This window comes from Nicotiana sylvestris, chromosome 7 (assembly GCF_000393655.2).
Source record: "Nicotiana sylvestris chromosome 7, ASM39365v2, whole genome shotgun sequence".
NCBI lineage: Eukaryota > Viridiplantae > Streptophyta > Magnoliopsida > Solanales > Solanaceae > Nicotiana > Nicotiana sylvestris.
In genome coordinates, this window is record NC_091063.1 from 26,770,600 (window position 1) to 26,842,688 (window position 72,089).

The following is a 72,089-nucleotide window of genomic DNA, read 5'->3' on the forward strand; positions in this document are numbered from 1 at the left end:
AGCTTGCGGGACCATTCAGCCAAATCAGGGACCTTGTTCGACAACCAAGGAATCGCTACAAAGAATGAAATAGAAAGATTCCTTTATACAGCCCGCCTCCGCTATAGGCAAAGCGATAGAGATATAGGTATACCACTTACGCGTGAAATTCCATTTCTCAGGAAATGGCAAAAACTCTCCATGGATAATATCGATCGTTCGTGCTCGAACGAACCGACTCATGCACCCTCGGTCCTCGCCCTCTTCGTCATTAATGGTAGGGGACCGAGTGGATCGATGCTACAGAGTAATCAAGCCTCGGTAATGCAGCAGCCAGTATAACCTAACGAGATGGCTAAGGGTAAATTCGAGCCCGACCTTATCCGCAAAGTACCTTATCGTCAACACTATCTTCCAAAGGGATGGGTGAGCCTGTGCCAGGGTAACCTGATATCTCCTAAAGAATTCAAGCACGGCCCTATCGGGGGACCCGACGTAAAGGGATGCGTATACACGCTAAAAAACCCCTCAACATAGGTCATAATACTCTCATCCGGGGAATGTACCTACAGTACCACTCCTTCACCCCATCCGTAATATTTTCTAATTATATCGAGGTGGTCCTCCCTTATCGAGGAGATGAACCTCGATGCATGATCTGATGCCCTTGAATGTTGAGAGGTCTCTCCAGCGTAAAGTCTCTCCTCGAGACAAAGCACTTCTAGGCCCGCTCACCGGACACGGAATAGAGGAAGAACTCCACTCTCCTTGACTGGTGGATGTCGATGTAGCAGTCATGGCTACGGTAAAATAGGAAGAGGAGGATGAAGATTTCGGCAAAGGCATTGAGTTGAAACGACAGGAGAACTAGCACAAAGAACAAAGTTCTATGGAAGAACTAGTTACTCATTGTAGTAGAATCTCCATTTGAGAAGTAAGCTAGTGAATATATAAAGGCAGGCAATGACTGCTCGCCAACCCAAAAGACCAATTAATTCTGGCCATGACAGCATCACCTTTTTTGGGAAATGTACTGGAAGGACCACCTCAGGGGTCCTATTATCAAGTCGTATGAACGTTGCTTTCACGCGAAATTCAGGCAGAGGAGGTCGTCGACTCCTGCAGTCCCGAGGCGAGTATCTCAAGCTCCTTTCCACGGCATGAAATCTCCTCTCAGAGCCTAGAAAGGGCGTGATCATACATCTCCTTAGACTACGGCGAAATAGAAGAGTCAGAAAAATGAGGAAAAATGCTTGAGACTAAAAAAGTATACATGAACAGCCATCACCTGTCGCTGAAACTTCTCCGCTGCCTCAATAGCGCGAGAAGCATCAAGATCAATGTCCTCGCTGGCATCGTCAACGTCAACAAGGAAGTCGCCAAACGCACCTCCCCCTTGAGAGGACCCCCCATGTTGGTAGAATTCGGGTGCTGAGCATCTCTTAACTCCCTAGAGGAGAACTGAGGGCCCAAGTTAAGGCCATCTAGGGAATTGATGTCACCGAGGGGAAACTCTTGCCCTCGGAAAGCTTTGGACCCAGGCCTTTTGGGACCAGCAGCAATGGTCTCCCCAGTGGGAGCTTCTCCATATTCAGTATCGGGATTAGGGACCACATTCACACCCTCCTTGAGGGACTCCATCACACGGTACCGATCCAAATCGGTCGTTCCTGATTCAGAGGCCTCCGATCGGGGCACCTGTGGGACCCGTGCCCGACCTCATTCTCTCTACCAAACGCTACTTTCCCTCATCATCATCTTCATCCCCAGCGCTGGGACTTGCTCCGGAAACTGAAGCCGAGGTCCTGATAGCAGTTCGTTGCCTGCATGATTTAGGTTTCTTTGCATTAGGGGAATCAGTAGCCACCTTATTCTTCGTTTTCTTGCCCTTAGCATCTTCCAAAGTCTCCACCTTGCCATCGGGAGGCGGTATCATCTGCACACCATCGCCAAGGCTTGCACAAACACAGTGGCTGAAGTTTATCAGCACAAAGGATAGGGGGAGAAGCATAAGATTATGATATAAGTGGTAATAAGAACTTTACCATGATTCTTGTCCACCCACTATGTTTTAGCCAGGTCGGGCCAAGACCGGGCGAGATACAGGAATGAAGTATCCAACCGCCTGATCCATTCCGGCACATCCTAAACTGCTTCAGGATACCTAGCGGTAGCTGCAAAAACCAAGGGAAGATCATTTTTTGAAAGAGAGGTAAGAAGATCATAGAGCATGTTCGAAGGAAATATACTTAAGCTATGTATTCCACTTCTCGAGAAATGGCATCCTCCCGGCCGGGATGATGTCCGAGGTCCTCACTCGGACGAACCTGCTCATCCACCCTCGATCCTTGCCCTCATCGATGCTCGAGGAAAAAATGAGTTTTTGGACCGGTGGTGAAGCTTAATCAAACCTCAATAAAATCGAGGGCTATACAATCTAATCAGATGGTTGAGGGTAAAGGTCTCACCCTCGACTCCATTGGAGAAGTGGCAGAGCATGTAGACTATCCTCCAGAAAGACGGATAGATTTGACCAAGTGTGACTTGGTACTTATCGCAAAAATCGAGAATAACTGGATCTGTCTCCAAGGAAGAAGGGATAGAAGAATTGACCGGACCCAGAATGAACGGGTAAGTGTATACATAAAGGAAACCAGCTTTGTGGTCTGTTATGCTCTCGTTAGAGAGGGGGATCTCAACCAGCGTTGCCTCCTCCCATCGGCAGTCTTCCTTCACTTTCTTTATGTCGGTCACAATGCTAATGTACCGGGACATGTGTTCGTATTGGCCCGGTGTAGATGAAGCTTTGTCGACGGTGAAGTCCTTTGTCGTGTCGAACCCGATAGGAGTACATTGATTGACAGTGGGCATCACTTTGGGTTTTCTATTGAATGTTCGGGATGAAGAGGTAGCCTCGTCTTTCCGAGGAACTCTCTTGGAAGTTCTAGCCATGATGGTGGTAAAACTTTTCTGAGTAAGTAGGCAAAGGATCAAGAACGGAAGAAGAAAGAATGCGAAAGGGATGGGTATGGCCTTGAAAATTTGAAGATGTTGAGAAAGTATGAATTATCAAATGATTGATGCATTTATAGGAGCCGTGTGGGCAGCGGAAAGGATAAACCAATAGCGGTTACTGGGCTTCTCGATAGTTGTGTTTGACGGCGACCCTTGCACGGCTTTTTGAGTGTGGCATTTAATGCTCTGATAAACTGACATCATAGCGATGATGCTTACGGAGTAGGGGCTCAGGATCATTTCCTATCACTTTGTTCTAGGAAATGCGGGGACTATCTGTATATGGTGAAAATTGATGGCTCGATTTCACAAGCATCACAACATCTCGAGGGCTTCTAGTGATCGATTCCGAGAATTCCCGACAGTTCGACTTCGAGATAGTACAAGTAATATCCGGCACCGAGACGATGTGAATTACCGGTCTCGGCGGATCGAGACAGGGTTCCCAAGGCATGTGCGTATGGCAGGTCAAGACTCGTGACTAGCCCAAAAGGCAAATCAAGGCATTAAATGGATGTACCAGCTCCATATCTTTGTAATTAATGCATTTGTACTGTGTTGGGATTCCCCCTTCATATATAAAGGGGATCCTTGTCATTTTGTAAATACCTGTTGCTCAATACTAAAACTCAAGAACATTCTCTTTACTTTCTAACACATTCTCTTGATCTCATTACTTCATTTATTGTTCCTATTTATTGTGTTCTATTTATTGTTCATCATTTATTGCTTATTATTGGCTATAAAGAGTCGTCATTGATTTATTTATAACTGTTAGTTCCCATCGATCTCCCTCGATAGCTCCCAGCCGAGCCTCAGGCTCGACCCCGAGACCCTCAAATAGGCCAGCTCAAGGCTCTGATTATTGATCACCCGGTCTAGTTTTCCCCTTTCTCTTAAGCTCTTATCTCGTTTCTAAGTCTTTTACATAGCATCAACTGTCTAACGACTAGCATAAAAATAGTCACGTATTTTTAGAACCATTAAATCAAATTTAATTGTCATTACCATTTTCACGGTAAACAATGTGGTTCCATCGTAGATAGCGCCGATCGAAGATAGTGGTGCTCTCTTTCTCTCCTCACAACAGTCTTGGTGAGACCCCATTTCTCCCAGGGGTTATGTAGTTCTTCTTTTGTATAAATTTCCACATTTTTAGGTATAGCCGGGGCCTTGTTGCTGGCATTGTCATGTTGGTTTTTTGTATCTTTAAAGGCTCCGTAAACGTCTATGTGGGTCATGTATGGGTGTCGGGGTGGTCATTGGATCATGTTGTGTTTTGAAACTCTTCTCCACTAGATTGTTAATTGTATGTACTTTTGAGAACTTAACCATGGCATATTGTGTTTAAGTGAAAATGAACTAGCAACGTTTACATATTTATATAACTGATCTCTCCCTTGTTTAACAAATGGTGATGCATTTCTTTTTCAGATTATGAATGAGTTGGGTAGGAAAGGCTGGATAGGCTTGCTCGACCGGGTTGACTCGGTTGGGTGCGGTCGCACTCCCCGAGGTTGGGGCGTGATAGATGCAATGTTGTTTGTAACTTGTCTAGGTACCTTTGCGTTCATTCTTCTCTGACTTTGAATGTTCCGTTAACTTGGTTCACTAAAAGGAGGGAGTCACACTTAGCTTCGGTCACCTCCACCCCCAAGTTTTTGGCCAGTTCAAGACCTGCAATCATGGACTCATATTCAGCCTTGTTGTTAGTCAATTTCACTATCCTAATGGATTATCTAACTATATTGCCTATGGGCGGTTTCATTACGATGCCAAGACTGAACCCCTTTACGTTCAAAGCACCATCCATAAAGAGGATCCAGACACCTGAAGACGTCCCCGAGATTACCAAAAACTCCCTTTCGACTTCGGGTATTAGAGCCGGCGCAAAGTTGGCCACGAAATCTGCAAAAATTTGAGATTTAATGGTTGTTCGTGGTTGATATTTGATATCGTGGTTGTCACAACACATATAGGATGGAACTGAAAATATGTTTCCAGTTTTATAGAGGCACTTAGCAAAGTGAGTGCCAATTTTTCTAAGTGAGGATATCTAGTTTTGGCCTTACCTAAGATCCTGCTAACGAAATAAATTAGAAATTGCGTACCTTGTTCTTCTCAAACTATGACTCCGCTAACTGCTATTTCCAATACTTCCAAATACAAGTATAGTCATTCATCCGCCCTTGGTGTGTGAATAAGTGTCGGGCTAGATAGATACCACTTAAGTTCTTCTAAGGCCCGTTGGCATTATGGGGTCCATATGAAGCTGCTTTTCTTCTTCGGCAAAGAGAAAAACTTGTGGCTCTTATCGGAGGATCTCGAGATGAATCTCCCCAGGGTGGCAATGCACCTAGTTAGTCTTTGTACAGCATTCACAGTATGTACTATCATGATATCCTCATTAGCTTTGATCTTATCGGGGTTAATCTCGATTCCTCGGTTGGATACTATAACCTAAGAAATTTACCGGATCCGACTCCGAACACGCATTTTTCTGGATTCAGCTTCATGTTATACTTCGTCAATATACTGAAGGTTTCCTACAAATGCTTTAAATGGTCCTCTGCTCGCAAAGACTTAACTAACATATCATCAATGTAATGTAATGACCCTACCGGTCGTTTTGAGCTCTAGTGCGTCGTCACGAAGTTTGAGACCATGAGTAGCTTCACTTCAGGTATTATGACTTGTACGTGTGGTTGGAATTGAGTTTCATAAAGTTCTGAGTAGATTTAGAGAGAAAATTCTCATTTCGGAAACTTTAAGTTGGGAGAATTAACTAATGTGTGATTTTTGAGTAAAAACCCTAAAATCGGTATTTGAAAGTTCCAACAGGTTCACATGATGATTTTGAACTTGGGCGTACATTCGGATCGGGTTTTGGATGACCCAAGAGCATATTAGCGCCTATTGTGGAAACTTGGCATTTTGGAAGGATTTTCTAAATTTGAGATGGAGTGCATTTCAATGTTATCAATGTTCGTTTGGGATTCCGAATCTGAGAATAGCTCCGTATGGTGATTCTGGTATTGGGACCGCATCCAAAAGTGGATTTGGAGGTCTGTAGGTCATTTCGGGGTCATTTGGCAAAAGTTGAAAATTTGAAGGTTTTTGAAAAGTTTGACCGGGAGTGGACTATTAAATATCAAGGTCAGATTCCGATTCCAGAAGTTTGAGTAGGTTCGTAATGCCGAAATCGACTTATGTGCAAAATTTGAGGTCAATCGGACGTGATTTGATATGTTTCAGCATCGAATGTAGAAGTTTGAATTTTTAAAGTTCATTAAGCTTGATTTGGGGAGAGATTCATGGTTTTGATGTTTTTTGATGTGATTTAAGGCCTTGGGCAAGTTTGTGTTATGCTTTTTGACTTGTGTGGGTGTTTGGTTTGGAGCCTCGGGGGTTCGGGTGAGTTTCGGATAGGTTTAGGTTGTGCTGCACTTGTTTTTGATACTTTATCGTCATTTCTTCAAGCATAAATAGTACCACATTAAGCAAATGAAATCCAAATTCAGTTTTTATTGAACCATTAGATCCATATCAAAACTATGGAGTCATAGAAAAAAGAATATTCGAATTTGGACATCGTATGAGAGAGTTAGGCCCATTTTCATGTCGGAAAAAATTGTTGGTTTCTGGTATAGTCGCAATTGCGATGCCCAGTTCGCAATTGCAAACTTTTTGTTGCTAATGCGACCTTTTTCAACCATGTTCTTGTTTTCAATTGCGAAGGCGTCTTCACTTTTGCGAACCCTGGATCGCAAATGCAACATTTGCAGCTTGTTTTCAGGTGTGTAACTCGGGTTTTTGCTTCATTTTATCATATTTTGAACCCTAGGTCCGAGAGTGGGCGATTTTTGAGAGAGGATTTTTGTATCAAATAATTGGGTAAGTTCCTCTAATCAATTTGCAATTATATCTTGCGATTATACCTTAGATTTAACATCAAAATTCATGAGAATCTAAAGGAAAATTTGGGAAAAATTGTAAAATCTTTCAAATGTAAAAGTGATGATGAAGGATTAATTGGTATCAGGATTTGATAATTTTAGTATGGTTGAACTCGTATCATAATGGGTGTTCAGATTTTGTAAATTTTATCGGGTTCTGAGGTGCGGGTCCGGGGAGTTGATTTTTATTGACTTTTTGCAAGTTGTGTGAGGATCATAGCTTCGTTAATTGCAATTGTTTATCTTGCATAGTTTGATGTATTTAAGTCGTCTTTGGCTAGATTGAGTCGAGCATTGGTGAATTGGTAAAGAAAAAACTAAATTGATTATTGAGTTGGTCGAGTTGAGGGTTTGAGCGTAATCTTGGACCAGAAAGTGGCTTTGAGGCGAGGTAAGCATCCTTTCTAACCTTGTAAGAGGGAATTTACCCCATAGTTGAAATAATTCAATATGTACTTCTATTTGTGGGGGCAATATACGCACGAGGTGATGAGAGTCCGTACGTAGCTACTATTCATGTTTATGTCCGAGTAGTTTTAGGTTCACGAGGATACCGTTACTTGATTATATTTGTTAATTGTATCAAATAGAACTAAGTTGAGAATTTTTAAGGATTTAAAAGCTTCAAGTTGAATTGCCTATATTTATAAAAGAATCAAGAAAGGGGTAATTCCTTAAATTTATATTTGACCGCGTCGCGTGTATGATCCGTGAGCGGGGTAATTCCTTAAATTTTTTTGACTGTGTCGCATGTATGATTCGGGAGCGGGGTAAATAGATGCATCTATGGTTTGCGTCGTTCGACTCTCGTTAGTGCGCATTTTAAATATTATGTTGGATCGGGCCGTACGACTTCGGCATGATTTGTGCATGACTTAATTGGTTGTTTTGGAATTATTGATAAATGATGTGGCCTCATTAGCCGAAGATATAAATTGTTAAAAGATGAAAATAAATTTGGAAACCCACTATTAACAAAAGAATTGTTTGCTTGCTTTATGTTATTGAGTTTACAGTCGCCTTATAAAATCCATAACTTATCATATTATCGGTATATTACTGTTGGCCATAGTAAGTGTCGGAGTCGATCTATCGTCACTATTTCTTTGAGGTTAGATTGGATATTTATTGGGTACGCGTAAAAGAAGCGGGGCCAAGCCCATACTTTACTTTGCCACCTATTTATGCTAGCTACGGTATTAAAATAGGGAAATCTTAGGTGTATTTCATTAGGAGACAAACAATACAAAGGAGAAAAAAAGGAAGTTGATATGTTTGACATCAAATTGGAGAATACACTACATGACCTTAGTTACACCTTCTAATATTCATGGGTTTACTTACTGTGAGATAACTGGATTAGGAAAAAGGAGCGTTATTTATATTCAACATTAGAAGTAAAGAGAAGGATTCAATTTGGGGCTTTCAGCATTATAGTGTACGACAAATTGAGTACTAAGTATTAGCTGTATCTTCTTTCTTTCTATACCTATGATCGTAACTATTAATATATTATATATGCTATTGAGAATCACGTGGCTCAATAGCATTACATTGAATATATTTATTGTTGTGATTCTTTTGTTAGAGAAGTAACAATGGTAGAAACATAATAAACTAGTGATATAATCGTAACTAGTGGTAGTGGACATAATACTTTAGCCAATGATGGGGAGGAATGCTTATATAAGATTTACTTTTAAGGATTAGATATTTGTAAGTTCGGAATTTTTTTCACAATGCATCTTCGGGAGGTTACAGTGCATTAGTGGAGACCTTAATATATTAGGTACTGTTTCGAATATTTGCTTTTTAAATTTAAACGGATTTTTCTTCAGTTATTATCATTTGAATCCGAGTACTAACTTGTAGAAATTTAATTGAATATTAAGTTAAAGATTGAGATATCGGGCATGTTTTGATCATAAAAATATGGTGCTTGATGGGTAGAATATTAAAATTCAGTTCGAAGCTTGAAAGTCAGTAATATAGAGATTTGACTAGATTAGCATAATTGACATTGTTAATTAATATTTTACATAGATAGAGGCCATTGGAGGCCGTTTGATTGGTATTCTAGACGTTGCAAGGTTGGGGATGAAAGTACAATGGGCGGGGGTGGGGATGGGCGGGGGTGAATTGTTGATTTTTTTCTTTCAGTACCCTAAGTAGTTGATTAGTTTACTAATTAGTCAACTTTAGGTAAGGATAGAATATAAATAAAGTAGAAATAAAATGCAGTAATTAAGGACAACGAGATTTTTATACTGGTTCGAATTTAATGTGAATCCTAAGTCCAGTTCCCTTGAGTTGCAAGGGTGTTCTCTTTTAGAAATTGAAGTTTCTCGATACAAGAAAGTTGATGTAGTTTTACACCAATATTTTAGTCACTATGTCACTTCTCACTTCTTGATACAATGTCTCGCCATTGTTTTTCTCTCACTAATTACACAGTAGATTTGGAGTAAACTACAATGCTTGTTTGGAATAGAACAAAAAGAGTGATAGTGGTCCGTTCAAAGTATATGATAGCGGGGCTGGTCATAAAAAACGGTTACCGACCGAGTCTTATTAAAGGGTCATTTGGTTTTGGGCCGGGGCTAGTGGGCTAAGGTGTTGGGCCATTTTAGTCCGAAACTTAGTTTAAATCTGGGCTACTATTTAAATACGCAAAAATTGTCAAAACATAATTTATAAATAAATAAAAATATTATTGATGCATTAAATGATTAAAAATAATAATTTAGCGTTATAAAAATATAAAATATTATTTTGACACCAATAACATAAATAAAAAGCAGTTATTTATGAGTATAGGCTATTACTGCAAAATTGTTCAAATAGCTTAAAAAATGCTAATGTATTTATATAAAATAAAATAAAATATTTGAAACATGTATTATAGGTGCAAATTATATTTTTAGGTAACTAAGTCATCGCAAAATAATTTGAATGAGTAATGAATAAACGTTCAAGTAATTTAAATGCAAGAAAATTAATTTCAATGCTATGAAAATCATGAAAAAATTTGTAAAATATTTATATAAGTATTGTAAATTGAGTAATGATGCAAAGATGACATTTTGAATATGTATATACTATTTAAAAAAATATGCGGGCACAATTGGGTATTAACAGCTGCCGCTCTTTATCCAGGAATGATGAAAGAGTTATCAGGTAAAGAAAATGATGACCAATTTTGGCCGAATTGAGTGAGAAATGATGTGATTTTAAAAATGGAGGCTGAACACTGGTTCCTAAGTTGCCTACATATCCCTGGTGTTACGGGAATTAGGACGTGTGTAGTTCTGGATCCAACAACAAACGAAACTGATGGAGTTGTTATAGAATGGTTTTATGTTTCCAAAAGGGTTCTTTTGGATAGGATAGTATCAGAAGATTTTATGCGGAGTCAGGAATGTGAATTTGAAACGTTATGGATGTATCAGAAGGTAGATATTTTAGCGGTCATAGAGTAAAAGCTAGGCAATTATTGGCACACAAGAAATCTGTCTTTTAGTGGCAATATTTAGTGGCGACTTTATTTATTGCTACAAATATCATATCTATTGTGGCGAATTTGAAAAGTCGCTATAAATGGTTTATTTTTAGTAGCGACTTTTTTAGGTCGTCTCTAATCCACTAAAACCTGAATTTTAAGTTCTCCCTATTAACAAAAATTTGGCTCCAATATTTTAGTAGCGACTTAAAAAATATCGCCCCTGTAGGTCTTTTGGAGCGACTAGGTCGCTACTATAATTTAAAAAAATCCACTTAACATTAATTGAATAAAAAGAAGGCAAAGAAACAAAACAAAAACACCTTTACAGATAACAAACATCGCATACTTCTGTAGCTTCACTCAATCTCTCTTAACAAAGGGATTTTGTCCCACTCTTATTAAAAATTATCCATCCAATTCCCTCAAATCTCTTGAATCTATCCTTAAATCTCAAATGTAAACCGTTACCCAAATCCCTAATTAGAAATTATATTCTCAAATTAGGTATGTGTTTGAATCCTAAAAATAATTCTGGGTTTTTCTGATTTGAGCTTTCGATTTCGGTGAAGACTGAGAAAGTATCTATCTTAAAGACTGAATCAAAAGTTTGTTAAAACTAATTTTCCCAAGCTGTACTTAAATTTACGTATAACAACTAAACCTTAAAAAGAAGAGGGGACATGCCAAGTGATTTCTGCAAAACGTTGAAGTGGTTGCTGATATTTGCAATACAAAATTTTAAGGTAGATACTTTATTAGTCTTTACTTATATTCTCAAATTAAGTAAGTTTTTTTACTTAATTTCTTTTGTTTCTGATTTTTGTGGTTTTGATTATTGGGGTTTTGGTCTTTAAGTATTAATCTACAAATCCTAAAAATAATTCTGGGTTCTTCTTTACTATGTTTGTTAAGGTTGTAGCTTTCGATTTGCCTTTAGGTTTATGCTTAGATTATCGAGATAACTGGGGTACTAGCAAATCCCTAATTTTGATTTTGATTTTTAAGTATGATTCATTTGATTTTGATTTGATTTTTGATCCACATGAATCTCCAAATGCAAAAATAGCTTTTACAATTACGTTTTTAGGTACATGAAGCTAGCGAGAATGAATATTTCTTCTATTTCACCTTTAATATCTCTAAGCCATTTGAAAATATGCAAGAATCATAAGTAATTTTTCATGAATAGTCATCGCCTAAAGCTCTTTCTCAGTGTCGACTGCTCTTTTGCTGGTAAGTTGAAAACTTCTTTCTGAAATTTTAGACCTTTTGATGATTGCATGTTTGGTATTTCACTCAAAACCGTGAAATGTTATGTTAGGTGTTATGGGTCTTCATTTTTCTTGATATTTTTTTCGGTTGTTCGGTTTTCGGTTTAATCGGTTATTAGGTCGATGTGCGATTTACAAATTTTTAAATTTCGAACATGTCATGAGCCCAAACCCGGACCCGGTTGTGATGGCGCCTCTCGTAAAGACAAGGCCAGCCAACACATTCCCAATTCATTATTAAGCAATTAAATAATACGAATTTAGTCTTAACCATAATAACAAATCCCAAAGATAAGGTAATAATACAGTTTACGGAAAAAGACATAGCCCGACATCGGGGTGTCACTAGTCATGAGCATCTATTATAAAAACTACAAGTCTGAAATGAGTCGACATAACTATTACATAGCTAAACAGAAGAAAATAAGATAGAGGGAGAAGCACTGGGTTGTGAATCACCAGGCAACTACCTAGTAAATCTCCGGAATCTGCTGGAAGCTCTCTCAACCCTTGCAAGCAGGACCTGATGCACCTGAATCTGCACACGGGGTGCAGAGAGTAAAGTGAGTACTCCAACTCAGTGAGTAATAATAATAAATACAGACTGAGTAATAAGAAATCACGTAAAGGCACATCAACAGACTATAAAGAAGCAGTAAAAGCCAGTAATAACAATGCAACAGTGGAAATATGTAAAGTCACTTTAGTGCAGTTTAGACTTATTGAAATGCCTTTTTAACATCTCGTGGTGTAATCACATAGGCTCTTGGCCTCATATCAACAAGTCACCTCATGGCGAACAAATCTCAGGCCTTCGGTCTCATAATTATAATCAGGTGTTTCTTCACAATATAGGCCCTCAGCCTTACTTAGTCAGAATCTCACAAGTTACTCGGGCAACAGTAAAACATGATGCTCAGCCCAATTTATCATTAAAAATATCATTTAATGTTTAAAACAGAGTAAACATGGCTGAGTTATGGAAACAGTAGAATATAGCATGACAGAATACAAGTATAAAGTTAAAATAGTGAGAAAATATCAGTTAAAATTCCCTAAGGGTTCAAATAGTTGGCATGAGGCCCAAATATGGCATTCAGCCCAAAACATGATGATAGCAAATAGTTTTCAATAAATACGCAGTAAAACAGTCATTCGGGATGGACTATGTCACAATCCCCAATAGTGACCGACCCCACACTCGTCATCTAGCGTGTGCGTCACCTCAATATAGCACCACATGTGCAATCCAGGGTTTCATACCCTCAGCACAACATTTAAAATCATTACTCACCTCAATCTGATCCAAACTCTAACCCGCGACGCCTTTGCCCCTCGATCGGCCTCAACTCATGTCAAATCTATCCAAAATCAGAATCACGATATCAAAATACGCTAAGGGAATGAAGCCCATGCGAAAATAATCAATTTACAACACAAATTCCAAAATTACCAAAACCCGACCCCCGGGTCCACGTCTCAGAATTCGATAAAATTTACATCAATAGATTCTTTATCTCCCCACGAGTTCATACATATCAAAAGTTCTAAAATACAACCAAAAATGGCCCCTAAAATCCTCAAGTCCAGGTCTCCAATACTAAGCCCTAGTTTCCCCAATTTTAACCCTTAAATTCCATTAATTACAACTCTAATCCGTGAAATAATACCATAGAAATGAGTTTTAGGTCCAAAATCCTTACCTCAATGAAACCTCGTTGAAATCCTTCTTCAAATCGCCCAAAAAGCAACAAAAACCGACTTGGGGGTGGTGGAATAGCTCAAAAATCACGAAGAAATGAATTTATATGTTCTGCCCTAGCTAAACCACTTCTGCGGTCACAAGCTCACACCTGCATCTGCGGTCCCTGGTGCGCTTCTGCGAAAATCACTAAACTTCCAATTTTCCACATCTGTGACACTTTACCCGGACATGCGCTATTGCAGGTGCGATCACCTTGCCGCTCCAGCTCTCCTTGGCCTTTTCTGCTTCTGCAGCCCCTTTCTTCGCATCTGCGGCATCGCAGCTGTGGTCCCCAACCCGCAAGTGCGGAAACAACATAACTAGAAAATCTGCAGCTTCATCAAAAACTCTAAACCCTCCGTCAACCATCCGAAATCACCCCGAGGGCCTCGGGACCTCAACCAAAAGCACAAACGTATCCCATAACCTTATTCAAACTCGTTCCAACCTTTGGAACGCTCAAAACAACAATAAAATACCAAAATCACATCAAATTCAAGCCTAAGATTCCAAAATCTTCTGAATTACTCTTTTGATCAAAAAGTATACCAAATCGCGTTCGAATGACCTGAAATTTTGCACACACATCCCAAATAACCTAACGGAACTGCTGCAACTCTCGGAATTCCATTCTGGCCCCTATATCAAAATCTCACCTATTAACCGGAAAACGCCAAAATTCCAATTTCTCCAATTCAAGCCTAAATCTACTCCGGACCTCCAAAACACATGCTGATCACGCTCCTAAGTCTCAAATCACCTCTTCGAAGCTAACCGAACCATCGGAACTCACATCAAAGCCCTCTAACACATAAGTCAACGTCCGATTGGCTTTTTCAACTTAAGCTTCCTCAAAAGAGACTAAGTGTCTCACACCTTATCAAAACACTTCCGAACCCGAGCCAACCAACCCAATCACACATAGAACTAATAAACAAAGCAATAAGAAGCAGAAATGGGGGAAATAGAGCGGTAACTCATGAGACGACTGGCCGGGTCATCACATCCTCCCCCTCTTACATAAACATTCATCCTCGAACGAATCAAGAAACATACTTGAAGCCTCAAACAGGTGAGGATATCTGCTCCGCATCTCCCGCTCGGTCACCCAGGTAGCCTCCTCCATGGGCCGACCTCTCCACTGCACTTTCACTGAAGCTATATCCTTTGATCTCAACTTTCGAACCTGACGACCCAAAATAGTTGCTGGCTCCACATCATAAATTAAATCATCATCCAACTGAACCGTGCTGAAATCCAGAACATGAGATGGATCCTCAATATACTTCCGGAGCATAGAAACATGAACTACCGGATGCACACTCGACAAGCTAGGTGGCAAAGCAAGCTCATAAGCCACCTCCCCAATCCTCCGAAGCACCTCAAAAGGCCCAATGAATCGAGGACTCAATTTACCCTTCTTCCCAAACCTCATAACACCCTTCATGGGTGAAACCTTCAATAGAACCTTCTCACCAATCATTTAGGACACATACCGAACCTTCCTATAAGCATAACTCTTTTGCCTCGACTGCGCAGTCGAAGCCTCTCCTGAATTACCTTCACTTTTTCTAAAGTATCCTGCACCAAGTCTGTGCTCAATAGCCTAGCCTCACCTGGATCAAACCAACCAATTGGATATCTACACCGCCTCTCATATAAATCCTTATATGGAGCCATCTGAATACTCGACTGGTAACTGTTGTTATAAGCAAACTCTGCAAGCGGTAGAAACTGATCATATGACCCTCCAAATTCAATGACACAAGCGCGCAACATGTCCTCTAATATCTGAATAGTGCGTTCGAACTTCCCGTCCGTATGAGGGTGAAACGTTGTGCTCAACTCAACCTGAGTACCCAACACTCGCTGCACAAACCTTCAAAACTACGAAGTAAACTGAGTGCCCCTATCTGAAATGATGGAAGTTGGGACACCATGCAAACGAACAATCTCCAGGATATAGATCTCTGCCAACCGCTCAGAAGAATAGGTAGTACACACTGAAATAAAGTGTGCGGACTTGGTCAGCCGATCTACAATCACCCAAATAGCATCGAACTTCTTCAAAGTCCGTGGAAGTCCAACTACAAAGTCCATAGTGATCCTCTCCCACTTCCACTCTAGAATATCCATCTGCTGAAGCAAGCCACCCGGTCTCTGATGCTCATATTTCTCCTACTGACAATTGAGACACCGAGCTACAAATTTTACAATGTCTTTCTTCATTCTCCTCCACTAATAATGTTGTCTCAAATCTTGATACATCTTCGCGGCACCGGGATGAATGGAATACCGCGAGCTATGGGCCTTCACCAGAATCAACTCCCAAAGCCCATCTACATTGGGCACATATATCTGGCCCTACATCCTCAATACTCCATCATCACCGATAGTCACATCTCTGGCATCATCGTGCTGAACTTTGTCCTTAAGGACAAGCAAATGCGAATCATCATACTGGCGCTCTCTAATGCGATCATATATGGACGACTGAGAAACCACACAAGCCAATACCCGACTGGGCTCCGAAATATCTAACCTCACAAACCGATTGGCCAAGGCCTAACATCAACTGCAAGAGGTCTCTCCCCAACTAGAATATATGTCAAACTTCCCATACTCACCGTCTTTCGGCTCAAAGCATTGTCCACCACATTGGCCTTCCACGGATGTACAGTATAGTAATATCATAATCCTTTAGAAACTCCAACCACCCCCGTAGCCTCAAATTGAGATCCTTCTACTTGAACAAGTACTAGAGTCTACGATGATCGGTAAACACCTTACAAGACACACCATACAGATAATGCCTCCAAATCTTCAATGCGTGCACAATGGCAGCAAACTACATATTATGAACGAGGTAGTTCTTCTCATGGGGCTTCAACTGATGAGAAGCATAAGCAATAACTCCACCCTCCTGCATCAATACACACCCAATACCAATTCTCGAAGCATCACAATAAACGGTATATGAACCTGAAGCTAATGGCAAAACTAACACTAGAGTTGTGATCAAGCCTGTCTTGAGCTTCTGTAAGCTCTCCTCACACTCACCCGACCATACAAATGAAGCACCCTTCTGAGTCAATTTGGACAAGGGCGATGCAATAGATGAGAATCCCTAAACAAACCGGCGATAATAGCCTGCCAAACCAAGAAAGTTGTGAATCTCTGTGGCCGAGGACAGTCTGGGCCAACTCTGAACCACCTCTATCTTCTTTGGATCAACCTAAATACCCTCGCTGGACACCACATTCCCCAAGAAACCACTGAACTAAGCCAAAACTCACACTTGGAGAACTTTGCATAAAGTTTCTCCTCCCTCAATCTCTACAACACAACTCTTAAATGCTCTGCGTGCTCCTCCTAACTACGCGAATACATCAATGAAGACTATGAAAAATGAGTCGAGATAAGGCCGGAACACGCTGTTCATCAAATGCATGAATGCTACTAGGGCATTGGTCAGCCCAAAAGACATCACAAATAACTCATAATGACGATATCAGGTCCTGAAAGATGTATTAAGAATATCCGAGTCCCTGATCTTCAACTGGTGATAAACTGAACGGAGATCAATCTTGGAGAACACTCTTGCTCCCTGAAGCTAGTTGAATAAATCATCAATGTGAGGCAAATGATACTTGTTCTTAACTGTTACTTTGTTCAATTGCCTATAATCAATGCACATTCTCATAGTTCCATCCTTCTTCTTCACAAATAGAACCGGTGCACCCCAAGGCAACACACTAGGCCTAATGAACCCCTTATCAAGGAGTTTCTGAAGCTGCTCCTTTAACTTCTTCAACTCCGTTGGTGCCATACGATACGATAAAATAGAAATGGACTGAGTGCCCAGTTCCAGGTCAATACAAAAATCAATATCCCTGTCTGATGGCATGCCCGACAGGTCTACAGGAAACATATTGAGAAACTCCCTCACAACTGGAACAGAATCAATATTGGGAGTCTTTGCACCGACATCCCTCACAAAGGCTAGATACGAAAGACAACCCTACCCAACCATACGATGGGCCTTCAAGAATGAGATTACCCTACTGGGAACATAATTAGCCAGACCTTGCCACTCAACCTGTGCACCCGGTATAGCCAATGTCATTGTCTTAGCATGATAGTCCAGAATAGCATGACACGGAGATAGCCAATCCATGCCCAAAATAACATCGAAGTTTACCATACATAATAACAACAGATCCACTCGGGTCTCCAAGCCCCCAATAGTCACCACACACAACCGGTACACATGGTCTACAACAACATTATCGCCCACTGAAGTAGATACATGAACAGGTGAAACAAGAGACTCACAGGGCATATCCAAATAACGAGCAAACAATGATGACACATAAGAAAAGGTGGAACCAGGATCAAATAATACAGAAGCATCTCTGTGGCAGACTAAGACAATACCTGTAATAACACCATCGAAAGAAATAGCATCAAGTCTAACTGGAAGTGCATAGAAATGGGCCTGACCACCACCTGATTGACCTCCTCCTCTAGGGTGACCCCTAGCTTACTGACCTCTACCCCTAGCTGACTGGGCGGGTGGTGGTGAAGTAGCTGGTGCTGAAGCCAATAGTTGGCTCCTCTGCTGAGATGAACTCTCAATATGACGAGGACACTACCTCCACATATGACCTATCTCTCCACACTCACTGCAACTTCTGGATGCTGGAGAAGGGGATTGAAGGGAACCCCTAGCACCGGAATGACTAGCTGATGCACCAGATATATAAGAGCCCTGAACTGATGAAGCACAGGACGAACTCTGAGCTGGAAGGGTACTAAGTGATGACTGGCCCTGATGAGAACTGTGAGAACCATGACCCAATGACGCCCCATGATAACCTGGGTGAGCTGGCTGAGCATGCCTGAATGGACAACCTCTGCCGTGCTGAAACTGACCTCTCGAAAGAGCATCACCATAACTACTAGATCCTTGAGGCCTCTTGTCTCTCCTCTCGCTCCTGGTGACGAACTGACTCAATCTCTCGAGTAATGTCTACAACCTCCTCAAAAGTAGCACCAGTCACCCTCTCTCTGGTTATGGGAATACGAAGCTGATAAGTGAAGCCATCAACAAACCTCCTAATCCTCTCTCTATCTATCGGAACCAACCAAATCTCATGGCGGGCTAACTCAGAGAACCTCATCTGATACTGCGTCACAGTTATCTCTCCCTGACGCAACCACTCGAACTACTTACGCAGTTCCTCTCTACAAGACTACAACACATACTTCTCCAGAAAGAGAACGGAGAACTGCTGCCAGGTAAGGGGTGCTGCACCAATAGGCCTACGCCTCTCAAAAGCCTCCCACTAAGTGAAGGCAGCTCCAGAAAACTGATAAGTAGTGAAAGCGACCCTGCTGGTCTCCAGAATACCCGCTGTACGAAGCATCCTCTAACACTTATCCAAGAAATCCTGGGCATCCTCGCCCTCTAGACCACTGAAAGTCAGAGGTTGAAGTCTTCCAAACCTCTCCAACCTACGTTGCTCGTCCTTTGGCATGGAAGGAACTACATTGTCCTGAGAAGCTGTAACCAGCTGGGCTGGATGCGCCCCCAGTGTCTAAAGTCCCTGCACGACCTGCTCAGGTGTGTGAGCGGCGGGAGTCTGAGTGCCTCCCCCGGCCTAAGAAGTAGTTGCAGCTGTAGTAATTAAGACCCCCTAAGTTAGGCCAGTGCATACCGATAGAATCTGAGCCAAGGCCTCCTAAAGACCCGGAAACACAATGGACATAGCTAGTGCCTGAGTTGGTGCTGCTGGAGCATCCACAACTGGGACCTGATCCTGAACTAGGGCGGCTGGTGGATATGCAGGTGCTACCCTAGCTGTTAAGCGGGCCACACCCCTGCCCCTACCGCGACCACGACCGCGTCCTCGGTCTCTAGTGGCCATAGCTAGTGGTACTAGTGGTCGTCCATCCTAATTGGTAGCGCGTGTCCTCACTATCTGTGAGATAATAGAATGATGGAAGTTTAGTACTCGGATCAACAAATTCGCACGACTAGAATTTCAAGAATATGAAGTTTTTCCTAAAGGTTCTGCACCCTCTCGAGGATAAATACAGACATCTCCGTACCAATCCGCGAGACTCTACTAAACCTGCTCATGAGTCGTGAGACCTATGTAACCTAGGCTCTGATACCAACTTGTCACGACCCCAAACCCCGACCCGGTCGTGATGACACCTCTCATGAAGATAAGGCCAGCCGACACATTCTCAATTAATTTTTAAGCAATTAAATAATACGAATTTAGTCTTAACCAAAATAATAAATCCCAAAGATAAGGTAATAATACAGTTTGCGGAAAAAGACATAGCCCGACATCGGGGTGTCACTAGTCATGAGCATCTATTATAAAAACTACAAGTCTGAAAAGAGTCGACATAACTATTACATAGCTAAATAGAAGAAAATAAGATAGAGGGAGAAGCACTGGGCTGCGAATTGTCGGGAAGCTACCTAGTAAATCTCTAGAATCTGCTGGAAACTCTCTCAACCCTCGCAAGCCGGACCTGATGCGCCTGAATCTGCACACAGGGTGTAGAGAGTAAAGTGAGTACTCCAACTCAGTGAATAATAATATTAAATGCAGACTGAGTAATAAGAAATCACGTAAAGGCACATCAACAGACTATAAAGAAGCAGTAAAAGCTAGTAAAAACAATGCAATAGTGGAAATATGTAAAGTCACTTTAGTTCAGTTTAGACTTCTTGAAATGCCTTTTTAACAATTAAGCAAGTAAATGACAAGCAACTAGGAAAGATAAACACTTAAGGAAATCGCCTCTCGAGCACAATGTCAATAAAATTTGCCCCTCGAGCAATATCATAGAATAACACCAGCCCCTCGGGCTATATCTCATATCATAATTGGTACCTGCACTCACTGGGGGTGTGCAGACTCCTAGAGGGGTCCCTTACGGTCCAAGCGCAATATCAAGCCATCTCGTGGCGTAATCACATAGGCTCTTGGCCTCATATCAACAAGCCACCTCATGGCGAACAAATCTCAGGTCCTCGGCCTCATAATTATAATCAGGTGTTTCCTCACAATATAGGCCCTCGGCCTTACTTAGTCAGAATCTCACAAGTCACTCAGGCAACAGTAAAACATGATGCTCACCCCAATTTATCATTAAAAATATCATTTAATGTTTAAAACAAAGTAAACATGGCTGAGTTATGAAAATAGTAGAATATAGCATGACTGAGTACAAGTATAAAGTCAAAACAGTGAGAAAATATCAGTAAAAATTCCCTAAGGGTCCAAATAGTTGCCACGGGCCCTAGTATGGCATTCAACCTAAAACATGATGATAGCAAATAGTTTTCAATCAAATACGCGATAAAACAGTCATTCGGGATGGACTAAGTCACAATCCCCAATGGTGCCCGACCCCACACTCGTCATCTAGCGTGTGCGTCACCTCAATATAGCACCACGATGTGCAATCCGGGGTTTCATACCCTCCGAACAACATTTAAAATCATTGCTCACCTCAATCCAGTCCAACCTCTAGCCCGCAATGCCTTTGCCTCTTGAATCGACCTCAACCCACGTCAAATCTATCCAAAATCAGAATCACGACGTCAAAATACGCTAAGGGAACGAAGCCCATGCGAAAATAATCAATTTACAACACAAATTGCAAAATTGCCAAAACCGGACCCCCGAGCCCACATTTCGGAATTCGATAAAATTTACATCAATAGATTCCTTATCTCCCCATGAATTCATACATATTAAAAGTCCCAAAATCCGACCACAAATGGCCCCTCAAATCCTCAAGTCTAGGTCTCCAATACCAAGCCCTAGTTTCCCCAATATTAACCCTTAAATTCCATTATTAACAGCTTTAATCCGTGAAATAATACCATAGAAATGCGTTTTAGGTCCAAAATCCTTACCTCAACGAAACCCCCTTGGAATCCTTCTTCAAATCACCCAAAAAGCTCCAAAAACCGACTTAGGGATTGTGGAATAGCTCAAAAATCGCGAAGGAATGAATTTATATGTTCTGCCCCAACTAAACCGCTTCTGCGGTCACAAGCTCGCATCTGCGGACCCGCATCTGCGATCCCAGGTGCGCTTCTGTGAAAATCACTTAAACTTCCAATTTTCCGCATCTGCGACACTTTAACCGCACCTGCACTATCTCAGAAGCGATCACCTAGCCACTTCTGCGGCTCCAACTCTCCTTGGTCTTTTCCGCTTCTGCGGCCCCTTTCTTTGCATCTGCGGCATCGCACCTGCGGTCCCCAATCCAACAGGTGCGGAAACAATAGAACCAGAAAATCTGCAGCTTCACCAAAAACTCCAAACCCTCCGCCAACCATCCAAAATCACCCCGAGGCCCCCAGGACCTCAACTAAAAGAAAAAATATTTCCCATAACCTTATTCAAACTCGTTCTAACCTTCGAAACGCTCACAACAACATTAAAACACCAAAATCACAACAAATTGAAGCCTAAGATTCCAAAATCTTTCGAATTCCGCTTTTGAAAAAAAAGTATACCAAACCGCGTCTGAATGACCTGAAATTTTGCACACACATCCCAAATGACCCAACAGAACTACTCCAACTCTCGAAATTCCATTCCGACTCCTATATCAAAATCTCACCTTTTAACCAGAAAATGCCAAAATTTCAATTTCGCCAATTCAAGCCTAAATCTTCTTCGGACCTCCAAAACATATGCCAATCACGCTCCTAAGTCTCAAATCACCTTCCAAAGCTATCTGAACCATCGGAACTCATATCCAAGCCCTCTAACACATAAGTCAACATCTAATTGACTTTTCCAACTTATGATTCCTCAAAAGAGACTAAGTGTCTCAAACCTTATCAAAACCTTCCGAACCAGAGCCAACCAACCCGATCACACATAGAACTGATAAACAAAGCAATAAGAAGCAGAAATGGGGGAAACGGAGCGGTAAATCATGAGACGACTAGTCGGGTCATAACATCCTCCCCCTCTTAAACAAATGTTCGTCCTCGAACGAGTCAAGAAACATACCTGAAGCCTCAAACATGTGAGGATATCTGCTCTGCATCTCCCACTCGGTGTCCCAGGTAGCCTCCTCCACGGGCCGACCTCTCCACTGCACTTTCACTGAAGCTATATCCTTTGATCTCAACTTTCGAACCTGACAACCCAAAATAGCTACTGGCTCCACAACATAAGTCAAATCATCATCCAACTGAACCGTGGTGAAATCCAGAACATGAGACGGATCCCTAATATACTTTTGGAGCATAGAAACATGAAATACCGGATGCACACTCGACAAGCTGGGTGGCAAAGCAAGCTCAAAAGGCTCCTCCCCAATCCTCTGAAGTGCCTCAAAAAGCCCAATGAACCGATGACTCAATTTACCCTTCTTCCCAAACCTTATAACCCCTTTCATGGGTGAAACCTTCAACAGAACCTTCTCACCAACCATGTAGGACACATCCCGAACCTTCCCATCAGCATAACTCTTTTGCATCGACTGCGCTGTACGAAGCCTCTCCTAAATTACCTTCACCTTTTCTAAAGCATCCTGCACCAAGTCTATCCCCAATAGCCTAGCCTCAACTAGCTCAAACCAACCAACTGGAGATTTACACTGCCTCCCATATAAAGCCTCATATGGAGCCATCTGAATACTCGACTGATAGTTGTTGTTATAAGCAAACTCTACAAGCGGTAGAAACTGATCCCATGACCCTCCGAATTCAATGCCACAAGCATGCAACATGTCCTCCAATATCTGAATAGTGTGCTCGGACTGCCCGTCCTTCTAAGGGTGAAAAGTTGTGCTCAACTCAACCTGAGTACCCAACTCTCACTGCACAGACCTACAAAACTGCAAAGTAAACTAAGTGCCCATATCTGAATGATGGAAACTGGGACACCATGCAAACGAACAATCTCCCAGATATAGATCTCTGTCAATCGCTCTGAAGAATAGGTAGTACACATAGCAATGAAGTGCACGAACTTGGCCAGCCGATCCACAATCACCCAAATAGCATCAAACTTCTTCAAAGTTCGTGGAAGTCCAACTACAAAGTCCATAGTGATCCTCTCCCACTTCCACTCTGGAATATCCATCTGCTGAAGCAAGACACCCTGTCTTTGATGCTCATATTTCACTTGCTGACAATTGAGACACCGAGCTACAAATTCCAATGTGTCTTTCTTCATTTTCCTGTACCAAAAATGCTGTCTCGGATCTTGATACATCTTCGCGGCACCCGGATAAATGGAATACCGCGAGCTCTAGGCTTCCTCTAGAATCAACTCCCGAAGCCCATCTACATTGGGCACACATATCGGGCCCTGCATCCTCGACACTCCATCATCACCAATAGTCACATCTCTGGCATCATCGTGCTGAACTCTGTCCTTAAGGACAAGCAAATGCAGATCATCATAATGGCACTCTTTGATATGATCATATAAGGACGACCGAGAAACCATACAAGCTAATACCCGACTGGGCTCCGAAATATCTAACCTCATGAACCGATTGGCCAAGTCCTGAACATCAACTACAAGAGGTCTCTCCCCAACTGGAATATATGCCAAACTTGCCATACTCACCGCCTTTCGGCTCGAAGCTTCTGCCACCACATTGGCCTTACCCGGTTGGTACAGTATAGTAATATCATAATCCTTTAGCAACTCCAACCACCTCCGCTGCCTCAAATTGAGATCATTCTGCTTGAACAAGTACTGGAGGCTACGATGATCGGTAAATACCTCACAAGACACACCATACAGATAATTCCTCCAAATCTTCAATGTGTGCACAATGGCATCCAACTCCAAATCATGAGTGGTGTAGTTCTTCTCATAGGGCTTCAACTGACGAGAAGTATAAGTAATAAATCTACCCTCCTGCATCAATACACACCTAATACCAACTCTTGAAGCATCACAATACACAGTATATGAACCTGAAGCCGATGGCAAAGCTAACACTAGAGTCGTGGTCAAGGTTGTCTTGAGCTTGTGGAAGCTCTTCTCACACTCATCCAACCATAAAAATAAAGCACCCTTCTGAGTCAACTTGGTCAAAGGCGATGCGATAGATGAGAATCCTTGAACAAACCGGCGATAATAGCCCGCCAAACCAAGAAAGCTACAAATCTCTGTGGCTGAGGACGGTCTGGGCCAACTCTAAACCGCATCTATCTTCTCTGAATCAACCTAAATACCCTCGCTGAAATTGGACGAGGCAAAGGTCGAGGTGGAACTAGCCGTGGACATAGCCATTTTCAAAGACTTGGCAATTCCGGAGCGACGTCTTAGCCATAATTGCAGCTAAGGGGAAATAGTAGAGCATCCCTAGAGACAGGAGAATCAAATAATCCTTGTCAAGAACCTATAGAGACAGGACAAATATCAAGCAACCCTTTGTAGAGACCTTCTGTAGAGACAGTTTCATCATGAAATCTGGACAAAAGTGTGTATCCTTCTCCAGAAGCTAAAAGTGGTAGTGCAGGTAGTGTAACTACCTCCATTTGATGGTTTTTGCTGACTTTGTTTTAAATTGCCGAACAGTTTGAACTGTGGCTCCTGAACCTGAGTTATCTCAGTGTTGTTCACTTTACTATTACATAATTGAGGGATATAGCCTATGCATGCTCCAACATTAGCATTTACATTTGCATGAACCGGATAAAAACCGATTAAACTAGGGTTTAACATTGTAACTGCTCCATTTTCAGCCATTAAATTACTTCTGCTCCTTTCACGGTTGCTGTTTAATAGTTCTACAATCACAATTTGCCTTTTTTCCACAACCTTCTTAGACTGATGACTTCTATGCAGCTCGAGGACTGGAAATACCTAGTAGAGTATTTTGGAAGTTCTAAATTTAAGGTAACTTAATAATAGTGTTTGGTTCACTACTTTTTGAATAATGGTTTCATAATCTGTTGCCACAAAAAATCACTATTCAATGGCGATATAGAGTTGCCACAAAAAATCACTATTTAGTAGCGTTATTAGAGTTGCCACTAATGATTAATCATTTTTGTGGCAACTAAGTCACCACTAGATGTCAGTCTACAGTAGCGCTATTAGAGTTGCCACTAATGGAAAATCATTTTTGTGGTAACTAAGTTGCCACTAAATGTGACTCTTTAGTAGCAGTATTAGAGTTGCCACAGATGGCTAACCATTTTTGTGGCGACTAAGTCGCCACTAAATGTTACTCTTTAGTAGCGACTTCAATAAAATCAGTTTGGTGGAACTCTTTCTTGTGGTGAGTACATTTAGTTTTTGTAGCGGCAAGGTCGTAACAAAATGTGTACATTCTGTGGTGACCTCATGTAGTCCCCACTAGTAACATTCAGTAATGGAAGTACTTGCAGTAGTTCCATAGTCACTACTGTAAACATTTAATGGCGACAATTAGAGATTTTGTGGCGACTTTGGTCGCCACTAAAAGATAGATTTCTTGTAGTGTGGTAGTCGGTTGCGTTTGAAGTAAGGCTGGCATGCAGGTCGGTTAGGTCCGAGCCCGCGATCCCAAATGGGTAGTGAGCCTAAACGGGACTAACCGTTTGAGCGGGGGACCAGGGGTGGGCCTGCTAAGTGGGCCGGTTACGTTGAAAGACCCGTTAGGACCAGACCATTTGGGTCTGGGTCCGGGTGCTAAGTGGGCCGGTCCTAACCGGTCTCAAACGGGCCCAATGGCTAAATTTAAAAAAAATCAAAAAAATTTTTGACTGTTGGGGGGTTTTAAAATATGGTCGTTGTCCTGCAAAAATAGTCGTTTGGGCTTTGTTAAATATCCATTTAACTCCCCCCCCCCCAACTTTATTTTAACCCCAAACTTTTTATAATTAAATTTTTTTCTCTATTTTCAACGATAAATACCCCCTCATTCTTTCATTTTTCTCACAAAATCATCAATCTCTCGAAATCTATCTCAATCTCTCTCTAATTTTCTTCTATAATTGGTTACTTTATTGTTGCAATTTGTGTGAAAAATTATGAAGTTGGTGAAATGAAGTATTCAAGTCTTCAACGATAATTAATTTTCAACAATTTGTTCGTCAATTCGGTAAACTGATTCCAACTCTTTAGTTTTAATATTAAAGTTTTGTTTATTTTATTTACTTTGTATAATTACAATTAAGATGACATATTCCTTAAAAAATATTTAGTAAAAATAAGGTAAAATTCAAGAGTGGTGAATCTAGTGGCTAATCTATTCCTCCTCTAATTCCCCGGGCTCCCCTACCCAAACCTCATACCCGCCCTCCACCTACTCCTTTTCTTGATAGTGATAATACTTTATTACAATTTGTTGAGAGTCAATATATGCATAATGTTAGAGGTGGTGAACACTTAGATCATGAATATATGAATTCTCTTTATGGCAATCCAACTATTGATAAAGAAGATGAGCGAAAAATAGATTTGGATAAAACGCAATCAGATGAGGATACACCCAATAGTCTTGTTGATGAAGTTAACCCAACTAATCCAAATGATGCCCCGATTGACCGCCCTGTTACTACCCTTACTTTTTATGGACAACCTTCTAAACGGGCCGAAACATATCTTGTTTGGCCATTTTTTATTCAAATAAGAGAAAAAATAAAGCTAAATGTATGGCAAAGAGTTAGCTTTTAACTATGTTACTCGGGGGGACGGGATGTTTGAGGAGACAGATAATGCTACACTCTCAATATAAAGTTAAATATTATCAAATGAAAGTTGAGGCTGAGGGGACAAGTCTACCTAGTCAGCCTGACCCTAGTACCGGTTCAAATTAATTTCAACCGGGAATTAACATTGTTACCGCTGGTATTTTATATTATGAGCCAAGAAAAGATAGGGAAGAATTGCCAAAAATGGTTATTGTTATGTGCTTATCCTATAGTTTTCCTTCTAACCCTCACTTTGTGCATTATATTAGAAGAGTTTTTAATCCCACTTATTGAGGATGGCCTCGCACAACCATAAATAGCGATATCTATAAATATAAACATGAATATGAACAATATTTGCGCTATTTATTTACTCATATTAATTGTCGTGTTGCTATTACTACTAATATTGATAGAAGTGGTAATGATTGTGATTATCTGACTGTTACAATTCATTAGATTGATGAGGACTGGATAATGCGCATTAATTCATGTCACACAGGGTAGTTTATTTCTAGCACAGTTACGAATATTTGTAGATACTTGTCCAACTAGATGAAATTACGTGTATGAGTATTTAGTTATTGCATATAAATATAGAAACCCCATAAACTAAACGTTCAATGCTCATGTAAGTGATGATGATGAGCACCTTACAAATGCGGATTAGGCTAATATTAAAATGCTTGTACATTTTTTAGAAAGATTTCATGTTGCTACAAATAAATTTTCGGGCAATATTATCCTACTATTTCTAACTGTTTAGTTTATCTAGCAGAACTTGCAAATTTATTTTCTTATTTTTCAGAGGGTGTGAAAATTTATGAAGAAGCTATAGATTCTATGAGAATGAAATTTAAAAAATATTTTTTCCCTATTCCCCCTATTTATGGTGTTGCTATCTTGTTAAATCCTACTATGAAATTGGGAGGTCCTTAATATTGGTATCAATCTATTTGTAATGGTTTAGCACTTGAAGATGAGGAATTGTCTACACTTTTGGACGCACAAGCCTCAATTAAAATAAATGCTCTAACAATTTATAGTGTTTATCAAATTGCAATAGATTATGCTAGATCAAATATTCCAACTCCTTCTTTTAGTTCTCAATCATCTAAAAGAACTGCGGGAGTAAGAGCACTTACTGCTTGGGCCGGGTTCAAGGGCTCTCAAGGTTGTAGCACTAGTGATTGTTCACAACTAAATGAGCTTGCAGTTTATTTGTCACATGCACTTGAGGAAGTGAATCCCGACGGCTCATTTAATCTTTTGGAATGGTGGAAGCACGGAGAAAAATACTTTCCGATCCTTTCAAAGATGGCCCGAGATATTCTAACCATTCAAACTTCAATAGTGGCATCGGAGAGCGCTTTCAGTCAAGCAAGACTTCAACTCGGTGATTATAGAGAGTTTATGAGGGAGAGCTTGGAAAAATCAGTACTATTCAGAGATTGGATCCGTTCGGAACGAAGAAATTTTGGACTTGCTGAATCATAACCAGAGGTAGACGAAGCTTACGAAGAAATGCTAGCTGAACTTGCGAAGGATGCAGCTTTGCCAGGAAGCGGTGATGAACAGGCTTCTTTTCTGCCACACCAACGGAAAGTCCTCCGAACCTTGATGGATTTATGAAATTTGTAAGAGATACTATATAAAATTAATATGTAACTTGTATTTTGGCACATCTTGATTAGTTTCTTTTTCTCCTCAATGGTGGTATTAGCACCTTAAAGTGCTTATTCCATTTGGGGGGGGGGGAGGACTAAGAAAGATTGGGCCATGTTTTGTTAATGTCATAATAATAAAAATTATAACACATTCCTTTGAATATTGTTTTTAAAATATTTTGTCTTTTAAATTTGAATTAAAAAATTTTGAGTCATAATTATATAACATAATTTACAAGAAATTTCCTTAGATAAAAAATTTGAAAATAAAAATAGGTCAGGCCCACTTACATATATATATATATATATATATATATATATATATATATAAGCCGCATGTGACCTGCCTATTTTTTTAAAAAAAAATTTTATCTAAGGCAATTTCTTGTACATTATATAGCTTATACATAGCTTTTTTAAGCTAGGCCCACATAGGCCCGGGAACATTAGTATGTGGTCCCGGTTTTGGTCCGGTTACCACCAAAAGCCCATGAAGCCCCGGACCGTTTAAGCCCGGCCCACGAGCCTACATGGGCTGTGGGCTGTGGGCTGTGGGCTAAACGGGCTGGCTCGTATGGTCCACGTCTATGCGGTCCTAGGAGCCTACTGTGGGCCGGTCCAGCATGGAGAGACCGCGAGCCCGGGACTGGCTGGCGGGCCTGGGCCGGTTTAACCGGGCCTAACGGGCCCAACGACTATTTTTTAATTTTTTTTTTTGAAATTGGCCAACGGTTGGAAGTTTAAAAACTAGCCGTTGGCGTGCCAGTTTAGTCGTTTGGCTTTTTATAAAATAGCCATTTGCCCCCAAACTTTGTTTTAACCCTAAACTTTTTATAATTACACTTTTTCCCTATTCTCAACTATAAATACCCCCCCCCCCATTCTTTCATTTTTACTCACAAAATCATCAATCTCTCTCTAATTTTCTTTTGTAATTGCTTACATTATTATTGCAATTTGTGAAAAATTGTGAAGTTGGTGAATTGAAGTATTCTAGCCTTCAAGCCTTTAACGATATACAATTTTCAAGAAGTTGTTTGTTAATTCGGTAAACTCGTTCCAACTCGTAAGTTTCTCCAACACTTGACCCCCAACTGCAGCATCTACCACGATCTTTGTTTCAGAATGTAGCCCTTCTATGAAAGTGTGAGATAACACTTCATTCGTCTGATCGTGATGAGGACAGTCTCTGAGTAGCCCCTTGAACCTTTCCCAAGCTGAGTATAAAGATTCTCCCGCTTTCTGTTTGAAGTCAACTATCTCACTTCTGATCTTTGCAGTTTTGCCTGAAAGGAAGAACCTTGCCAGAAATTTCTTGCCAAATCATTCCATGTTGTAATTGAATTAGCTGGTTCTGCCTTTAGCCATCGCTTAGCCTTGCCCAACAGAGAGAATGGAAAAAGTGTAAGCCTCACATAATCTGGAGTGACCCCGTTAGTGATGTAAGTATCACTACTCTCTAAGAAGTTTAGAATATGCTGATGTGGATCCTCGTGTGGAAGACCCATAAATTTCCCGTTTGCATGAAGTAACTGGATCATGCTCTGTTTCAGCTCAAAGTGCCCAGTGATTCTAGGCTTCACTATGCTGGAGGTAACATTAGCAATACTGGGCATTGCTACCTCCTAAACAGTCATATGTTGCTCCTCTGCCATGTTCACAGGAAATTGAATGATTGCTTGAATATTGTTTGTATCCCTTGCTTCCCTCAACCTCCAGTGAAATATTTTCTCAGGTTCGGGGTCAAAGCCATTGAGTCTGTCCTGGCTTCTGACCTTACGCATTCAATCAAAGTTTCTGAGATTATAGCAACAATCAAGTAACGTTAGACTAGACGAAATAAACAATTAAAGCAAAAACTAGAAAGTAGTTTATATTCAAGTCCCCGACAACGGCGCCAAAAACTTGTTGCTCCCAAACGCACACGCAAGTATACATGGTCGACAAGTAATATAATGATAAGTTGAGTGTCGAACCCATAGAGACTTGTGTAAACTACTCACTAAATCACTAAAATTGTTATTGAATCCAGCTAAAATCAAAGTCCAATAATATGATTATATTATACTACAATTCTAAATAATAACTAAGTTATCAAGTAACAAGTTGATTGAGGTGTATTCAGTAGAGACAAGTATTCCATAGTTGTGATCGATTCACCAATCGTATTGTGTTCTAACTAACTCTCCCTTTCATATAATTCATTCATGGTTGCTAATTAATCGATAAATGCTCTCATAGCCTTCTCCCGAAGTACTACTCACCTATTCTCAATATATTAACGCCTATATTCCTATAAAATCAATCTATTAAGAACGCATTAAGATCACGATATTTAATTAAGCACGGTGACTAGGTATATTCCTATCCTAACCACAAATCCGCTCCCCCTAAGGGTTAAGATCATGCTCTCTTCAATTCTTCTCAAATCTAAACACGGCTTTCCCAAGCATAGCATAGATAGTAAATAGAACCTAACTACTAGCCAGACAATTAAGCAATTCAACACAGAATTGAAGAAACAACCATATATTGGTGAATTATAATCAAGGTCAAGTCAATATCAAACAACAATATTCATGGCTAAATCACAACCCTAGAACAATGGGTGTTTAGCCAATCATGATGTAATCAAACAATTGCATAAGTGCTGAATCAATTGAAAATACTAGAAAAAGATGAAGAAAACTGAGAATTCTTCGCTTCCTCACGATCCCGTGTGTATCTCTACTCCAAAGTGGCGTCCCCTCCCTCAAAAATAGGTTTAGTCTTGCTTTTATATCAGTTTGGTAGGTCTAGGGCCGAAATAAACTTGTCCCAGGCAAAATAGAACACATTTCACGTCACCAGTGCCCAGCCCGGTGCCAGGCGCCCCATTATTTGTGCATACTGTTTTTGGCGCCAGGCACTGCCTGTGGCGCCCAACTGGCCCTTTTTCCCGGTTTTGTTTGTGTTGGCTCAAATCCCACGCGTTTCGCCCTGTTACATTTAGAATTTGGGCAGATGTAAAACATGAAAGTTGTAGCCCTGTGAGTTAGGTTTCCAACCATAAATTTTGGAGCCAAAATAGCGTTCTGAGCAAAGAGTTATGTGTATTTTACTAGACAGTGCGCAATATGCCCTCTCGAGTCTTCGTTTATTCTTAACTTCATAGTTTACCCCTGACACGATCCCAACTTAATTCCTTGGGGTTTTACTCAGACTTCAAAGCTCCAAATCACTTGAATTCATTCCATAACATCTATATAGCTCGTAATCACTCCTACAAGGCATAAAACACATCGTTAGTGCAAAACATTAGCGATTAAAGCGCAAACTCAACTAAAGTGCAGTAAATTAGAGTGTAATAATCGACTAAAATACGTAATTATAGCCTATCATCAATGCACCTACTAGTCATGTTGTTAACCCAACTGATAAAATTCAAATGATGCCCCGCTTGACCCTCTTGTAGTAACCCCTACTTTTAATAGACAACCTTCTAGATGGCGCGAAACATATCTTGTTTGGCACATTTTTATTCAACTAAGAGATCAAAATAAGGCTAAGCGTAAAACTTGTGGGACTTTGATGGCTCATAAATTTACTGGAGACCATAGCGGTACGGGTTGTTTGACTAGACACATAAAGACACACCCAAAAGATAAAGCTAGATTTCTTTAAATAAAAGTTGTGCAAGAGGGGACAAGTGTAGGTACTCAAGTTAACCCTAGTACCGGGTCAAATTTAGTTCTACCGAGAATTAATACTGTTACCGGTGGTATTTTGTATTACGATCCAAATAAAGATCGTGAAGAATTGGAAAAAGTGGTTACTGTTATGTGCTTACCCTATAGTTTTTCTTCTAAACCTCACTTTGTGCATTATATTAGAAGTGTTTTTAATCCTACTTATAAAGTATGGCCTCGCACAACCGTAAAGAGCGATATTTATAAATATAAACATGAATATGAACAATATTTGCGCTATTTATTTACTCATATAAATTATCGCGTTGCTATTACTACTGATATTGGTAGAAGTGGTAATGACTGTGATTATCTTACTGTTACCACTCATTGGATTGATGAGGAATGGATAATGCCAAAGCGCATTATTGCCTATAGAATAATTAAATCACGTCATACAGGTAAGTTTATTGCTAACACAGTTATAGATATTTGTAGATATTTTTGCATTAGAGATAAAATAATGTCACTTTCAATGGATAATGCTTCTAGTAACACTAATGTTATTGGTTTGCTTACAACTACACTAAATCCTGCATTTAGTAATATTTTCCATATTAGATGTATTTGTCATATTTACTATTTAATTATCAGTGATGGTATGAAAATTTTAAATGTTCAAATTGAAAAGGTTAAAATGGCTCTTAATTGGCTTTCTTATTCAAACTGTAGAAGTAGACTTAGAGAATATTTTAAAAAAATTGATGAATTTGGCCTTAGAGAAAGAAAGGTTCCTAAACCTTGTCCGACTAGATGGAATTACATGTATGAAAATTTAGTTATTGCATATGAATATAGAAACCCAATAAACGTAACGTTTAATACTTGTGTTGGTGGTGATGATGATGATGATGAGCACCTTACAAATCAGGATTGTACTAATGTTAAAACTCTTGTAGAATTTTTAGAACAATTTCATGTTACTACAAATGAATTATCTGAGCAATATTATTCTACTATTTCTAACTGTTTAGTTTATATTGCAGAACTTGCAAATTTGTTTACTCAATTTTCAGAGGGTGGGGTAATTTATCAACTTGCTATTGATTCTATGAATGATAAGTTAAAAAAAATTCCCTATCCCTTCTATTTATGGTTTTGCTTCCATGTTAAATCCTACCATGAAATTAAGAGGTCCTCACTTTTGGTATACAAATATTTATAATGCTTTATCATTTTCAGATGAGGAATTTGCTACACTTGCAGATGCAAAAGCCTCAATTAAAATAAATGCTCAAATAATTTATAATGCTTATCAACTTGCCTTAGATCATGCTAGACCAAATGTTCCAACTCCTACTTCGTCTAGTTCGCAATAATCTAAAAGAACTGCGGGCCTAAAAATACTTAGTTCTTAGATGGGGTTTAGGGGTTCTTAAGGTAATAATATTGGTGATAGCTCACAACTAAATGAGCTTAAAGTTTATTTGTCGTAGGGACTTGAATTAGAGAATCCTGACGGCTCCTTTAATACTTTGGAATGGTGGAAGGACAAATAAAAACACTATCCGGTTCTTTCAAGGATGGCTCGAGATATTTTAAGTATTCAAGCTTCAACATTAGCATCAAATAGCACTTTCAGTCAAGCGAGACTTCAAATCAGTGATCATAGAGCGTCTATGAGGGAGATCTTGGAAAAATCAGTACTCTTCAGAGATTGGATCTGTTCGGAGAGAAGAAACTTTGGACTTGCTGAATCACAACTAGAGATAAACGAAGCTTATGAAGAAATGCTAGTGGAACTTGCAGAGGATGCTGCTTCGCCCAGAAGCGGTGATGAACAAGCTTCTTTTCCGCCACCACCAACGGAAATTCCTCCGAACCTTGAAGAATTTATGAAATTTGTTAGAGATAATATGTAACTTGTATTTTGACACATCTTCATTAGTTTTTTTCTTTTAATGGTGGTATTATCACCTTGTTGTGCTCATTCCATTGGGGGGAGGAAGACTACGAAAGATATTGCCATTTTTTTGTTAATGTTGTAATAATGAAAATTATAAGGCATTCCCTTAAATATTTTTTTTCAATTATTTTGTGTTTAAATTTGAATTAGAAGATTTAAGTCATAGTTATATAATATAATTTATAATAAATTGCCTTAGATAAGAAAATTTCAAAAAAAAAATAGTCCGGAATACTTAGGCCTGTGGGACCGACCCACTTAGCCCAGGCCCATGTGGGCTTAGGCCCACAGTGGGCCGGTTCCACCCTCCAGGACCGTTAAGTCCGGGACCGTTTGGCCCTAGACTGCTTGGGCCAGGTCAGCTAGAGCCCAGGACAGTTTGGCCCGGCCCGTTTAGCCCATTTAGGCCTGAACCACATAACAGCCTTACGTGGAAATTCTGGAGCGATGTCTCAGCCATAATTGTAGCTAAAGGAAAATACTAGAGCATCCCTAGAGACAGGAGAATCAAATAATCTTTGTCAAGAACCTATAGGACAGGACAAATATGAAGCAACCCTTTGTAGAGACCTTCTGTAGAGACACTTTTTTCAAGAAATCTGGACAGAAGTGTGTATCCTTTTCCAGAAGCTGAAAGTGGTAGTGCAGGTTAGTTTTTTATTTTTCCCTTTATTGTAACTACCTCCATTTGATGGTTTCTGCTGACTTTGTTTTAAATTGCTGAACAGTTTGAATTGTGGCTCCTGCACCTAAGTCATCTCAGTGCTGTTCATTTTACCATTACATAAGTGAGGGATATAGCCTCTGCATGCTCCAACATCAGCATTTACATTTGCATGAACCGGATAAAAACCGATTAAAGCAGGATTTAACCTTGTAACTACTCCATTTTCAGTCATTAAATTACTTCTGCTCCTTTCATGGTTGTTGTTCAACACCTCTACATTGCCTTTTTTCCACAACCTTCTTAGACTGATGACTTCTATTCAGCTCGAGGACTGGAAATACCTAGTAGAGTATTTTGGAAGTTCTGAATTTAAGGTAACTAATGATTAATCACTTTTATGGCAACTAAGTCGACACTAAATGTGACTCTACAGTAGCGCTATTAGAGTTGCCACTAATAGAAAATTATTTTTGTGGCAACTAAGTTGCCACTAAATGTGACTCTTCAGCAGTGGTATTAGAGTTGCCACGGATGGCTAACCATTTTTGTCGCAACTAAGTCGCCACTAAATATCACTCTACAGTAGCGCTATTAGAGTTGCCACTGATGACTAATTATTTTTAGGGCTAGTAAGTCGCCACTAAATATTACTCTTCAGTAGCAACTTCAATAAAATTAGTTTGGTGGAACTCTTTCTTGTGGCGAGTACATTTATTTTTTGTAGCGACAAGGTCGTCACAAAATGTGTACATTCTGTGGTGACCTCATGTTGTCGCCACTAGTAACATTCAGTAATGGCAGTACTTGCAGCAGTTCCATAGCCGCCACTGTAAACATTTAGTGGCGACAATTAAAGATTTTGTGGCGCCTTTGGTCGCCACTAAAGATAGATTTCTTGTAGTGTGGTAGTCGGTTGCATTTGAAGTAAGGCTAGCATGTGGGCCGGTTAGGCCCGGGCCCATCCCAGGCCCGCGAGCCCATATGAGTAGTGGGCCTAAACGGGCCTAACCATTTGACCCCGGGACTAGGGTGGGCCTGCTAAGTGGGTCGGTTACGTTAAAAGACCCGTTAGGATCAGACCGTTTGGGCCCGGGACCGGGTGCTAAGTGGGCCGGTTCAACCGGTCCTAACCTGTCCCAAACAGGCTCAAACGGGCCCAACAGCTAAATTTTTAAAAAATTCCAAAATTGTTTTTGACCATTGGGGGGTTTAAAATATGGCCGCTGGCCTGCAAAAATAGCCATTTGAGCTTTGTTAAATAGCCATTTAACCCCCCTCCTCCCCAACTTTGTTTTAACTCCAAACTTTTTAAAATTTATATTTTTCCCTATTTTCAATGATAAATATCCCCTCATTCTTTCATTTTTCTCACAAAATCATCAATCTATCTCAATCTCTCTCTAATTTTCTTCTATAATTGGTTACTTTATTGTTGCAATTTGTATGAAAAATTATGAAGTTGGTAAATTGAAGTATTCAAGTCTTCAACGATAGTTAATTTTCAACAAGTTGTTCGCCAATTCGATAAACTCATTCCACCTGCTCCTTTTTTTGTTAGTGATAATACTTTATTACAATTTACTGAGAGTCAATATGTGCTTAATGTTGGAGGTGGTGAACACTTAGATCATGAATATGTGAATTCTCTTTATGGTAATCCAACTATTGATGAAGAAGATGAATAGAAAATAGATTTGGATGAAATGCAACCGAATGAGGATACACCCACTAGTCCTATTGCTTAAGATAACCCAACTCATCCAAATGATGCCACGATTGACCCCCCCCCCCTGTTACTACCCCTACTTTTTCTAGACAACCTTCTAAACGAGCCAAAACATCTCTTGTTTGTCCATTTTTTATTCAAATAAGAGAAAAAAATAAAGCTAAATGTAATACTTGCGGCAAAGAGTTAGCTTTTAACTATGTTACTCGGGCAGGACGGGATGTTTGAGGAGATACATAATGATACACTCTCAAGATAAAGTTAAATATTATCAAATGAAAGTTGTGGCCGAGGGGACAAGTCTACCTAGTCAGCCTGACCCTAGTACCGGGTCAAATCAATTTCAACTGGGAATTAACACCGTTACTAGTGGTATTTTATATTATGACCTAAGAAAAGATAGAGAAGAATTGGCAAAAATGGTTACTGTTATGTGCTTACCCTATAGTTTTCTTTCTAACCCTCACTTTGTGCATTATATTAGAAGAGTTTTTAATCCCACTTATAGAGGATGACCTCGCACAACCGTAAAGAGTGATATTTATAAATATAAACATGAATATAAATAATATTTGCGCTAGTTATTTACTCATATCAATTGTCGTGTTGCTATTACTACTAATATTGTTAGAAGTAGTAATGACTGTGATTATCTTACTCTTACAATTCATTGGATTGATAAGTACTGGGTAATGCGAAAGCGCATTATTGCTTATAGAATAATTAATTCACGTCACACAGGGCAGTTTATTTCTAGCAAGATTACAGATATTTTTATATATTTTTTCATTATTGATAAAATAATGCCAATTTCAATGGATAATGCTACTCGTAACACTAATGTTGTAGCCTTGTAAATCCTGCATTTAGTAATATTTTTCATGTTAGATGTATGTGTCATATTTACCATTTAATTGTGGGTGATGGTATGGGAATTTTAAATGTTGAAATTGAAAAGGTTAAAATGGCTCTTCACTGGTTTTTTTATTCAAACCGTAGAAGTAGACTTAGAGAATATTTTAAAATATGCGATGAATTTGGCCTAAGAAAAAGAAAGGTTCCTAAACCTTGTCCAACTAGATGGAATTATATGTACGAGTATTTGGTTATTGCAAAAACTGGTTTTACCTTCTATCCATTGACGGGAAGTTATGGGATGACAATGTGAGTCTTTCCCAAAACTAATAATCTTATCTTTCAATAATAACATGCTGTTTTATTAACTTGTATTTAGTTGTATTATTCAGCTGTATTCAGCTGTATTTTTCTCTGATTTCCTATGTATTCAGCTATAGTCAATTGAATTGAATTGTATTATTAACCTATAGTCAACTTTATTGAAATTGTTGTATTCAACTGTATTGAACAATTGAATTACCTGTATTCATCCAATAGCAGCTAAATTCAACTGTTTCAACCAGCTGTCCAGATCTGTATTCAACTGTATTACAGTGTATTCCACCAAAGTCAGTTGAATTGAACTGTATTATTAACCTATATTCAACTCTATTCTACATGTTGTATTCACCTATATTAAGGAATTGAATTAGTTGTATTCATTCAATGTCAGTTGAATTCAACTGTAGTCCATAATCTGTATACAGTTGTATTCACCTGTATTACAGCGTATTCCTCTATTTTCTGTATTCATTTGTATTCAAATTTTTTTTAGCATCTGTATTGAGGTATTCATATATATTATTTCTTAGTTCAAGCACATAAACTCACACTATCTACCAACCTCTTTTGTTTATAGCATATGAATGTCATATTCTACTATTTGCGAAAGATGGGCAAGTACAATTAGCATAGGGACTTCACGTTTACTACTGTTGATTGTATATTCAAGACAAGAATAGCTGAAATATATGACAGGTATGAAGATACAGATAGTGATGCTAATGTAGCCAAACAAGAAAGACGTTGTATGTGAGTATATTAGGGGCTACAGATTGCATGCTAATGTACCCTGGCATACAGTGGATAATGTCTTGATACCAGTGAACTTGAAGGAAAAACTTTATTGGGTGTTGGTTGTTGTAACTTTCAAAGATAGATGTATCAAAGTGTACGACTCGTACACGTCTTCTGGTCATGATGCATACGTAGTCTCTGACATTGTAAAGCTAGCTAAGCTACTACCTCTGTATCTGTCAATTAGTGGCTTTTACAGAGATAGTCAAGGCATTGACTGGTATGCTTATCCCGCATACACAAACAAGGATCATAACGAACCTTTTGAAGTTATCTTCGTTCCAAATCTGCCTCAACAGAAAGCGGGCAGCATGTAAGTATCCAATCATCATTCTTATATGTTTTATACAAATCTAATTGTATTAATTATTTTATATTCTGTTTCAATCAATTATTTTTTAAGGATTGTGGAGTGCATGTTGCAGCCTTCGCGGAGGTTCTGAGCACTATTGGAGAGATTACACAAAAAACACCATTTGATGTCACTCTTCTCCGTCAAAGATATGGTGCTCTGTTATGGGACTATGTTATGCGCAAGATAGATGCTGATGCAATAAGCGAGAGTGAAGCACCTTCAAAGATTGAAAGGCAAATCTCTGAGTCGGAGGCAAAGATGCAGATAGTTTTAGAATAGCTTTAGGTTTTTTTTTGAGTTTAGCTTGAACAATGATACTGATTGTAGTGGTTTTGGTCGTAGATGTTATTTACTTACATGCTGAAATTTGGTTAAGTTTGCTTGAACAGATTTTAGTTAACGCACATGTTAGTTACAATTTCTGAAACTTTATGTATGCTGAATGATTTTTGTTAATGCCAATTTTTGAATTATATTAAGCTGCATAAGATCAGCTTTATCTTTCAGTATTAAGCAGTTGTATTTAGTTGTATTATTCTGTTTAGCTGATTGTATTAATCTATATTATTCAGTTCAATTCAGTTGTATTAAAGTGTATTTATCAGTTGTCTACAGTTGGTATGCAAGTATATCCAGCTGCATCCATTCAGATATAACTTTGAATTGACTTGAAACAATACAAGTTATATTTATTAACTTGTATTTAGTTGTATTATTCAGCTGTATTCAGCTGTATTTTTCTTTGATTTCATATGTATTCAGCTATAGTCAATTTAATTGAACTGTATTATCAACCTATAGTCAACATTATTGAACATGTTGTATTCAAATGTATTGAACAATTGAATTACCTATATTCATCCAATGTCAGTTAAATTCAACTGTTTCAACCAGCGGTCCAGATCTGTATTCAACTGTATTACAGTGTATTCCTCCAAAGTCAATTGAATTAAACTGTATTATTAACCTATATTTAACTATATTCAACATGTTGTATTCATCTGCATTAAGGAATTGATATAGTTGTATTCAACTATACTAAGATACTCTCACAGCCACTTCATATATATTTATATATATAAAAATACTTCAACTAAATAAATTCAGAAAATATTAACGAAAGTCATTCCACGATATATTACTTCGAAAAAAGTATTTATTATAGCTGATAATGTCATAATAAGTGTTGAGAAATTGTCGAATCACCAATACATGTCAGAATATAACTATTTATTACGTGGAGCATTCCTACAAGTTCGCTTGTTATGTCCTCCCTGCCCACATATGCTACATGAATGTTGATTTTTCGGCAACAACAATTCACTTAAATTTTTGTCGCGCTTCTTCTTTGGCCTTCCAGGAGGTCTTTTCCATTTGGGTGGTAGTACAACCTCCTTTGCAACATGCTCTGGTATATTCCAGTCATTTTTGTCCGGTAGCGGGGATACTAGCACATCGTATGTCATTACAATTGTACTTGGCTTGTAATATCTAGAGCAATATTCTTCAGGCATTAAAAACTTGCTCTTCAATACAGCCCAGGCATGTGGGCATGGCAATTCATCAATTTGGAACCTCCCAGAAACACATTTTCTCTCGAGCAGGCAGACTGTGTAATTCCTCCCACCATCGTTAACAGTATGTAAGTATTCAGTTGAGGGTACCACCTACATTTAAAAATAGAAATATAAGTTTTGAACACATTTACATGAATTAACAAATATATACTACTGAGTTAAATGGTTACTATCAACTTCGAAAATTGCAACTTCATCCAATTTCAGTTAAATTCAGCTGATTCCAGCAACTGTATTCAACTGTATTACTGTGTATTGATATACAGTCTGCATTTGTATGCATTTGTATTCAACCTTTTTTGAGCAACTGTATTCAGGTATTTCCAATCAATTTAAACTGTATCAATCACCTGAATTCCATTGTAATCATTATCACGTGCATATATTCTTAATAATCACATGTATTTACCTGTATTCATCTATATTATTTACTAGTTCAAGCAAATATTCATAAAAATTAATGGGTAGTTCTGCCTAAAAAAATTGTATTCAGTTGTATACAGCAATGCCATAAAAAATTAACTTACAGTCATACGGGTACACATGGTCTCATTCAACTCCAGCATTTCCTGGTATTTTTTCCCAAGCGTCTTGTATGTCTGAGTAGCTTCTTTACGGTTACTACAATTCCAACGACCAAATATCTTCCTAACTTCTTCGAGGAAGTCATATATTGGCAATTCCCTTGCTGAAACTAGTGATGCATTGATTGACTCAGCGATATTTGACGTCATTGTCCATCCCTTGTTAACAGGTGCATACAACCTAGCCCACAAACCAGCTAACTCTAAGTATTCTTTCACCCTAATATCTACCTTCTCAACCTTCTCCATCAGACTATCAAATTCAGTTTGTGTGTATGCTTTTGCCATCGAGAAATATATCTCACTCAACTTGGCATGGCTCTTTTTGAATTTCTTGTATACGTTATTCCATAGATGCCATATGCAAGCACAATGCGGTACATCCGGATACACTCTCGATACAGATTTAATGATGCTCTCATTTCTATCCGAAACAATGCACATGTTTTCCCTTACATCGTATGCTATCTTGAATTGCTCAAAGAACCACGTCCAAGCAGCATCGTTCTCTGAATCAATAACACGTTATGCTAGTGGCAATATATGACATGTTTAATACAATTGAATATAATTGTTTTTAAATACATGTTTTCCAATGCTTTAAATATTAACAAATTGTATTATTATTGAGGTACTCACCTGCACCATCCAACGTGCTTGCAGAAACGAATGTTCCGGTGTAGTAGGATTTTAGATGACTTCCGTACACTACAACAATTGGTCTACAATGATCAAACCCCCTTATAAATGCATACAATGATATATACACGCACATGAATTCATTCTTTGATGATTTTTCCATTCTTATGTGAGAACCTGGATATGTCTTATCCATTGTATATAAGTATCCTGGTAATTTTTTTGTATGAACCAGCCGGTTCACCTCTAAGAAAAATCATTGCCTTTTCTTTAGACCTCCACGCCAACATGTAGCTAACATCAACACCTAGATCTGATTTCACATCATCAATAATGTCCCTCGGAGTGTATTTTCTCTTATGGTTTGTAAGTTTTGTCCTTATAATACCACTTATAAGGCTGCTACTAGCCTGCCGCTGCTCGTACACTTTATCCTTCAGCGGACATGTATGGTTGTCATTGAATTCTCTCACCTTGAATAATTCCGATTTGTTAACGCTTGAAGCCTTAAACCTCCAATCACAATCTTCTGAAATACATATTAATGCATAGCTGGAAAAAAAAGTTCATACATCAGACAACTTAACGAATCTGACATATATACTTCCTATTCATAAAGTACCAAATTGATATCTGTGTATATGTAATTTTGTATACTAACGAATTCCAATATTGTTAGATGTGATTAAATACAATAAATACAACTAAATACATTCGTATGAATAATCAAACACTTAATAACATTATAGACATAATATGAAAATAATCATAGCCACTGTTGTATTTTTTCTATAGTAAAATACACCTGAATACATATTATTAAGAATACTAAACAAATATAAATTTTCAAAGGTGTTCATCATCTAGAGGAAACACACAAATACAACTAAAAAAACAAAGTTAAACAAACATCAAACCTGACAGCATTAGACCGATCAACACGGAATTGAAACCTTTGAGCTATAGCATAATTCTCCATCACCTCTTTCAATGTAGCCTTATCCTTATAAACTTGTCCAGCCATAACCTCCTTTTGATTAGTTTTTGAAATTATCAAATCCTTGTGGAGTTCGAACACTCCAATCGCTTCTCCTGAATTGGCAAGTTCTATAGCTAGTGTATAATCTGTATCGGAATCGTACATTTGAACTGCTTCGTCTATCTGCACAATGTCGCCTTGATTTAAACCATCTCCGGAGATAAGCTCTTTTTCCATAGTTGTAATGCACAGAGGATACATCCCAAATTCTCTGTTCTCTTTTTTCAATTCTACATACACTCTGTAACCCATATCATTGTGTATTTTCATTGGCGTGCGATTGCCTTCAACATTGTATTGTATTTTAATGATATTTGTGCTCAAATCTATACCCAGTTGATTAGAAATTGAACCAACTAGATCATTAAAGGAAGCATACTCCTTAATCAGTATTCCCTCAATGGAAAAGTCGATATAATTGCCCTCATCGTTCCACTTTCCAGAATGACGCAACAAAACTGTCAAGCTTGCCATATATATAGAAGAGTTATACCTTCTTTTGTATATAATTTGTATCAATCGATGAAGAGGAGAAGAAAATCGCACAATATAGAAGCATGTTGCTCTATTTCTTCGCTTCTTTCCCGTTTCTGTATTTCTGAGTTTGAGAAGAATACAGATTGATGGGATAACTTTTAAGTTTGTTGAGTAAAATTAGGGAAATCAAAATTGATTTGATTTTCTTCCATTTTTAACATCTTCGTCGACCCAGATATTGCGCAAATACGTTACGTATTTAGCGCTACATACGTTTGAATACAAGTAAATACGTATCAGGATTAGCTGGATTTCCTTTTTGTACGCCGCTAATTTTTGTTGTATTATTAAATACACTACATTAAATACATTATAGAATTGCATAAAAGATATCTATAGGACGTAATATAGCAAAGGGTTTCTATTAATGGCTAATTAGGACTAAAAGATGGTGCTTTGTGAAAAATTCTCTATAAAAAATTCTCTTGTACTAGCTTAGGCCCAATAACTATTTTTTTAAAAAGACAGAATACATAGTTTACCTATAAACCTTGCAGCAAAATTCCTCTTACAGACATCTCATTCATGAAAAATCTTTTACACACTAAACATTTCAAAAGTGTGTCTAAGACATACTACTTTTGACCAGGTAGCACTCGCGTGTTTACATATAAAAAGCAATGCATGAAGCCCGTAAAATATTTCATATTTTGTCTCCCCTCCCCAAAGAAACCCCTCCCCCTCCCCCTAGTCTTCTTCCTCGTACCACCCTCCCCCTCATTTTCTTCCCCACATAGAATTTTTGAAAGAGCATAAAATTTTAGATCTAAAAATTGAGTGATTTTTGTTAGTTTATTATTCAAATATTGTGAAAACTATTTATTTGTTATAGATTTAAAAGCTTTAACAATAGTATTGAAGGTTTGGTGAAAAAATCTAGAATCCACCATTATTGAGTATTGAAAAAGTTTGAAAATTTAATTTGGTCTTGTTGATTATTGGGTTGTTGAATTCAATTTGTTACTCGATTTTTTTCGACTAGTTGTGTAGATAGTGTGGTTGAATTTTTGGTGTTGTTGGAAACTTTCTCACAAACAACCATGGTAGCGGCAACAATGATGGTTAAGATAGAAAATGAGAAGACGAAGAAGATGGGGCTTAATTGTAATTTCTAATATATATTTTCCTTTTTAAAGTCAATGACATGTGTCATGACCTGAAAAATTGGTCAAGCACAAAAGTGATGTATTTTAGACACTTTTGAAAGATTGAGTGTATAAAAACTTTTGTGTGAACGAGAGATATATAACAGGGATTTCGCTATAAGATTAACGTGCAAACTATATATTTTACCAAAAAAAATTAATTCTTCAATCTCATAATTAATATTATTATCAAAATATTTCGGGTCATGACACTTGGAAACTTCCTCTGCAACATCACATGTTTACCTTTTTGGTTTTCTCTCAGATTTCACCTCTTATACTGTCGTGTGCCGAATAAAATGTACTTTTTTCATTTACTGTATTTGGTTCATATTCCATTTGGGTTCAAATATGTTTGGCATGTAGGTTGATCAATGATGTGACATTTGTACGTGTTAACTTTCTTCGAGATTACTAATGACTTTGTGATGTCACATTTCGTAGAATCCTCTTTGTTCGTTTTCTTCTTGTTTTTTCATTTTGCCAAAGCATCAACTTATGTTATTGGTCCAAAATTCACTATAATTATATTAATAATATCCTTAATTCAATTCAATCCATTCTCAAATTACTCAAATTAACAAAGTTGATGCACCGTTTTTGGATAAAGTATTTTACAGAGCACTAGCAAAGATTATGTCTGTTGGAGCACAAACACGATCGATGATGAGACATGGAGAAAAAAGATATAGTTTCTTTCCTTTTCAACTTCCCATTTGCAAGCTGTATGTGATATTTTATGAGTTTTCCTATAATGATTGTGATCTCTTTTTAAACTCTTCAAATATTTTCTTTTGCCTTACTCACTCCAATTAACTACTCTGATATATAATTGTGCAATATATCGTAATATAATTATAATACAACTGAACTAATATTTTTCTTGATCAAATTCACAGATGAAAAAATTCAAAATTACATTAGTTAAATATTCCAATAATTATTACCGCTATCACAAATAACTACTATTTCTGTGTAGGTGCATCCCAAGGAAGGTGTACATAAGTTGATAGAATTTCCGAGTAGCGTCTACAAAACACTACTCGCATATGATAATTGTTTATTAATATGTATGTAGCGAAGGTGTGGAGGCTGCAATTTCTTAAAAGGAAGACAAAAATTTCAATATATTTGCAACTATCGTGGACATTTAAATTATACATTGTTGACATATTATAAAAGGAAATACTGTCAAGTTGAGTACTTGATATATTATAAGAATTTCATAATAGAATTCTTTCTAGTATTAATTTTTAAATTTTAATATGCCCGAGATTCCTAAGTATAACGGGACGATCGACCCAAATGAGCATGTCACTTTGTACACATGCGCCATCAAAAGGAACGACTTGGAGGATGATGAGATCGAGTATGTTTTGTTGAAGAAATTCGAAGAGACCCTGTCAAAGGGAGCTATGATGTGGTATCACAACTTACCTCCTAATTCTATTGACACATTTACTATGCCCGCAGACTCTTTCGTGAAAGCACATGTCCGGGCTATCAAGGTCGAGATCAGGAAGTCAGATCTCTCTAAAGTAAGATAGGAGGATAATGAGATGCTTAGAGAGTCCGTGCTCCGATTTCAAATGGAACGGATGGACCTGCCACCGGTCGCTACTGATTGGGCCGTTCAATCTTTCACCCGGGGACTCAATGTTCGAAACTCAATGGCTTCGCAATAGTTAAAGAAGAATTTGATAGAATATCCGACTGTCACTTGGGCCGACGTACATAACCGGTATCAATCAAAAATCATAGTCGAAGACGACCAACTCGGGGCTCCTTCGGGATTCGTTTATTCCGTCAGTACCGTTGACAGAGTCAACAGAGATATCGACCATGAACCAATGTCAAATAGGGATCGATATTAGCCTTACAATGGAGATCGAAGAAGCAATGGGTTAAGGCAGAATTCTATGTGAAGTGAAAGGAGAAGTGATCGAGGTCAGAACAATCGGGGACTCATGAGCAAGAACAGTTTCGACCGACCTACCGGGCCTAAGGAAGCACCAAGGTTATTGGAATATAACTTTGACGTCGATGCTGCCGACATTGTATCAGTTATCGGACGCATCAAAGACACCTAATGGCCTTGAACCCTACTATCGGATCCTGCCCAAAAGGATCCTAACCAGATGTGCAAATATCATGATACTTTGCGCCATAGAACAAAGGATTGCCGACAATTTAGAGAGGAAGTAGCCCGACTATTCAACAACGGGCATCTTTAAGAATTCCTAAGCGACCGAGCCAAGAATTATTTCAAAAATAGGAATTTTAATAAATAGACCGTGTAAGAAGAACCTCAACACGCCATTAACATGATCATTGGTGGGGTCGATGCTCCCAAAGGGTCGATGCTAAAACTCCAAAGTATCCATCACAAGAGAAAAACAGACTGGAGACTACATATTAGAAGGAACTTTGTCCTTCAACGATGAGGGTGTAGAAGGGATCGTGCAGCCCCACAACGATGCACTAATAATATTTGTACTCATAAATAAATCTTGAGTTAAGCATGTGGTAATTGATCTAGGTAGCTCGACCAATATCATTCGATCGAGGGTCGTAGAACAGCTCGGCCTACAAGATCAAATCGTGCATGCAGTCCGAGTTCTAAACGAATTCAACATGGCATGTGAAACTACTAAGGGATAGATAACATTACCAGTAAATGCCACCGGGAAGATCTAGGAAACCAAGTTTTATATGACCGAAAGAGACATGAGGTACAACGCCCTATTCGGGAGGCCATATATCCACAACATGAGGGCAGTGCCCTCGACTCATCATCAAGTTTTAAAATTCCGAAGCAGGGATTAAAATAATCTACGGGGAGCAGCCGACCGCAAAGGAAATGTTTTCAGTCGAAGAAGTGATTCTGTTATCAACATTGGTAACATCAAAGGAACCGAGTTCGGATACAAAGAAAGAGGCTAAATAATAATTATCGACACCAGCCACGATCCAATCGGATAAGCAGTGTACTAATGAAGACGATGATTACGAGGTTCCAAGATCTTTTATAGTCCCCAATGATTTCGATGCCACTAATTCAATGATCGAGGAGTTGGAACAAGTCTCATTGATCGAACATCTACACGATCGAAAGGTATACCTGGGCACGGGGTTAACCCCTGAGCTTAGAAAAAAACTCATTTAATATCTTATAGCTAACATAGATTGTTTCTCATGGTCCCATCTTGATATGAAAGGAATCCCACCGGAGATTATCACTCACAAGCTAATCCTGGACCCAAAATTTCACCCGGTCAAGCAGAAGAGGAGACCCCAGTCCGAGATCAAACATGCTTTCATCAAGGACGAGGTATCTAAATTCCTTAAAATAGCATCCACTCGGGAGGTGAAATACCGAGAATGGTTAGCAAACGTAGTGGTAGTCCCTAAAAAGGGAACAAATTAAGAATATGCGTAGGCTATAAGAATTTGAATAAGACATGTCCCAAGGACTCTTTCCCTTTGCCCAACATCGATCGCATGATTGATGCCACAGTCGGCCACGAGATCTTCTGTTTTTTCTACGCCTATTCCGGGTACAACCAAATACGGATAAACTCGAATGATCAGGAAAAAATCTCTTTCATCACTAAGTACGTCACATATTGCTATAATGTAATGTCATTCGGATTAGAAAATGCCAGTGCCACTTATCAATACCTAGTAAATCGGATGTTCGAAGAACAAATAGGGAAATCTATGGAAGATTGGAAGTATACATTAATAATATGTTGGTTAAGTCCCTGCGAGCAGAGGACCAATTAAAGCATTTACATGAAACCTTCAACATATTGAAGAAGTACAATATGAAGCTGAGTCTAGAGAAATGTGCGTTCAGAGTTAGATTAGGTAAATTTCTCGGGTTCATGGTATACAACCGGAGAATCAAGATCAACCCCGATAAGATCAAAGCTATCAAAGATATCACGGTGGTGGACAACATGAAGGTCGTGCAAAGGCTAACTGGGCGCATTGCTGCCCTGCGGCGATTCATCTCAAGGTACTCCGATAAGAGCCATGGATTTTTCTCGCTACGGTACTTCTTATGGACCCCGGAATGCCAACGGGCCTTGGAAGAACTCAAGCGATATCTATCGAGCCCACCGCTGCTTCATACGTAGAAGGAAAATGAATAACAATACATCTACTTGGCAGTATCGGAGATAGCGGTAAGTGGAGTCCTGGTTCAGGAAGAGCAAGGTACGCAATTTCCAATTTACTATGTTAGCAGGACCCTGGGTGAGGCCGAAACTAGGTACCCTAACCTAAATAAATTGGCGCTCGCTTTGTTAAGCGCCTTTAGGAAACTGAAACCATATTTTCAGTGTCATCCTATATGTGTTGTGACTACTTACCCGTTGTGAAATATAATGCATAAACCCGAACTCTCAGGACTATTGGCCAAACGGGCATGGAAATCAATGGGTACGATATTAAGTATCGACACCAGACAACTATTAAATCTCAAATTTTGGCAAATTTCGTGGCCGACATGATGTCGTCCCTAATACCCGAGGTTGAAAGAGAGTTGTTGGTAAACTCAAGGACGTCTTAGGGGATCTGGACCCTCTTTACGGACGGCGCCTCGAATGCAAAAGGGCCCGAACTTGGCATCGTATTGAAGCTACTCATAGGCAATGTAGTTAGACAATCTATTACTATGAAATTGACTAACAACGAGGCCGAATATGTAGCCAATATTGTAGGCCTCGAACTAGCCAAAAGCTTGAGGGCGGACGTGATCGAATCTAAGTGCGACTCTCTCCTTGTGGTAAACCAAGTTAATAGGACATTCGAGGTCATAGAAGAACGAATGAAAAGGTATCTAGATAAGTTGCAGGTAACATTACATCGGTTCAAGGAGTGGACTTTACAACACGTACCTCGGGATCAAAATAGCGAGGTCGATACCCTTGCAAACTTAGGGTCGTCGGTCGAGGACGACGAACTCAACTCAGGGACAGTCGTACAACTCATGATATCAGTAGTGGAAGAAGGTCACACCAAAATAAACTTTACAAGCATTACTTGGGATTGGAGGAACAAGTATGTGGAATATCTGAATACGGGGAAACTGCCCTTGGATCAAAACAAGGAGCGGCCGACAAGCAACTGACGAGCATTTAATGCCTTTAAGACGTGACTGACGAGACATTTTATTCATTTTGTCATTTCTGACGTAGAGTATCGAGGCAAGAATCGGGGGCTCAGATCGTTTCTCGTCGTTTACTCTCTGAAAAAGTAGAGGACTATCTGTATACAGTTGAAATCGAGCTCCTTTATTGCATGACAGATCGGGATTGAAACATGATGGGTTGAAGATCGACCCCGGATTTCATCGAACCAAGATACGAGATTAGAATGCATGTCCTCAAGAACATCGAGTCCATGACCCCGGAATCGACCCTGACCCCGAATGAGCTCAAGGAAACATTGTCAGACTGAATAACGGAAGGCGAAATATTTGTAACCGATTAGGTATCACGGCGGGAATCTCGACACGTATCAATGAGAAATCGGCTAATTAGCAAAGCATGAATTTTTACCTTTTATAGAATTGTACCTAAAGTAGGACTCCCCTACTATATGAAAGGGATCTGATTATTTGTAAAACACATTGTTACACACATCCCAAAGCAATATAATATTATTTTCTTTCTGTAAGCTACTATTCTTCTGTGTCTGATATCGTTTAAATTGCATCCAGTTCAAGTGACTCATTTTTCAAGGCTATAACTGTTCAAGTCGTACGATTTGAATTTAGTTTATTATTGTTTGCTTTAATTACAATTCAATTTATCGCTTTGTGTCAAATTAATCTGCGTATTCTTAAAACCACTTACAAATTTAATTGTTATCCGATTTTGAAGGGAAACAAGTATGATTGTGACATATAATGGTAATATATATTAGTTGAGTAGACTCACCATTTATCAATTTAAGCTTACATTTTTTTTCTTTATTTTTTGCGCAACTCATTACATACTTATTGTAATATTTTTAAAAATATTATACTAATAAGCATAGGATAAACGTGTCCTAAAACTAGTTAAATAAAAGGAAAGTGGTAGAACAAGCAAAAAAATATATAAAAAAAGAAAAGATAAATATTTCTTTTGGCTTAGGAGAGTACCATATCATTTCTCTTATGTCCTTCAATTATATTGATATACATTAGTCACTAAGCACACTGTTTAATGACATACTTATTTGATTTAAAAAAAAAAAAAAGGTGGGCCAAACCCTCGAACGATCAATATAAGAAAAATGGCATTGTATAGCTGTTATAAAAATAATAGTTGAATAAAATATATAAAATTTATATATTTTTTGTATATATATATATATTCTGTATATTATATACAAAATATATAAATTTTATATACTTTTTCGATTATCAAATATAAATAATTTTTCACCCGAGCTAAAAATAATAATACTCGTCAATATGAGTCGCAAGAGCCCAAGGAAACAAGGCAATCCAACGAGAGTTCCATAACAAGCACGACAAACTGATAAAGACGTAACACGTGGCAGGTTATGGTTTAATATTGGTGCAACGTGGCAAATTTTAGAAACTTAAGGTGAATTCAGAGCATGCCACCTATTTGCATGTTTGACAGAATGAATATGCAATTGTTTACTTGAAGTGTAAACAAACACCTCATAGAGGTAGAAAACCAAAGAAATATAAAACGAGAACCATCTCCGTGTCAACTTGACTAAGAGAGAAAGGGAGAGAGAGGTATAAACATACAATTATTAGAGCTTCGAACATGGAGGATATTCAGTCAGCGACTCCGGCAACCAAGTCTAAATTTACGAAAGGATTCCTGTATTTTACGACGTCTTTGCAGCAATGTTGCCGCTACATTAAAGCATTTTTTGTTGGTCAGGTCATTTATTTTGTTTCATATGATTTTTTCTGCTTATACATTGTAACTGATTGTAGCTTTACAAGAATAGTTTATTAATGTTTTAGGGAAAGAAGATGATGGCAAGAAGTGAGGAGGAAGCAACACAGGCTGATATGTTGAAAGCAAAAATGGAGGTCGATGCTGCTGACGCTGCAGAGAATACGAAGAAGCGACTTGATAATTCCAGCTGATTTTCCTAAAATGTTTGTTTCCCATTATTGTTACTAGTATTTGATTAATTAGATAATTATAAGCTGCTCGTGTATTTATACGTACAAATACATATGGATTGTACTTGGCATTTTTTTTTTTTTTTTTTGCTAGAAAGAAGAACTTCATTAATACTAAGATAAACTGGATACAAGGTTTGGAACTGAACGCATGGTTCTAGTTCCAGTTACATCAAAAGCTAAAAGTGCGTAAACGAAAACTGTGGGGTGGGGTGGGGTGGGGGGTCAAAAATTTGAACATCTTGAGGATTAAGTTGAGTCATCGGTTTGCCCCATTTTGCTAGAGCATCGGTCACGCCATTACCCTCCCGATACACGTGGTCAATGTGTTGGACTTGGAGATAATGTAGCATCAACCTGCATGCATACAATAAATGTGAGTGTTTGGGATTATCCGTCACAATGAGTCTGATTAATTCCTGTGAATCTGTTTTAATGATTAGTGGCCATAAGTGTCTATTGATTGCAATTTGTAGAGCATTGAAAAGTGCAAAAAGTTCTGCTTGTAATACATCAGTGTGTAGAATATGTTTGATAAAGACAGTAATACAACTGCCCATGTGGTCTCGAAATAAACCTCCAGCTCCTCCATGGTTGGTTGATGTATCAAATGCTCCGTCGATATTGAGCTTATAATGATGTGTGGGAGGTAGTGTCCAAGAGAAAGAGTGAGATACTTTGTTCGTTAGTGGGGTGGGCACAAACTTGGAGATAAAAAATTTGGGTTGCGATGGTAATTATAGTGGGGATGTGAACATGTGTTTGGTGTTATCAAAGACATTGTGATTGTGGGTGAGCCATATATACTTGCCGTAGAATGACCGGTGTGAGTATAGAAGAAGGCAAATTAATGTGGGAGGTTGTATGGATTAAGTTATTAGTTGTACATTGGTGCTGTAACCAAGTGGAAAAATCGTGGGAGGGTGATATATATTCAAAATGTTTCCATGGGGCAAAAGCATTTTTGCAGTAAAGAAAAATGTGCTGAATGTCTTCAGTGTGGTTGTAACAGATTTTACAAATTGCAGTGGACCAAATATTCCTATTATGTAGTAACGACGCTGTGGGAAGTTTGTCATATAAAAAAAAGCCATAGAAAGTATTTGATTTTGGTAAAGTGGTTAATTTCCATATCCAAGAATGATTGAAGTGGGTAGGGCTTAGGTTTGTACTTTGTAGAATGAGATGATAGGCGGAGGATGTGGAGAAGAGACACAGTGGAGGTGTTATTCCAAAAAGGTTTGTCAGTCACAGAGGGAAACGTGCGTATGAATGTATTATGAATATTGTTTTGTATGTTTAGAGGTAGGTGAATGAAATTGCAGAGAAATCCCATGAATGAGACGTTATGATATTGGAGAGGGGTGAAAAAATTTCATGTTGAGGTAGGAGCCCTTGAATGAGTTGCCTCAGGGAGGTATTTGGAGTATTCTGCCACAGGCTAATGGAGTGGCCGTTGGCAACATACCAGCTAGTACCTTGTCGACATATGTTAGCTGCCTTTGTAATACTATTTGGGCATTGGATTTATTGTGAATGTGATAAATGAATTTGTAGTTTGTTGATATATGCGAGTTATATTTGGAAGAGAGCATATGTGCCCATAGAATAGAGGGGTTGTTGGTATAGAACCATAAAAGATTGGCAAGGATAGCTGAATTTTTGCATTTGAGTTTTGGGATACCTATTCCCCTTTGGGAGTTGTTACCAAAGCCCGGTTGATTAAATGGAGTTTGTAATGATGGGGTATAGAACCCCATAAAAAATTGCACTGCATGCAATCAACCTGTTTCGTAACTTTGGGTGGGACGATATTGTTTTGCAGAGCGTAGACGGGAATTGAATTTAGGACGGAGGTAATAAGAGTTGCAAGTCCGGCAAGTGTTAGAAATTTAGTGGACGTAGAATTTCCAAGAAGGATGAAAAAAATTTTCAAGTGAAAATGGTATTTGAATTTTTAAGTTGTGTTTGGACATCATCGCGCCCTTTTTTTCCCCTTCGCGGGGAGAGAGAAGTTTGGGTTCCGACATTCATGGGAGTAATAACTCATTTCCCTGTTGGGATTTTGGGTATTTGAAGAGTCACCACCTAACGGATTATGGTGTGTTAGGGCACCTAGAGAGATTAACTCTTAGACTAGTTTACATTACCAAAGATTTAGGGTAAGGGCTCGAAATAACCTTGAGGAGAAGGTGTAAGCTACCCCTCTCGGTCCACAACGGTGGGTCCCGACCGAACTTATACTTATGAGTTAGTTCTTTTATCAAAGAAATAATTTAAACACATTCTTGCAAATAAAGGCATGTTTTGACATCCTAAGTATATGTATGGCTCAAGTAATGAAAACGAGGGAAAATGTTTGAACATATGTAAAGAGAAGTAAATTCATTTAAAATATATAGGAGTTGGGAAAAGAGGGGTCCTAGGTTGATTAGCCTATAGGATCACCCCACACAGTGCCCGGTAACACTCCTCAATGAGGGGCTACATATGACATTAGCGCGTAGTCATCATATCCTTACTACCCAATTCCCTCCCCTTGGTCAAAGCCTAAAGCGTTCTAATAACCTTGACAGATGTCCTATGCGTACACTACCCTTCCCTTCCTTGTGGCCCTGGAGGTATTTTAGGACATCTACTTTTGGACAGTTCTAGACCATCTTAAGATTTTAAAGGATAAAAGTCTAGGCGTCAATCAAGAGCAATCAGGACTGCATTGAAAGAGAACAAATTATAGGCTCACAGTCACCTCCAAAAATGTAACAGGTCTAAATCAGTAGCTCGCCGACTAATTTAAACCTATTCAATCTGAACAATTTTAAATAACAACGCAAAGTTTTATAGTTGCAGAATTTGAATCGCTCTAGAGGCTTACCTAAACGCATAACAGTGGTGTCCTAAGAGCATGGTATCTATATTGATTAGGAAGCAGTAAAGCAGTGAACAATTTTTAAAATTGACAACTTGAGATCCTATAGACATGCTTTCTAACGGTATTATCTTAAGGCAGTATTTGAAAACTTGTTAAGAAACACACAGATTAATTAACCAATTCAGAATGAACAAACAATGAATTAAACTGATTTATTTAACTAGACTAATTTAAGTTCTATAGGCATAATTTCTATTAGAGCTGATTATAATCCTTATAGGCATGGTATCTAGTTATTAAAGATGACTCTTAACCTTATAGGCATGATATCTAAGAAGACTAATGTGAATACATGCTGTAACAAAAATGGAACTTCAATTACTTTTCACTCTATAGGCATGATATCCAATTATTAAAGCCATTTAGATCCTATAGGCATGGTTTCTAATATTGTGGAAGTAAAGTAAACATAACAAATGCATTAACACAATCCTATAGGCATGACATCTACCCGATTTACCCAACAAATATGTAACTACCCACCCCTTTTCACTAATCACCCCAATGTTGTTTACAATAATTATTACAGACCAGCTGAATCACATAAACAAATAAAGAAAAAGAAGAAGTTAACTATATGGAGCCTGAAATAGGCCCAAGTGACTTCCAAGCTTCCAACATCCTCAAAATGCCAAAGTTCCATAAACAGTATCATATCTAGGTGTGTCAGAGTTCCCTAAGGACTTCAAGGATCTCGGGCATGTCATGCCCCGAACCTGGGGGGGTGAGACCGGCACCTAGTGCCCCACCTATCCTTGCGTACCAACTTGCAGCTAAGGGACTCTGAACATATGATGTCATACTTTGGTCATGGGCCACATTGCAAAATAATTACGAATGCTGAGTAAATGTCAATATAAAACTGGGCCGACAAGGCCGTCATAACTATTACAGTTGACAAACCAACCAAATATACATACAAGGCCTGCAAGCCTAACATATTGTACTAACTGACAGGATATGTCTACAAGCCTCTATTGATGGATATACTATGATTGGAACAGCTCTCCGACTTACTCATAACATATATACATATATATACAAGGTGTACATAAGGCTCTAGACCCAAAAACTCCGAAACGCATAAAGCTTACCGATCAAGCTGGGGCAACACTTATTGAAGAGGCCTACCCGTCTGTCTGTCTGACCTGCACGCATGAAATGCAACGCCCCCAGAAAAGGGACGTCAGTACAAAATAATGTACTGAGTATATAAGGCAATATACTGAAAGCTGAAACTGATAATATAATAAATGCAAGTAGCTGGAAGTCAAAGATAATCTGAAGATATAGTTACCAGCTGATACTGACTCAACTCTCTCAATATAGTAAGTAAAATAGTTGTCCGGCCCTATAAGGCTTGGTGTGTGTATATATATATATAACTGCTCTGCCGTAGTAGGCTCGTTCATAGGCGCTCGACCATACTAGGATCTGTATCTCGACCAACTGGGCTCGCTCCTAAGCGCTCGGCTACAGTAGGCTCGGTATATAACTTACCATCTGATCAGAGGTTGCCCAATAGGGGTCTGCCCATCGATTATAACTCGATAGTAATGAAAATACTTTTAATACTGCATATATGTAAATTTTATGCTCTCTTGACTGGAAGAAAGAAATACTCAACTGAATATGAAGTCCCGATAAGGAGAATATTATAACTTACAAAACTAGAAAAATATACACAATTTGCGAGACTAGCAAAATATACGTAAATTTCGGGATATGAATTTTTCTTTATGCCTCGTTATCAAACTTGTATAATGATGAGATTATGTCAAAATGAAGGAAGAGCAACATACCTGGAGTAGGAAAAACTCCGTGTAATATTCTTGAAGATTGCACCGTACTCTTTTGGAACTGCATAATTTTACGTTGCTACGATTCTAACAATTTTTGTTGGAAACCTTCGTAGATTGAATTTAGAACCCCAAAAATCGGATTGAATTCTTGTTTCTATTCTTGAAGCCTTGAATGAATCAAGCTTCAATTCTTTGAATTACTTGGAACGAATCAAGTTTCTGCTTAATGAAGCATTCTTGAACTAGAAAATATGGGGTTTTAAGAGCACACTGATGATAGTACTTTGTTAAATGTTTGTTTATTGAACAAGAATAGTCTAGAAATATCAAAGGAAAGTGAAATAGAAAATTTGAATTAACTTTTACCAAGCAGAAAACCCAAAACTCCGCTTTTACATTCTTGGACGTTGGTGGAGTCCCTTTCATATATAAATATCTTGTATACCACAAATTAGCTTGCCACCTAGTTAACCAAGACTAATAGTCATATGGTTAGTGTAGTGGCTTGCTGCCACGTTTTTGGAGGGGAGGGAAAGGATTAATCTTATCCAAATGTATCCCCAATTAATTAGGTAATGTCCCATTACCCGGTAATTAATTAATTACCCATAAAATTGAGAATTATTCCCACTTACTTAAAATATTACTCACTTTTCACATACCTTATACACCTTACTAGCATGGTCATGTAGTATCTTGTATGACACTAGTCTATAAATATCGGATATTTTAGCCCGGGCCATATTTTACCCCAAAATGCCAAACTTCGACAAAATTTGTTTTCTTCGATATTACTTACCCTCTTGCCTTCACGAATTTACTCATCACTTATAATCCTTATAATCCCCAAATAATCTTTTCCTTGGACTGATGTCAATTACCTTATGGCAAATTCAACGTACAATACTGCAGGGTGCAACATCGTCGTAACTTATTACTGCGAAGTGTAACATCACCGTAATGTAATACTGCAGGGTGTAACATTATCGTAACTTAATACTTCGAAGAATGATATTACTGTAATATAATACTACAAGGCATAACATCATCGTAATATATTACTGCAGGATGTAACATCATCGTAATATATTACTGTAGAGCGTAACATCATTTTAATATATTACTGCAGAGCATAATATCATTGTAATACTGCGGGGCATAATATTATTCCCCCCTTTGGAACATTCGTCCTCGAATGTTGACTGGTGCACTTATAATTTTCATAACTTATAGCTATTGTGAATACCTTAATACTCTTCTTGCCATTTAAGCAGTTGCTCTGTGAATAAATCCAAAGTTTAGGGTATTCCCTCCTTTAGTCTTTTTTACTCATATCATGACCTGTGGTCGAAATCTTCCTAATCTTGCAACTGTTGTTACCTCCTGTCATGCAGCCTGTATGACCCTAGCTTTGTAAGTGTGCTTATACGATTCATCTTTCCTTTTTCCTTTTATCTTTTAGTCAATCTCTAGGCCTTACTTTGGATATACAAGGCTTAATATAATGCCTCTCTAGGCCTCTATAGGTATACTGAAGTCCTTTGCTCGATACTTTGTAGAACTTGCGAATATGGCCATATCTTATTTCATAGATCTGGTTATCCATTCATATAACTTTACTGCATTTACATGGGTTATACTATACCATAATTTTTACTTCAATCTATCTTTACTGAGGCATGCTTACCAAGCTCCCAGTTACCTTTGTTGCCTATCCTTTAGGTATAAATCTCAGTCCTTTACCGTTCGTCTCAAGAAGAATGCGTAATCTTATGTCATACTTTGTAATTTGTATCTGACCATTGTTGATTCGCCTCAATGTTGATCTATAATCCTCTACTTGAAGACTTAAAACTTCTTACGTAATACATTACCGCTAGGGCATACATTGCATTGAGGAATATTTGAAGTGATTTCCTGTCGCGACCCAAATCCCGGTCGTGATGGCGCCCAGCACACTACTAGGCAAGCCCAACCATTATTCAACACTTAACCCAATTTATCAAAAATAGCGGAAAGAAATATCAATTAAGCAAGATTAAAATACTGAAGATTTTAACAAAATATACAATATAATCTCACTAGGACCCGGTGTCACGAATCTGAGCCTCTAGAATACAGAATATCATCCTAATACACGGTATATCCAAAGTCCGATAATGCGAAAATAAAGAGATAGGATAGGAGGGAGAAGATCAATGGCTGCGAACGCCGTGCAGCTACCTCGATACTCCCAGAGGCTGGATTTGCTGATCAACTGGATCTACTGAGCCTGAGACTGCCCTGGATCTGCACACAAGGTGCAGGGAGTAAAGTGAGTACTCCAACCCAGTGAGTAATAAAAGTAACTACAGTCCGAAGATAAGAAAATCCAGTAAATACACAAAGTAAGCTACAATCCGAATATACAGCAACATATGGAACTGAGCATTTAAACACCAGTATAAATACAAATACATGAATGCAATGCAATGCATATGATGGTACATTCCAGTACCTACTACAGCGTGCAGCCCGAGCCATCCATATTTATTTATCGTCGAGGCGCTCACTGGGGGTGTGTACAGACTCCGGAGGGGCTCCTACAGCCCAAGCGCAATATCTTGGTCAGTCATTGTTACCTGACCGGTCAGCCATTGTTACCTGACCAATTTATATCATACAGTGCCATTGTTACCACTGTTCAAGTATATCATCCAGTGTCATTGTTACCACTGTTTCAAGTATATCACACAGTGTCATTGTTACCACTGTTTCAAGTATATCACACAGTGTCATTGTTACCACTGTTTCAAGTATATCACACAGTGTCATTGTTACCACTGTTTCAAGTCACTTTATAATCAGTCCAGAAAATAATATAATAAGCCCCTTGGGCATTTACAAAACAGAAGTTCCCAGCCCGGAATACATTTAAAAATATCATTTAAGTTTTCAACACTTAGAATTATGGCTGAGTTTGCAAAACAGCATTTAAAACCTTGGACTGAAATTAAATGATATGCAAATCATGCTAAGCAGTAATATCAATCCTCGAAGGATTTTACAAATCGGCACAAGGCCCCAAACATGGCATCAAGCCCAGTAATATCAATGAAGTATGTGTATCAATCACCAGTATAGTATAAACATCACACGGGATGGACCAAGTCACAATCCCCAATAGTATCCGACCCCGCACTCGCCATGGAGTGCGTGTCACGCAATATAGCATTACGATGTGAAAGTCCGGGGTTTCAAACCCTCAGAACAGCATTTACATCTATTGCTCACCTCAAGACGGCCAAAAGTCTACTCCGCGATGCCCTTTCCTTTCGAATCGACCTTCTCGCACGTCGAATCTTGCCAAAACCACAAGGAATATATTACAATAGGCTAAGGGAATATAACCCAATCGAAAAGACTCGAAAAATATCGAAAATCACGAAATTTGCAAAACCCGAGCCCCGGGCCCACTTCTCGAAAAATTACGAAAGTCACATCACTGGATTCCTCGTCTCGCCACGAGTCCGTACATATAAAATTTACCAAAATCGGAGTTTCATTTGACCCCTCAAATCACCAAATCTTATTTTCAAATCCCTAGGCCTAAATCCTCAATTTTTCTACAATTTTCATGCTCAAATCCATACATAATTGATGTACTTAACTCAAAATAGGTGGGGATAACTTACCTTCACATTGATGATGAAAATCCCCTCTTGAAGCTCCCCAAAAATCGTCCATACTTTGAAGAAATGAAGAAAAGTGAGCTAAATCCGTGTATAAAAGAATCTGCCTGTGCTTCGTCGAGTTGTACCTTGCACTTGTGCTATACAAGTTGTACATCCTATTAAAATTGTTCCTTGTCGGACACCTTCTGTTTAAACACCCATAACGTCTTGTATAAATATCCAAATGACAAACGGTTTGAATATTTAGAAACTAGACTCAAAGATCTTTAATTTGATAGGTTGTACACCATATAACTCTTTATATATCCCGAGATATGAGCTTCTAAAGTACATCGTAAATTCTGCCGAAATTGCTCCAGCATCCCTTTTCGATCCATCGTAACTTTCTGAGATGATATCCAAATTGCGAATGGTTTTTACTTTACGAAAACTAGAATGTATGGGCTACAACTTTCGTGTTTTGCACTTTTTCTGATTTCTTATAGATTACAAGATATGAGCTTCCAAACTGGACTACTCGCACCTAAAATTTTCTGGGCATAACAGAATTTTCTGGGCATAACAGAATTTTCTTCAATTTTTCCTAAGTCCGAAATCACTCCGAGACACCTCCGAAACACTCCCGAGCCCTCGGGGCTCCAAACCAAATATGAACACTGACTCTAAAACATCACACGAACTTGCTCGAGCGATCAAATCGCCAAAATAACATCAAAATCAATGATTTGAGCCTTAAATCCAAGAATTCTTTCAAATTTCATAAACTTTCAAATTTTCCAATTTAAGGCCGAAACCCGTCAAACTACGTCCGTTTGTAACCAAACTTTACAGGAAGCGCTTAACCAACATATATGATCTGTACCGGGCGTCGGAACCAAAATACGATCCCGATACCATTACTTTCTGATCAAATTTCATTTTCATTTTCCTTAAACATTTTTAGAAAACAATTTCACGAAAAAATTCATTTCTCGGGCCTGGGACCTCGGAATTCGATTCCGGAAACACGTTCAACTCCTATATTTTTCTATGGACCTTTCGAGACCGAAAAATCACAGGCCCGGGTCCGTTTACCAAAAATGTTGACCAAAGTCAACTTTAACAATATTAAATATCAAAAATTTTCAAATTTTTCCCATAATTCATATATTTCAACACAAAGATATTCCGGACACACTCCTAAGTCCCAAATAACCTAACGAAGCTATCCAAACCATAAAATTCGCATTTCGAATCCTATATCAAAATTTCCACTTCCGGCCAAATTTTCTCAAAAACCTTCAATTTTCCATCTTTAGCCGAACGGCTCCAAAATGACCTACGGACCTCCGAATTCACTTCTGATCGCGCTCCCAAATCCAGAATCACCATACGGAGATACTCCCAGTCTCAGAATCCCAAACGGACATCAATAACACTGAAATGCATTTTAAACCAAACTGATGTAATTTCTTCTAAAATGCTATCTTCCACAATAGGCGCCAAAATACTCCCGAGTTATCCAAAACCCGATCCAGGCATACGCCCAAGTCCGAAATCATCATACGAACCTGCTAGAACCTTCGGATCCCAATTCTGAGATCGTTTACTCAAAATTCCAATCCTAGTTCATTCCTTCAATTTTAAGCTTTCAAAATGAGAATTTCCATTTAGATTTGACTTCAGACTTCCTGAATTTTAATTCTGACCATACACACAAGTCAATATACCTGAGATGAAGCCGCTCATGGCCTCAAACTGCTGAATGATGTGCCGAAGCTCAAAACGACCGGTCGGGTCGTTACAATCTCCCCCACTTAAACATACGTTCGTCCTCGAACGTGCTGAGAACTATACTGAAGTAGTCTGAAATCACTTGTTTAACACATCATGCACCTTCCCATGCTACCACTACTCCGTTGAGCACATTAGCTCGATAATTCTGTAGATATACTTATTTATTCAAGCAAATAAGCCATTAGGCCCAATTCCAACATCCTGAATTTCCCTGCCAAGCCTGTTTCCATCATACGACCACCATATCAATCTCCACACGCTGTACCCAAACATGACTGCATAACTTTGCTGAATTCACACTTTGCATCACTTTACTCATAGAACCACAATAACATTCTTTAAACATAATAGTCGAAATTCCACGAATCTGATGCTCCCATTGCATCTCATGATCTACACAGGTCTTGCTCTAGTTTTTTTTTTCAACACCGATACGACTGAAGAGATGTGCCGAAATTCACAACCAACTGCTGAATCAACAATTCATTGGATCTACACTCCTGACAAGTTCCATTACCTTGTCCCAAACCAAAGAATGATCTTTGCTCTATAATATACTTCATATAATCAGTTTGCACTGACCCCAAATCTAGTAACCTCGTCTCACCCAGTACGAACTGCTCAGGCAATAAGCCACCTCAGACATAATCAAAAATCCCACAAGACGCCACAATGTGCCAGTATGCTATCAATTCGAACGCGATACAAAAGGAAGGCGAACTCTAGAAGGAACAACTCAACTCGCACAATAACATAGACTTCCTCAGAAAACAGGGAAACAGAACACACAAAAGCAAATATGGGCACTGAATTGAACATCACACTGTTGCGGCGTGCAACCCGATCCAAACAATATACCCATGGCGGTGTGCCACCCGATCCACATATAGAACTCACATAAGGAGATATACGTCGAGCTGAATAGCTCATCACATCAAAATACCGAATATTGGTCATAAACACACTAAGGTGCATAATATCATTCCCAAGGAAACATATAGCGCTATAGGCTACAAACTCAAGCACAACTGAGGTGCGATACATGATCTAAGTCTCATCCTGCTCATATAACATCACCGCTGAGCGGAACCTCAACACATAAGGAATTTACCAAGCCGTCTCACAACTCATACGGTGCAATATATCTTTACATGAATTAACTGACCACGAAATAAGACTGCGACTATCCTTCCATAAAGAGCGCATTGCTGAAATAAACACAACTGGCCTGACGTAAGGCTCACTTCCACATTTAAATCTATCCACCGACCTCAAGTCGATCCTGATCGTGCCAAGCTAGGCCAATAATCTTTCACAGGTCCATAACCCAATAAACAGAGTGCCCTCCAGGCATAAATTCTCAAATGGATGATATTACCAAAATCCTCATACTTGGTTTAAATTTCTAATTAATCAAGTGACTACATGTCACACTTATACAATATTCCTGTGGGACAAGCTCCCACCATCTTCCGAAATAATTAACGGGTCTGCACATCCAAACCACCGGCTGCACTAACGCTGAAAAGCGATCAAGAATCCCTAACCAGGATGCAAAGCCTTTCTCACAGAACACCGACCTCAGGTGATACTGACGTCAATACCCATCTTACTCAAAACACTGAAACTCATATACTGCTCATCCGAGATCGTGACATCACAGTCATTGACCAAACTGCAACCTTGGTCCTTACTTCAAATTCCATACCACTCACTGCACCTCACGTGCCAATATACGATAGACGCGATTTCCATCACAACTCTGGAACCGCCGATAGGCTAATACTTCATCACATAAGACTTTCCATTTAACTCACTTCAGGAGAACTATAGCAGCATACAGGCGAATCCTCATAATCGTCGAATATGCCAATCTCTAAGTAGTTGTCCAAGCCACCATAACACTTTCTGGGATCCGCCTACTCATAATAGGCCCTAACAAAAGAATGCTTCAGAATAACATCAATCACTGCGGCCGACAAGCCTCACATGCATAACTCGATCACGCTGAACGAACCGATCACTGACACCAGTATACCAACTCAACTATGGCTAATCAATCTACTTCCTTCCAATTTATCCTTGATTGCCTTAGAAATAATAATATCTCCCTTTAACACCTAACTTATTTCAACCAAACTCACCCCGAGTGACCTTAAATCACGAGACCATGTTGTCTCAAATACCATGACCATTTCATGTCTCTCAAATGCTACACCGCAAGTCAAAACATCATAGAACATTCTGTGCCTTTCTTCATAAGCTGCTTCAAAAGCTTGACTCTTAACCGTACTTATAGACTCAAAATCATTAGGCACCACACTTTACCTCTTGAATTAACTAGGACCGCTATTGAGAGCCACCCAGCTCTGACTTGGCCCCGAATGCAACCAACTCTACTGAATTTTATAACATATGAATACCCTCTCGATAAAGCACCTAGAGGGATCACTTCCCTCGAAGCCTGCACCTATACGAGGCATAAATCATGAATCTTCCCTCAAGTCTGAACATGAGCCAATAAGGCTAACCATAGCATGCATCCATTAGGAGTTGAGTCATACTTGCTACTTGCTTCTTGTTGAGTAGGACGTATAGGCATGGTGATGAGTATCTATACGTTGGTGTCAAGCATGACCATGGGTCTTAAATTGAAAGTTGTTGTGTTCTTGAATGACACTTTGTATGCTTTAATTAATGGTCTTCTATGATTGAGCATTTCCATTAATTGAACTGAGTACCAACTAAGTGAGATTGGTTATAGCTGATTCTCCCTTGTCGGGATGACTATTTCGATATTGTTGTTCCCTTGCTGGGAAGTTATTATATCACTTATGTTCCCTTGCCGGGATTTCTTGTGATTGTGTGATGAACTGTAAAAGGGAGCGGATGGTACGCCTACCACAAGATAATGAAATGGGAGCGGGTGGTACGCCTACCACAAGATAATGAAATGGGAGCCGGTGGTACGCCTACCACAAGATAATGAAATGGGAGCGGGTGGTATGCCTACCACAAGATATGATGAAATGGGAGCGGGTGGTACGCCTACCACAAGATATTATGAAATGGGAGCGGGTGGTACGCCTACCACAAGATATTATGAAATGGGAGCGGGTGGTACGTCTACCAAAAGAGATGATGAAATGGGAGCGGGTAGTACGTCTACCACAATATATGAGAAAGGGATCGGGTTGCACGCCTGCAACAAGATGGAAACTGAAAGTGAAAGTTGTCTTTACTTATCTTTATCTTTGTTAGAAGTTATATTGTTAGCTTCCTTGTTATTTTGTTTTGTCAGCTACCCCCGGAGCATGTTCCCCTTCCCCAGCTTTAATTGTTTATTACTTGTTACTTTTCTGCCATATGTTATATAACTGCACAGGTTTATCTGGAGTCTGGTCCTAGCCTCGTTACTACCTCGCTGGGGTTAGGCCAGGCACTTACCAGCACATGGGGTCGGTTGTGCTGATACTACACTTTGCACTGTGTACAGATCTCAGAGCAGCTTTCGGACAGTAGTTGGAGGGCTTCCTTCAGTCCACTCGAAGACCCAAGGTAGACCTATAGGCGTCCGTAGGCCCTGGCATCTCCCTCTATCTCTATTTCTTGTTTTATTTCCTTTGTTCAGAAATAGTGTATTACATTTCTTCAAATCTTGTATGTAAAAACTCTTAGACAGTCTGTGACACCGTGACACCAAGTTTTGGGGTATTTGAGGTTTTAAAAGTTGTAATAGACGTAGCCTTCAGATATTTCATGGTTATCTTCCGCTTAATTATTTAAAGTTTTGCTGTTTTTATGTTATTGCTTGTAATTGTTAAAAAGGAAATAATTTGGTAAGAAATTAGATAGTTAAGGGTTGGCTTGACTAGCTCTTATTAGTAGGCGACATCACGACTCCAGAGGGTGGAAAATCCGGGTCGTGACATAACAACTCCAACCACCTCCTCTGCCTTAAATTCAGCTCCTTTTGCTTGACAAATACTAAAGACTCTTGTGATCCGTGAATACCTCACATGCCACGCCATACAAATAATGCCTCCAAATCTTCAATGCGTGAACTATGGCTGCCAACTCTAAATCATGAACTAGATAGTTCTTCTCATGAATCTTCAACTGCCACGAAGCATAGGCAATGACCCTGCCATCCTGCATCAACACTGCACCAAGCCCAATACGAGATGTGTCACAGTAAACTGTATAAGGCCCTGAACCTGTGGGCAAAACCAATACTGGTGCTGTAGTCAGAGCTGTCTTGAGCTTCTGAGAAGTCGCCTCACACTCGTCTGACCATCTTAACTGGGCACCCTTCTGGGTCAACCTGGTCTCGGGGCTGCGATAGATAAGAATCCCTCTATGAACCGACGGTAGAAGCCTACCAATCCTAAGAAACTCCGAATCTCTATAGCTGATGTTGTCTAGGCTAGTTCTTGACTGCCTCAATCTTCTTCGGATCAACCTGAATTCTCTCTGCTGACACAACATGACCCAGGAATGCAACTGAACTCAACTAGAACTCACACTTCGAGAATTTAGCATATAACTGACTATCCCTCAAGGTCTAAAGAACCACTCTAAAATGCTGCTCGTTTGCCTCCCGGCTGCGGGAATATATCAAAATATCATCAATGAAGACTATCACGAACGAGTCTAAATAAGGCCTGAACACTCGGTTCATCAAATCCGTAAAAGCTGTTGGGGCATTGGTCAACCCAAATGACATGACCAGGAACTCATAATGCCCGTACCGAGTGCGGAAAGCTATCTTAGGGACATCGGATGCTCTAATCCTCAACTGATGGTAGCCAGATCTCAAATCAATCTTTGAAAACACCTTGGCAGCCTGAAGCTGATCAAACAAATCATCGATCCTTGGCAATGGATACTTATTCTTGATTGTAACCTTGTTCAACTGCCGGTAATCAATACACATTCTCATCGATCCGTCCTTCTTCTTAACAAACAACACCGGCACACCCCAAGGCGAAACACTCGGCCTAATGAAACCCTTCTCAAGCAAGTCTTGCAATTGCTCCTTCAACTCTTTCAACTCAGGCGGGGCCATACGATACGACGGGATAACAAATGGGCTGAGTGCCTGGAGCCAAATCAATGCAAAAATCAATATCCCTATCGGGTGGCATACCCGGCAAGTCTGAAGGGAATACCTCAGAAAACTCACGAACAACGGGCACAAAATCAATAGAGGGAACCTCAGCACTAGAATCATGAACATATGCCAAATAGGCCAAACACCTCTTTTCGACCATACGTCGAGCCTTCACATACGAGATAACGCTGCGGGTAGAATGACCAGGAGTCCTTCTCCACTCTAAGCGAGGCAAACTGGTAAGGCTAAGATCACCGTCTTGGCATGACATTCCAAGATAGCATGGTAAGGTGATAACCAGTCCATCCCCAATATAACATCAAAATCGACCATGTCTAGAAGCAACAAATCCACACGAGTCTCAAGACCCCCAATCACCACAATACAAGAACGATGGACTCGATCTACCACAATAGAATCACCCGTCGATGTAGACACATAAACAGGAATACTCAAGAAATCACTAGGCATGAACAGATACGGTGCAAAAGAAGATGACACATACGAGTAGGTAGACACTGGATCAAATAACACTGAAGCATCTCTATTACAAACTAGAATAGTACCTGTAATGACTACATCTGAAGCCTCAGCCTTGGGCCTGGCTGGAAGGGTATAACATCGAGGCTGGGGCCCACCACCCTAAACTACATCTCTAGGACGGCCTACAGCTGGCTGGCCTCCACTTCTGGCGGCCTAAGCTTCACCTCTAGTACCTCTACCTCCACCTCTAGCACCTCTACCCCCACCTCTAGCTGGCTGGGCGGGTTGTGGAACACCTGGCGCCTGTATCATAGCACGAGAACCCTGATCCTGAGAGCTACTCGGTGCTTGAGGGCAAAACCTATCAATGTGACCCGTATCACCACAAGTGTAACAAGCCCTCGGCTGCTGAGACTGTTGGCCCTGACGGCCTGAATGACCACCCCGAAAACTTTGAAGCCGCAGTGCACTGATAGGAGCAGGTAGTGCATTGTAGGACTGCTGATTGGGATACTGCATCTGGGGACCACGACCACCTAAAGTACCGTGAGAAACCTGGAGCGCTGACTGAAAGGGCCTAGGAGGATGGCCTCTACCATACGAATCTCGGCCTCCGGATGAGGTATCACCGAATCGGCCTGAATGACAGGGCCTCTTATCTAAACCATGACCATCTCCCTATGATAGAACCATCTCAACTCTATGGGCCACATTGGCCGCCTCCTGAAAAGGAATCTCACTCCCAGCCTCTCTAGCCATCTGAAGACAAATCGACTGAATAAGACCGTCAATAAACCTCCTCAACCTCTCTCTCTCGGTGGGGAGTATGATGAGAGCATGGCAAGCTAAGTCGATGAACCTGGTCTCATATTGGGTAACAATCATGGAACCCTACTGGAGGCGCTCAAACTACCTCTGATAGGCCTCTCTATGAGTAACGAGGAGAAACTTCTCCAGAAACAACACTGTAAACTGCTCCCAAGTCAAGGCTGGCGATCCAGCTGGTCTCGCGAAGCAATAATCCCTCTACCAAGTCTTGGCGGATCCAGACAAGCGAAATGTAGCAAAATCAACCCCATTGGTCTCAATAATACCCATGTTCCTAAGATCCTCGTGGCAGCTGTCTAGATAATCCTGGGGATCCTCATTAGATGCACCGCTAAAAATAGAAATGAAGAGCTTGGTGAACCTATCTAGTCTCCTGAAATAGGCAATAGAGATAGAGGAAGATGCCAGGGCCTGCGGATGCCTGCAGGTCTACCTAAGGTCTCCGAGTGGACTGAAGGAAGCACTCCAACTACTGTCCGAAAGTTGTTCCTGGATCTGCACACAGTGTAGAGTGTAGTATCAGCACAACCGACCTCATGTGCTGGTAAGTGTCTAGCCTAACCTCGGCGAAGTAGTGACGAGGCTAGGACCAGACTACTAAATAAACCTGTGCAGTTTATATATATATATATACACAGCGGAAAAGAAATATAGAAATAACCAGTCAATGTGGGAGGGGAAAACATGCTGTGGGGGAGATATTAGTTTCAAATAGAAAGAAATCATGTAAGGAAAGAAACAACATAACTAGAATATCAACAAGGAAGCAGAAATCAACAACTGCACGGCATCACCCTTCGTGCTTTTACTCTCGTCCTCACCAAAACAATCATATAATCAAAATGTGCACGGCATCAAACTTCGTGCTTTTACTCTCTTTTCTCACTATATAATCAATAGATTTGGCACGGAATGGTACGTCGTGCGGTACGGCATCACCCTACGTGCTTCATACTCTTTCCTCACAATAACAAACAATGCACGGCATCACACTTCGTGCGTTAACACTCTTCCTCACCCAAACAACAATCACAAGCAAAGGGGCAAGGGAATAAACAAAATAGTAATAGAGATCCCGGCAATGGAACAACAGTTAAATCCCGGCAAGGGAACAGCAATTAAACAATTAAATCACAGCAAGGGAACAACAAATAAATCAACAATAACCCGGCAAGGATGACAACATAATGATCTCATCTCTTTCTCAATTTTTTTACTTCACAATTCACTTCACAACTCGAGCCAATGCTCTAGAGGTTCGATTATCACTTATACATTCACAATTCATTTCACAACTCGAGCCAATGCTCTAAAAGTTCAATTGTCACTTATACTTTCACAATTTTGCTATACAACTTGAGCCAACGCTCCTCAATATTCATAGGTCACAATTCTTCCCACAAACTTTATACAACAATTAGAAGTCTTCACCAAGGTATGAATAATACAACGAAATCATGAAAATCAGAATATAAGACTGATGGTCATGCTTGACACCAATGTATAGATACTCGTCACCATGCCTATACATCGTACTCGACAAGAAGCAAATAGCAAATAGGACACAACTCCTAATCCCTCAAGCTAAGGTTAGACCAAACACTTACTTCGATGCCTCGAACACAACTCAAGTTTCAATTATAGTTTTACCCCTTGATTCCACCGCCAATTCGCTCGTATCTAGCCACAAGTTACTTAAGTACATCAATAAATGCTAAATGAATCAATTCTAATTCATGAAAATAGGTTTTATAAAGAATTTCCCAAAAAGTCAAAAAATCGGCCCCGGGCCCGCTTGGTCCAAACCCGAAATTCAGACCTAACCCCGATTACCCATTCCCCCACGAGCTCAAATATGTAATTTGTTTTGAAATCGGACCCCAAATCGAGGTCCAAATCCCCATTTTTTTGAAAAAACTAGGTTCTACTCAAAACACTCAATTTCCCGAATGAAAATAATTGATTTGAAGTTGAAATCATATTAAAAGATGTTAATGATTGAAGAAAACTAGTAAAAAATAACTTAGAATTGATTTGGAGAAGAAACGTTGTTTGAAAAATTGCCTCTTATGTTTTTGGGGTTTTGAAAAATGAAAATAACTGAAAATCTCGTCTATTTATACACTTCTCAGACCCTCTCCGCGGACCGCATAAAAAGGACTGCGGCCGCGGAGCTCCATCGCGGACCACAAGAAATCGAGCGCGGCCGTGGAGGGTTGGCCTTGCTCACCGCGGACCGCACAAATCCCACCGTGGTCACGGAGCCCCCACCGCGGCCGTGAAGTTTCCACCGTGGACCGCGAGACCTGGCTTCAGAGACCTGCAACTTCTCTGAATCTGCAACTTTTTTCTAAGTTCAAAACTTGTCGAAACACATCTGAAACACACTCGAGCCCTCGGGGCTCCTAACCAAACACACGTACTAACTCAACAACATCATATGAACTTATTTGTGCAATCAAATCGCCAAAATAACCTCAATAACAATGAATCAAACCTCAAAATCAAGAATTTTTTCTCAAACTTCATCAAGTATCAAATTTAACAATTTAGGTCTGAATCAAATCAAACGACGTCCGTTTTCAATCAAACTTTACAGAAATGATTTAAACCATATATAAAATCTGTACCAGGCGCCGGAACCAAAATACGGGCCTGATACCATCTCTTTCTAATCAAACTTCATTTTAAATTTCCTTAAAATATTTCAGAAAATAATTTCCTTTAAAAATTCATTTCTCAGGCTCGGGACCTCGGAACTCGATTCCGGGTATACGTCCAAGTCCCATATTTTCCTACGAACCCTTTGGGACCATCAAATCAAGGATCCGTGTCCGTTTACCCAAAATGTTGACCGAAGTCAAATTTATTCATTTTACAGTCAAAACTTATCATTTTTTATAAAATTTCATATTTAAGCTTTCCGGCTACGCGCCCGGTCTGCGTACGCAAATCAAGGTGACTCTAAATGAGGTTTTCAAGGCCTCAGAACACGAAAATTTCATTTTAAAATAAGTGATAACCTTTTGGATCATCACAGTACTATCGCTTACAACAAGAAACTTTGCGGAAAAGAAATGCGAATCATATCTATCCAATATACCATTCTCTGTCTTTACTTTCTTAGTTTATACTTTATATCATTGAGATGTTGGAACATATTCTTTAATTTAGAAGTTTCTGTTTGATCTTTTCATCTACTCACACAACGTCCTTTTCAAAATTGGAAAAAGAGATGAAAAGACTAAAAACTTCTTGTTTTTTAATCCTAAACCCAACCCACTCCGGCCCCCTGCATCCCCAGGAATGGAAACGAGAGTTGCATAAATACCCAGCATTGCACCAAATTAAAGCACTGAAAACCCAACATTCAAGTATAACATAAATTATTTTGTTGATCTTATTGATATGGCATCGAATTCATTCAAGTTATCCCTCATTTTACTTCTAACCATATTCATTAATTCAGAAGCTGAACTAGACCAACTTAAAGAAACAAGAATGACACTCTACTTTCAAGATTGGTCTGGTGGACCAAATGCTACTGTGCTTCAAATAACAGATCACCAAAATGGTCCTCTGAGTTTTACTAAGTTCGGTTCT

The 72,089-nt window shown here is 39.3% G+C and overlaps 3 protein-coding genes and 1 non-coding gene across 4 annotated transcripts in view; 2 read left to right on the forward strand and 2 right to left on the reverse strand.

Moving 5' to 3' along the window:
- Nucleotides 1-30,003: 30,003 nt before the first annotated feature.
- LOC138874307 (small nucleolar RNA R71) lies at nucleotides 30,004-30,108 on the forward strand. Its single transcript, XR_011401346.1, has one exon. It is a non-coding gene; the product is annotated as a small nucleolar RNA R71 (small nucleolar RNA).
- A 10,307-nt stretch (nucleotides 30,109-40,415) lies between these two features.
- LOC138872887 (uncharacterized) lies at nucleotides 40,416-43,502 on the reverse strand. Its single transcript, XM_070151305.1, has 7 exons — nucleotides 42,907-43,502; nucleotides 42,234-42,541; nucleotides 41,990-42,058; nucleotides 41,294-41,859; nucleotides 41,176-41,240; nucleotides 41,016-41,073; nucleotides 40,416-40,856 (listed from the first exon to the last, which is right to left on the reverse strand). Exons 1-7 carry the CDS (start codon nucleotides 43,500-43,502, stop codon nucleotides 40,416-40,418), a joined length of 2,103 nt encoding a protein of 700 aa, XP_070007406.1.
- A 24,369-nt stretch (nucleotides 43,503-67,871) lies between these two features.
- Nucleotides 67,872-68,177, reverse strand: LOC138872888 (uncharacterized). The gene has a single exon (XM_070151306.1). The coding sequence runs from the start codon at nucleotides 68,175-68,177 to the stop codon at nucleotides 67,872-67,874; it is 306 nt and encodes a 101-aa protein (XP_070007407.1).
- A 3,717-nt stretch (nucleotides 68,178-71,894) lies between these two features.
- LOC104214803 (dirigent protein 22-like) overlaps nucleotides 71,895-72,089 on the forward strand; it is a 528-nt gene continuing 333 nt past the window's right edge. Inside the window, exon 1 of the mRNA XM_009764520.2 lies at nucleotides 71,895-72,089. This exon is cut by the window's right edge and continues 333 nt beyond it. Coding sequence (XP_009762822.1) covers nucleotides 71,895-72,089 — 195 coding nt within the window.

Coding starts and splice junctions, on each gene's coding strand:
- LOC138872887 (XM_070151305.1), bottom strand. CDS start 43,502: ATGGCAAGCTTGACAGTTTTGTTGCGTCATTCTGGAAAGTGGAACGAT. Junction 42,059..42,233: donor GGCAATGATTTTTCTTAGAG/GTGAACCGGCTG, acceptor CAATTGTTGTAG/TGTACGGAAGTCATCTAAAA. Junction 40,857..41,015: donor AGACTGTATATCAATACACA/GTAATACAGTTG, acceptor TTTTAAATGTAG/GTGGTACCCTCAACTGAATA.
- LOC138872888 (XM_070151306.1), bottom strand. CDS start 68,177: ATGCAGTATCCCAATCAGCAGTCCTACAATGCACTACCTGCTCCTATC.